General features: G+C 41.8%; 2 protein-coding genes and 1 non-coding gene across 3 annotated transcripts; 1 reads left to right on the top strand and 2 right to left on the bottom strand.

Moving 5' to 3' along the window:
• Positions 1-28,461: 28,461 nt before the first annotated feature.
• LOC140557867 (U1 spliceosomal RNA) lies at positions 28,462-28,625 on the bottom strand. The gene has a single exon (XR_011979859.1). It is a non-coding gene; the product is annotated as a U1 spliceosomal RNA (small nuclear RNA).
• A 14,682-nt stretch (positions 28,626-43,307) lies between these two features.
• On the bottom strand, positions 43,308-54,868 carry slc2a6 (solute carrier family 2 member 6). Its single transcript, XM_072681465.1, has 10 exons — positions 54,793-54,868; positions 53,480-53,633; positions 53,140-53,346; positions 51,414-51,513; positions 50,611-50,822; positions 50,225-50,374; positions 49,127-49,235; positions 48,849-49,031; positions 46,854-46,999; positions 43,308-45,287 (listed from the first exon to the last, which is right to left on the bottom strand). The coding sequence occupies exons 1-10, from the start codon at positions 54,849-54,851 to the stop codon at positions 45,126-45,128; spliced, it is 1,482 nt and encodes a 493-aa protein (XP_072537566.1). The 5' UTR covers positions 54,852-54,868; the 3' UTR covers positions 43,308-45,125.
• A 3,561-nt stretch (positions 54,869-58,429) lies between these two features.
• Positions 58,430-71,530, top strand: LOC140557219 (serine/threonine kinase-like domain-containing protein STKLD1). Its single transcript, XM_072681464.1, has 18 exons — positions 58,430-58,480; positions 58,584-58,670; positions 58,773-58,817; positions 58,947-59,021; positions 59,658-59,762; positions 61,462-61,532; positions 62,322-62,437; positions 64,055-64,170; positions 65,565-65,698; positions 66,227-66,357; positions 67,472-67,549; positions 67,684-67,800; positions 68,935-69,063; positions 69,714-69,839; positions 70,158-70,289; positions 70,540-70,680; positions 71,106-71,185; positions 71,271-71,530. Exons 1-18 carry the CDS (start codon positions 58,466-58,468, stop codon positions 71,346-71,348), a joined length of 1,776 nt encoding a protein of 591 aa, XP_072537565.1. The 5' UTR covers positions 58,430-58,465; the 3' UTR covers positions 71,349-71,530.
• Positions 71,531-72,089: the final 559 nt, after the last annotated feature.

Here is a 72,089-nt window from a genome sequence, read left to right as displayed (position 1 = left end):
CAACATGATCTCACATTGAAACGTCCATATAGGTCGACTGTTCCGATCTAAAAATACAGCCTTTTTAATCGCTCTTCACCCGTCCACTGGTAGCACTTTGGAAACCGCTGACTTTGTGGGACGTTCTAGGCTGCCGAAGTAAGGGTGTACAGAGAATGGACTTCTCCCAGATTAAGTGTCTCCCAACGGCATAACAGTGGTTCCCACGGGCCAGTGATGCCAGAGGGGAACAATGACTCCAGCAAGAGCATAAAGCTGTGGACCAGTTAACCTCTATAATGACCACCTTCCATCACCTAATACAGTCCATGTCACGATATACAGTGGGGGAAAAAAGTATTTAGTCAGTCACCAATTGTGCAAGTTCTCCCACTTAAAAAAATGAGAGAAGCCTGTAATTGACATCATAGGTAGACCTCAACTATGAGAGACAAAATGAGAAAAAAAAAAACAGAAAACCACATTGTCTGATTTTTAAAGAATTTATTTGCAAATAATGGTGGAAAATAAGTATTTGGTCACCTACAAACAGGCAAGATTTCTGGCTGTCACAGACCTGTAACTTCTTCTTTAAGAGGCTTCTCTGTCCTTCACTCATTACCTGTATTAATGGCACCTGTTTGAAATCGTTAACAGTATAAAAGACACCTGCCCACAACCTCAAATAGTCACACTCCAAACTCCACTATGGTGAAGACCAAAGCGCCGTCGAAGGACACCAGAAACAAAATTGTAGACCTGCACCAGGCTGGGAAGACTGAATCTGCAATAGGCAAGCAGCTTGGTATGAAGAAATCTACTGTGGGAGCAATAATCAGAAAATGGGAGACCTACAAGACCACTGCTAATCTCCCTCGATCAGGGGCTCCACGCAAGATCTCAGCCCGTGGGGTCAAAATGATCACAAGAACGGTGAGCAAAAATCCCAGAACCACACGGGGGGACCTAGTGAATGACCTGCAGAAAGCTGGGACCAACATTACAAAGGCTACCGTCAGTAACACACTACGCCGCCAGGGACTCAGATCTTGCAGTGCCAGACGTGTTCCCCTGCTTAAGCCAATACATATCCGTGGCCTAGCCAGTCTCCAGATCTCAACCCCATAGAAAACCTTTGGAGGGAGTTGAAAGTCTGTGTTGCCCGCCGACAGCCCCCAAAACATCACTGCTCTAGAGGAGATCTGCATGGAGGAATGGGCCAACATACCAGCAACGGTGTGTGCCAACCTTGTGAAGACTTACAGAAAACGTTTGACCTCTGTCATTGCCAACAAAGGATATATAACAAAGTATTGAGATGAACTTTTGTTATTGACCAAATACTTATTTTCCACCATTATTTGCAAATAAATTCTTTAAAAATCAGACAATGTGATTTTCTGATTTTTTTTCTCATTTTGTCTCTCATAGTTGAGGTCTACCTATGATGTCAATTACAGGCCTCTCTCATTTTTTTAAGTGGAAGAACTTGCACAATTGGTGACTGACTAAATACTTTTTTTCCCCACTGTATGTCTTGCTGGTGACATCCTCATCCTCCTTGCTGGAGACATTCCTTATGTCTCCATGGATAAGGTTAGGTAAGGAATAAGGGGTGAGGTTAAGAATAAGGGGAAATGTTCAAATAATCACATTACATTTGACATTTTTGTAGTTTTTGCTTGGTTACAGTAACATTGGGTTTGACAAGTCGACTCTCAATTGAGTCGATTCTCTGTGTGTGGGTTGCCAGTGGTCTTTCCTTCAATGCTAGCGGTCGCAATTCATCTGAATGTAGCAATGGGTCATTTACAAGATGAGAAAAGGAGATCAGGCTGTTCCATTCAGTAAGTTGAGGCTATGGTATCTCTTGGCTCACACCCTGTTACTAATTTTACACCAAGGATTGCCATTTTTCTCAAAGTGAGTCTAAGTCATTAATAAAACTTGCAGCAACTTAGCAAAGCGAGCATTGAGGGAGCCACAGAAACTTCCCTTCCAGATTCTAATGGTTTGAAGTCTTGTTGGGCCAGTTTTCTGAACATGGATGTCTTGTCTGGGTCTAAACTGCAGTCCCAATGGTAAGTCTTTATGCTCTAGGCTTAAGCCTAATCAGTAAGGGAAACTGGCCCTACCTGTGCACGATCCAGTTAGACAACAGTCCTTTGATGGCAAAGTTATTCATGAGCCGTGCAGTATGTGACAGCACCGTGATGTCTTACTTGGTCACTTGAGGTAGCAGCTCTTGAGGGAGCGATAAGCAAATTTAGCGCCATTCACTGAAGGGCCAATTTTCACTGCTCTCTTCAGGAGAACATAGAGAGCCACCGCTGTGTCTTGCGTTGCCAAGGCAGTCTTTTAGCTGTCCTCCTCTTCTCTCTACTCAAAAGAACCCTTCAACACTTCCCGCTATTGTAGTAATTAATGAATGTTTTGAAGCAAGGCGAAGGCGTGTTTCTTACTGTCAGCAAGAGCTGAAATTGCAAACAAACAAAGCCTGTAGAGTCACTTAACATGGTAAATAAGTATGACACCATGGTTTCGGCCGTGCTGCTCCACCAAAGCGTGTGCATACACAGTTTGAGAAAGGCTCATTTAAAATGCAGATTAAAAAGTCTGAATTTGCCAAGTGTGTGGTTGTCGTTTTTAACGTGACGGTGCGGAGCAGGCACCTTTCTAACAGCAAGTTGTTCTCAAGGAGATACCCACACTAGGTTACTCGCTTAATTACTCGCTTTTTCCCCTTCATTTCAGCAACTTTTTAGTGAGCTATCAGGAAATTACAATTTCCCATTATCAACCAAATGGATTTCCTCCTCATTATTGGTTCAACAAGTACATGCAGCTGAAGTTGGCTTTAGAGGAAGCAGCTCTTGACTTCATAGCTCTTGAGAAAATGAGTCCAGATGCCATTAGAGGCCTCATCACGATCACTCCAGTGAAAGAATCACTTCATTGATAACCAACTGGAGGGAGTCAGAGGGAGCGAAAATAGCACCGAATTAAAACTAATTACAGCCGGTTGCTAGACTGTTGCTAAGTGGTCATTAGCGGGAGACTTTTTTTGCTAAGTGGTTGCTATGGTATACCAGGTGGATGCTTTAGGATTGCTACGGTTTTGCTCAGTGGTTGATATGGTGTCTCAGGTGGTTGCTGTGGTACCCCATGCGGTTACTTGGGTGTTACTAGTAATTTGCGAACTCATGACGTTTGATTTCTTCATTCTATGGGAAAAAATAGCATCAGATCAAAAAGCTGTATACAAATCCAAAATGAACAGTCAGACTACACATATCTGGAGGAGGAAGAATGAAGCATACGTGAAAAAGAGCACCCTGCCTACAGTGAAGCGTGGTGGTGGCTCAGTGATGTTCTCTGGCTGCTTTGCAAAGTCCACCAAGGCTTGGTTTCAAAAGAAGTCCTGAAAGAAGTTCTGCAGTGGTCTTCACATCTGGCTGGCTTGAACCCCTAGGAAAATCTATGGTGGGATTTAAAGAAGATGCATGCAGCTCGCAGACACAGTAATACTAGTGCACTGGAGGCCACTGTTCTTGAGGAATGGCCTAAGATTCCACAGGAAAGCTGCTAGAAGCTGGCTATGCATCATGTTTGCAACAGGTCAGAACAAAGGTTGCTCAAAGGTTTACCTAATTTGCAATGGTGGTGAATCATTCCCATTGCAACTGTAGCAATGGTACTCCTTGTGCTTTTCCAGCTTTTAGCCTTTTTAGCCTTGCTTCCATGTTCTCCCGAAGTAGATGTTGCGTTTAGCCTTGAAAGGCTATCGTTAGTGGTCTGGGTTCATATTAGGGGCCAAGAGTCAAGACTGGTATGTAACAGTTTGGGGGTTTTAGAATTGGCTCATTTCCGGTTCTGCTTTGATGGTTTCTTTCGATGAAGGAGACAACAGTGTTTGAAGTTCACAGTTTTTGACCTCCATGCACTGAACTCTCATTTTCTATTCCAGGCCACCTTCAAATGTAGCTAACATGTGCTCAGTCAACAGTCAATGAAATACCAGATCTCCAAAATTGAAAAATCATGTTTTATTAGTCAGAAATATTCTGCCTTAGTCATACAAATATAAGAGATATTTTTGGGTACTGCAGGGGACGTCAGTATGTTTTTGTATCAGATAAGGAGGGGGCGTGGGAGCGAGAGAGGCTGGCTGCTTTTTCTGATAAGCTAAAGCTAGATCTAACAGTGGCAACCTTGCATGTGTAGGAGACCTGACATTTCCTACATAAGATCTTTTCTTCTCAGTTAATTATATATCACGATATTGGCTTCTTAACGTATCATTGAGAGCCGTCAATGTTTATCTTCACATATGTTAGTTTAATTGCAATTGCAAGCAAATGTGCTGCGCTCTACAGACCTCTTGACTGTGGTATTTGTTATGCTTACACTGGAGATGTAATTACCTACTTCAGAGACTGACAAAAATGGCAAGCTGGAAATGCTGAAAGAGCCTATTACTGCTACTATGCCTGTGCTTAGCTACAACCCTAACCCTAATCTCAGCACCACAAAATCTTTAGGCTTTTCCTGCTCTGGGACAAGGCTACACTCTAGCCACAGTTGACCACAATAGCTTCTGTGGTCCACTATAAGATTTAACCAACTGAATTGTTGTTGGCAAACAAACCTAGTTACCTGTGTTATTGTCTTTATGATCAATAAATATACATTGACCGCCTACCTAATAGTGGGAATAACCACCCTTAGCTCGACTGACACTAGCAACACACTGTGGCATGGATGCTACCACCCTTCATCCACTGTCACAGTCATATATGAATCTTGTGACCACCCCTGGTTTGGAAGGAGCTCGGCCTGGGACGTCAGAGATGCCACGTGACAGGGTTTGCTGCACGTATAAATAAGTGAGCACACCAGTCAGTTGTAGCAGAATGCAAAACAATCAGCATGGGCAAAGGACGCGACTTGACTGATGTTCAATAGGGCATAATAATAGGGTACTGGGCAAAGGGTGGTAGCATATTGGCGACCACTAACTCGTGGGCCGCAGTAGTGAAGTTGTACCAAGAACACACACACACACACACACACACACTCATACCTAGGAACAATTCAGCATAGGCAGTTCACCTACCATGTGTATTTGTGAAAGGAAACTGACATGGACAGCAAACCAAACTCCTCACAGGCTGAGACAGCAGCAAAGATCAAGCCCACAACCCAAGCCCCTAGACCTGTGTGGCGCACACACACTACCTGCTTCACCAATATGCCACCTCATGCCTTGATCCGCTGGGTGAAAACCACAGGTCTAAGGGAATGTTTCACCATGGAAACTGGCAAAATGTGTCCAGTGCCAGAATTTCCATGACGTCCCACCAGTGTCAGGGCCTTTGATCTTTTATAATGCTAGTAATACTGGAGCACACACACACACACACACACACACACACATATACACACAGTTGTCCATAATAATGCAAAGAGCTAGACATAAAAACTTACATTTTCAATTTTCAGAAGAAACTTCAAAGCAAAACTGGTACAAACGCTTATTTGCATTTTCTTAACGTTATTAAGAAGTTCTGGCAGAGCTCACTCCTCACTCGTCCAGAGCTGGAGAGGAGAAGACCACACACTGCTGCTTTAACCACCAGCCTATCTAAGCCTCAGCTTTTGCCATTTGTTTCTTCCTTCAAGCTCATCATGCAGTCATTTCAGCTGAAACCCCTCTGAAATCAAAGCAACTACACGCATGGAGAGGCAGATGCTTTTCTCATTTTCAGCTTTAATTATTTGCCAGTTGACTGAAATTTTTCTATTTCTGTTTAGATTCTGCGGCGACTTTTGTCTTTACACAGCGAATTGAAATATTAGCACTGATGTGCTGGGAGAGACGGTGGCTGCTGGAGAGAGTGGAGTAAATTACCGGCATGTTAGATATACAGGAGCTCTATTAGAGGAGATCCGGGCACGCCGGGGGAGTCATAAATGGTCTTGATCTCAACCGCCGACTACAATGAGCTCGGAGAATTGGCTCGGAGACGGCGGCTCCGTCTCTCTAATGTGGGGAATTTTTTGGCTGCATGCAGGCCAGGCTTCTACGGCGAGGGACTGAGCTTCCTTGGACTGAACACCCAGCTTTCCTCTCGGCTACTCTGGAGAAGCTTCTGGAACGCCGTCAGAGGAAGTTTACATAATGAGTCTTCTGGACTGTGCTGTAGTGTCCAAGCAGGAATTAGTTACAGGCCAGCGAAGCTGCCCGAGTTGTTCTCTAGTCTTAGTATACACTCCCTCTCTACTTAACGGCACGTGTTTGTATGCGGGTTACACACGCACGAGAAACACGTTTTGTAGGGGAAGGAGAAGTACATGGCAGCACTGATATTTTATTGCCTTTAAAGCAATCGTTTGAAATAAATCCATAATTACATGACTTTACAGTTTTAATGTGGGAACTGTGGACCAGTGCTGACATCCAATATTTTTTATTGATTTAATCAATCAATCAATTAACCAACCTTTATTTTCCCTCAAAAATACATTGAGGCTGACATATATTTTTAATGTAGCCAAGTATTTACAGTAGAAATGGAGTAAAAGAGAAAATCACATAATATTTCATTAACTATTCACACACACACTTTAACACAGGGAATGTGAATAGGGCTCTGAGTGGCTCTGAAGTTTAATCCCAAGCCCTGCTGCTTTGCCATCAGGAGCCAGAGTCTAGGAGGGCACAATTGTCCAGGCTTTTATATTTTTATTTATTAATTTTGTCTTATAGTGAGGCAGTAATGGCTCAGCGGTTAGAGCTCCAGACAAAGTTGTGGGTTTGATACCCGGGTTCAGCAAGCTGCCACTGTTAGGCCCTTGAGCAAGGCCCTTTATCGTCTCTGCTCCCTGGGGCTGTAGCAATGGCTGACCACCGCTCCGGGCATGTGTGCTCACTGTCCACTGTGTGTGTTTTACTGGTGTGTGTGTGTGTGTATGTGTGTGTTCACTGCACGGATGGGTTAAAGGCGGAACAAAGTGATGTCACAAATGGTAAATATGGTTCTCTTGTCTTTTGTCCGGGTGGTCTCTCCCCATCACTTTGAAGCGATGTTGGCTGGTACCGGCGTCTGTTAGCTGCTGCTATGGAGCTGGGAGAAAAAGAGAAAAATCAACTAACTAAATAAAATATAAAAAAAAGAAAAGAAACTTAGACTAAAATTTTTGGTTTATACAGATATGAACAATGTATTTATTCAGAATAATAACTTAGACCTAATAATGCATTTAAACCTAATAAGACCTAATAAAGTACCTATTGTCATTTATATTTATACAGTACAATGCATACCAGGGTCCACCCCTGCTACTGTGCCCCTGGAAAAGAGAAGGTCAAGACCCCAACAATGGCTTTGTTTACATGCAACGATTTTCACAGATCCGACTGAACTCTCTCTGATTATACATTCAGACTGAGGTGTTAATATGTACACTCTACTCAACAATCCATTTACATGCATGATCCATCTAATACATCCCATCCAAAATGATCTGCACGTGTAGGGTACCACGTAGTGTACACGTTACCATGACAACAAGCAAGGATTACCCATCTTGTTCGATCTGTGTCACTAAAACATTTACCCTCCATGCTCAGAACCGTTTAGGCCTGTGCTGGAAAATAGGCCTTTGTTTGATGTTATTTGGTAGCATCATCCATTACTGGTTAGCTACATTAGCCTTGTAGCTCCAGTGCAAAAATAAACACAGAAACATAAGATAATTAAGTAAAACCCTAAAGGCACGGGAGACCTAAACGGGTTAACTTGCCTGAAACCTTGCCTGACCTCTGCACAGTTCGTTTGCTCCTAGCTGCAGATCTGGCTTCACACCAGCAAGACTACAGCTTTGAGCTCTGGGCTCCAACTGGTGTGTAGCTGCTGATGTGATAATCAGGCATTATGCACCCGTGACTGAGGTGACTGTCTCTCAGATCATTCTGGTGTCTTCATTTTGAATTAGAGACAGTTGCTGTATCCTTCGCGGAGAGGTGAGGTGTGTGTGGGGCGGAGTGTGTGTGTGTGTATGCTAAGGGCTGCAGTGGGGCAGGGGCAGTGGAGCAGGGCTGCTCTGCACACTCGGGTAGCCGTGCTGGAGATGCGGAGGACACTAATGGGGCCGTGACAAATGCTCCAGCACCTGAGGTGATAGCGTGTCGCATCGCATCACTACGGATGACTGACACGTCACCTTGACAACATCCAGAAGACCCTGATAACAAAGTGAGGGAGCAAAAGAACTCCCCCAGATCCAAACACTGCGGGCAGACGGGTCTCTGTCTGACGTGACCTCTTTCCTCTTTCTCTCTCTCTCTCTCTCTCTCTCTCTCTCTATTGCTCTCTCTCTCTTGCTCTCTCTCTGTTCCTGTTTCTCTCGCTTTCTTTCTGTCCCTCATTCTCTGTCCCTCTCTCTCTCTCTCTCTCTCTCTTTCTCTCTCTTGTTCTGTATGTATTTCTCTCTTCTCTCTCTCTCTCACTGTCACTGTCCCTCACTATCTGATCTCTCTCTCTCTCTCTCTCTCTCTCTCTCTCTCTCTTTCTCTCTCTTGTTCTGTATGTATTTCTCTCTTCTCTCTCTCTCTCACTGTCACTGTCCCTCACTATCTGATCTCTCTCTCTCTCTCTCTCTCTCTCTCTCTCTCTCTCTCTCTCTCTCTCTGTCTCTCATCACTGGTTCTGTTCTTCCCTCTCTCTCTCTCTCCTACTTAGAACATCCGATACAACGTTAGAAACTAAGAGTGACCATATTGTGTTTTTGACCCCGGGACCCCGGGACCCCGGGGACACATGGCCGTCCACTGTGGTTAAGAATGAGTTAAATATCTCTAAAACCCTGCAGCTATGATAATAAACAGTAGTGCATAAACACAGCCTTAATCACCTAAATGATTAATGCCAAATCATCTCCTTTCATTTTAACATGAGTGTCTTAAAATATGTAAAATAGCAAAAAAAAAAAAAAAAAAGCAGTTTTACTTTCACCATCTTTCACAGTGTGTTTTTTTATGCTCATCTGAAAAAAAATCATAAATGCATAAATAAAATAAATAGGCTTTGGTCAGTCGGCTGTGGTGGGAAGCAGTGGTTGATGTTGATGCACATGCATGTAGAAGTAGTGTGAGAGGGAGGGATGAGGGAGGGGTAGGAGAAATTGAATTAGTTATGAGATTTAATCCATATTTCAGCATAAATAAAGTGTAATCTACCCTCTGAGCTCAACAGTAGCGACGCTGTGTTTACATACTAAATAAAAGTGATAATACGTCACTGGGCTCTGTAAAGAGAGAGAGTGACAGGAGGAAGTTGGGGCCAATCCTTTAATTTGCGTATTAAAAAAATGGTTAACACATTAAAGTTTGCAGGTTAACCGTGTGCGTTAACACATTAACGTGGACAGTACTAGTTTAATGCTGTGAAAATCTGCACACAGGATGTAGAAACAAACACTGACATGAAATCAATGGGAAATCTCAACATTTTACACAATTTAGATTTTTTTTTAAATTTCAATTTTACACATCCCAAAAAGAGGACATGTCCGAGGGACAGAGGACATATGGTCAGCCTAAAGTAGGAAGAAAACCTCAGACACCAAACATCTATTAGTGTCTTGGTGGATCAACTACATTTGTGTTTTATACATATATAAAATGTTTGGCATTAAATTCCCCCTGTTTCACCCACCCTTTAATCCCCCCCTGTTTGGACGGGACTAGTTTTACATGGGGAGGTGGACTAATGGAATTGTACCGCAGGACATCTGTAAAATTCCTGACCGATTGGCACAGACTATATATCAGCATAAATGTCTGAGATGGAAGTGACTACTCAACTACTCGAACGTGATGACAACCAGTCTAATAACCCACTTGTATAAATCTAAAATTGCAGCTGCATGTTCATAACATGTATGTATCCTACAGGCTACGCTACACAGTGACTCGCTTAAAGCTGCCAGCAGCAGCGCTGCGCCTCTGAGGAGTTCTTGCCTCGCCTTCTGGATTTCAGTGTTGTACATCGTACGACATCTGAGGTTTGCTACAGGCTTGAACGGCCCGAGGTATCTGTGCCATGCACAACGAACCTAACGTCCTCATGGGGCGCCTCTATGCTTGAGGAAAGCCGCGACAAATTCCTTTTCCACAGGATACGACTGAATATTTACCCACATGTTGATTCACACATGATTAATATAACCTGGGGTTATTTTTTCCTGAATTTTTACAGCTGCAGGAGCACACAGTCCGTAAAAATGACTGACATGGCGCATTCAGGCGGGACTAAAGTCACTGAGAAACTCTGGTAATAATAACATTACCCCACCTCTCCATGTAAAGCTGATCCCATTCGAATAGGGCTTTTGTCACACACGTACACACACACACACATCCACCAGTTCACTCCCTGTTACACTCTCTCTATCTGTCAGGTGTGCCTGCAGATGAGCAACTCTCCATACTTGCACATTAATTGATTCTCACAGTAAGGCTAAGTTGGAGGGGGTAAATGGACATTCTTTGGTACTGACCTGTTGCTTACATACATCACACTTGGCAGAGCACAACTGCAGCTACAACTACACTGCAGATAAACACATGGCAGTCACTTTTTCGCACCCTCAGGCTCAGTCTGAAATAGAAAAGTGTTTTACATTAAGGCTGCCTGTCTATATGCTGGCATCACGGCGAAGTGAGAAAACATTATGCAGTGTTCATTAACTGGGCCTGCTCCGCTCTGAGCCTCTGCAGGTCCTGCTCTGAGGAGTGTGTGAAACTCTTCGCCCTGCTTGGCAACCGCTGCAGCTAAAATGTCACTCCCCATTTTTCTCCATTCATTACCTTCAACCATATGCTACAGGCTGATGGTCGTGGGGCTGCAGACAGCTGTGCCGTCTAGGTAATGCCGGCTGAGCCCGCTGAGCCGCTACAGCCCTTCAACACGTGGCCCAAACACAGGAAGTGCTAGCGCAACTTTAAGGTGCTCTGTGAAATGCTAACAGGCCACATAATGACCCCCCCGGCCCACCGCTGTGATAAAGGAATTTCACTGTATAATTCATTCTGGATATGCATATTTCATAAGGTTTGTAATGGGAATTGCATCCATAGTTAATATTCACTTGGCTAATCCCTAGGCACTGAGGACCTCTATGTGTGGTTTGTTCCATTACACACACACACAGACTGAAACCACTGTGAAGGCTTTTTTCCCTATTTCTCTGATGCCCGTATTTACCATTTTCACCAGACCTGTTTTTCACTAAAGAACTGAATGAAGTTTGTAAGAACTGCTTTGTATGTCAGACATGGCAGCTTTATAGGAGATTTTGGAGCATCTCTATTGGTCCATTCATCATGAACTTGTGCCACCATGTAAAGAACAACGGCCAGATTCACATTATGTCAAAAAGCTAAAAACTTTGGAGATACAAAATTAAAAAAGCTACATATATATGTATTCAAGCTCCCCACACAAACAATTAGTCACCTTGCATGTTTAAGGTGATAGGTGGTTTAAGGTGGTAGTAACTTCAGGCTCCTGCAGATGGCTGCATGATCATGAGGATGATTTATGATTGGCAAAAATGATTTTTGCCACTGCTGGTAGACCCATATGATCGTATGCTTCCATACCCCTGCAAATTCAGCTACTTCCTTCACACCCTGCGGGTATTTATAGCCCATTCATCCTTTTGCATACTTTTTCTTTACTATGTAATTTCAATATTAATCTACAATGTAGAAAACAATGTAAAAATAAAGACACAAGTCAACAATAACAGTAATATCACTGACAGCTGAAGTGAAAAACATTGAATATCTGTCAAGGGGTGCGAAATATAAGGCAGCAAGTGAACAGCCAGCTGCTGAAGGTGATGAAGGTGTTGAAAGCAGGAAATATGGCCAAGTGTCAAAAGGATGGCCAAGAATCTGAGACACTTTGATAAGAGCCAAACTGTGATGTCTATATGACTGGGTCAGAACATCTCCAAAACATTAGGCCAGCATGCAGTGGTCATTACCTACCATACGTGGTTCAAGAAAGAAACCCACCAGTGAACCGGCACCTAAGGAACATTGATGCAGTCCATGGAGGCCCCACCACTTGGTGCCAGATAACACAGGACACCTTCAGAGGTCTTGTGGAGTCCAGGCCTCCAATGCTCAGATCTGAGGGAAGGGACTTACTCATTACTAGGCAGGTGGAGCTAATGAAAAAAAAAACATCCAGTATATCATTCCTAAGCACTACATGGATTGGTGTAGTTTACCAGTAGGACGACTGTGTATCTGGATGGGAGTAAAATGGGCAGAGCAACACTAAAACTGGGTGAAAAACAAGAGGCAATTCAGCCTGTAATTTTCTCAGGGTAAAAGAGGAAAACACAGACATCTCAGAGTAGCGCCTGTAAACAAGGAAATTACCCCAGGACCCATTGTAGGTTTAATCCATTCTAAATCAGGCTTGGACAGCACATAACTGGCCTGTTTAATTCCACAGGATAAAGAATGCAGAGATGTTGGTCTGAGGTCATTGTGAATGGAAAATGGGCTGTATGTGTACATAAACCCAAGCAAACACATATAAAATACTCTATATGCACTATATGTCCACATGTTTGTGGACACCCTTTCTAATGAATGCATTCAGCTGCTTTAAGTTGCACCATTTGCTGACACAGATGTGCAAATGCACACACAAAAACAGCTTGTTAAGCTTGTGTAGAGAAGTATTGCCAAAGGAACAGGACTCTCTGGAGCAAATAAACATGAATCTGTTGGCACCATGCTGTCTAATGCCAAGCGTGGGCTAGACGGGTATAAAGCCCCCCAGCATTGAGCTGTGCAGCAGTGGAAGAACAGTGTCGTCTGGAATGATGGTGGAGCTCCATCCAAAACTTTTGGGACGAGTTGATGAGGTCAGGAGGAGTTGAGGAGTTAAAAGGGATAGGATGGGGTAGTAATTATCCAACATCCTAACCTCACTAACGCTCTTGTTGCTGAATGCAATCAAATCTGCACAGCAATGCTCCTCCAAAATCTAGTAGAAAACCTTCTTCCCTGGACAGTAGAGACAGTTACTCCAACAAAAGCATGATACGTCATTTTTTCCAATACTCTGGATTTTAGAAGAAACAATAAATGAAGGGGTGTCCCAATACTTATCTTTATATACTGCATCATCACATAAACCCAAGGCTCTTGTATCAGTCTTAAGTCGAGGTGTAAAGGTGAAACGAGTCCAGAACTGTACAATGATGGTGTTGTTGGTTGTTCTTTTTTTTACTTTTCTTATGCAAACGTTAAACACCCAGTGATAGATGAGGGCTCAGTATATTCCTCTGCTTCACACTGTGATTTATTACTGCTATTTCTGTGCAGTTACAAATGAATCACCTTGCCAAGGCCATCAACATCAGAATCTAAACAGTAGATAAAGCACAGTAAGAAGATGTACGTTTAACCGCTTTTAACGCAGAAAGGCTTATTACACACTTATAAGGCTTATAAGGTGTACTACTCTTACTCAGTAACTCCAGGGACGTCTGTACTCTGTTCTCTGGTAATACAAGTTTGTAATAACCCACCGGCGGACCACAGCCTGTTTAAAGGTTTAAACTCTATGATTTCAATTAAAAGAGTATCTTCATGTTGTGCTTACTAGACCTGTCACGATAATTACAGTATCGACTTATAATATGTGAACATGACCTCGATCATTTTTGCTGACCATGATCTTGAACCCCCATTGGGTTCACGTATGTGTTTTTGCCAGTTGTACTAGTCTGTTCTCTTGTCCGCTCTCTGTCATGCAGTGACCAGTGCTTTAATATTGGCACCTCCATACACTCAGAGCAGGCCGTGGGGGGTCATAAGTTCAAATGCAAATGTTCAAAGACATAGCGCTTTGCCATCAGCGACCGGAAGTTGAGAGAGCACAATCAGCCAAGCTTTCTCCCCTCATTACTCTTTAGCAATGTTGGCCGGCACAGGCGTCTGTTAGCTGGTGTGGTCAGGCTGCTTTCCTCTGAACGCGTTGTGTCGGCTGCCTGGCCTCGGTGGCAGTTCGGAAAGAGGCAGTGGCTGGTTTTGTATGTATTAGAAGGAGATGTGCTAAGTCCTTATCCTCCTAGTGTTGGGAGCATTGCTCATGATAGGGGGAGCCTCGAACAGGTGGGTTAATTGGCAGAACCAAATTAGGAGAAAAAGGGGAAAATTTGACAAAATGAAAAAAAGGTTCTAGGTTTGTCCTCAATGTCTCCAGCCATCACACCAGATTATCTTTAATTAATAAAACAGATATAAAATCATACCTTCAAATAACACAGAATTTCCTTAAGTTTTTAAAATAGTCAAATGAACATTAAAAAGCCACCCGGCCCCATAATGATCCCTCTTTCAAAGGCACTTACATTGGTTCCTTTTCCCATCTTGATCCTAAACTGATGTCAGCTGGGTCTGCTCAGCATTTTTATCCACGCAGGAGAGCATGGTAGGATGTTAACCGCTTAATTGTATCACACAGAACACCTGTCTGGAAGCATCTGCACTCATTATGTTTCTCGAAGTCATTTATTCTGTTTTTCCTCCCCTTTAAATCTGTCGTCTGTGCTTTACCCGCATTGTAGAGCGATGTTACAGAAGAACCACTTTTGCTTCTCTAAAGAACCATTCAGTTGTTTGTGAATGTGAAAGTTTTAGGGTGTTTATACTTGTCAGGTTTGGTTCAATTAAAACGAGTGTCTGATTTTCCACATCTGTTCCAAATACACCATACACAAGTCCACATCCTAGGGCCTAGTGATTCTGGCCTAGTTTATGAAAGGGACTCATTATCACTGGTTTGCTTTCACACAAAAGGATTCCAGTTAAACCAGGGATCAATTGCGTAATTTCAAACATCACTTATTTGAGTGCATTTGCAAAATGCCAAGACCTGTGTTCATCTGATTATCCATCTTCCTTATTTTCCTTGGGTGCAAACACTCAGCACCTTCTGGAGTCATGGCATTTCACTGTTCTTGCAGGAGAGTGTTTTTAACCATGCAGGCGATAAGTCAAAGCACTCACAGGACAAAATCAAACACGACCCCACACACAGCGCCGGGGGTGAAGACCTGCCCACGTTTCTGTGCTTTAACTTCTTCTGTCTGATGCTGTAGTTTAGCAGGGCTGTGTCCCAAACCACACAGTGCCACACTACTACACAGTGTTTCTGAACTAGCCACCATTAGAACATTTTTTAGGGGGGCAGTAGTGGCTCAGCGGTTAGAGCGCCGGGATATCGATAACAGGGTTGTGGGTTCGATTCCCGGGCTCGGCAAGCTACCACTGTTGGGCCCTTGAGCAAGGCCCTTTACCCTCTCTGTTCCCTGGGCGCTGGAGTTGGCTGCCCACTGCTCTGGGTGTGTGTGTGTACTCACTGCGCCTAACACGTGTGTGTGTGTGTGAGTCTGTGTTCACTACCAGATGGGTTAAATGCGGAGGACACATTTCGCTGTACAGTGTACACTGTACAGTGACAAATACGTGCACCTTTACCTTAGTGCAGCTGCGAGTGAGTTGGGATGCAGCCACAGTTATGTCAGATTTGCCGCTAAACAAATGAACATTATGAAAAAGGTGGTTTAATACTGATATCAGGTCGTGATTTAATAAGCCAGGTTTAAGTCACTTCCAGTACATGAATTCCCGCCTGCTTCCACAAGCAGCCAGTGCTCTATTCGTCTGAGCTCCGCTTCTCCCAGTCAGAGAAATGACCCACCTGCTTCGATCTACTAATTATGTTGTTACTGTTACTGACTAATAAGTCTTAGGATGTAATACGCTCTGTTAGTTTGAATATGAATATGAATATTTGTAATAGGCTCTGTTAGTTTGAATATGAGCTACAAACACATGGATTTTGATGTAGGGTTTAAATGCAGGAGCCTAAAAGCTTCACCTCCTCAGTTCAGCCTGAGACAACAATAGCGAAATGTCTTGCCTGGTGTAAAATACTCCAAGACAGGGCTGTTCAATTGGGCGAGGAAACCTTTTTCCATTTCTGTTCTCTCTGTGGGAATGGTGCAGATAGAACGGACTGGAAGCTGAGATAAGAACACTGAAGAACAGAGGCTACAAGGTTGGACATCAAGGATAAGCGCATAATTTACTTCCAATTGGGCTACAGCGAGTTGAGCCAGTACGCAGCAATACTCAAACATTTCACGTTTTTATTCATTTGTTTGTTTGTTGTATTTTTGTAGTTTACAGTTGTTTGTTTACATCAGGTTGGTTTTGTGTTAAAGCATTTACAAGGCTAGTGGAAAGCACAGGGGTGTAGTTCAGATAGGGAACCAAAAATATCACATTCAGTGTTTTAATCACTGCTCAACGGACCAGACAGTTGCTAAATATGTAGATTAAAAAAACTGCAGCCAGACTTGGACCACTGCCACCTGCACAGCTTCTTCCCCCAGGCCGTAATCCTCCTTAATAAGGACCCTTCACACACACACCTCCGCAGTCAGACTTATACCTTTAACATCTGCATTTAACAGCACTGACTGTCTTTCAATGCTACTACTTATCTGAAAGGTTCTTTAAGGAACAATTTTTGGTACCTTTATTTTTAAAGAGTCTTCATATGTACACTATATGCCCCAAATGTTTGTGGACACCTTCTAATGAACACATTCAGCTGCTTTAAGTTGCACCCATTGCTGACACAGATATGCAAATGCACACACACAGCTTGTCTAGCCCCTGTGGAGTAATGACATAAACCTACTGGCTCCATGCCTAATGCCAGGTGTGGGCTAGTGGGGTGTAAAGCCCCCCAGCATTGAGCTGTGATGCAGTGGAAGAACTGTGTTGGTGCTCCATCCAATACTAGTTAGGATGAGTTGGGGAGTTGGGGATGAGGTGGGGTGGTGATCATCCAACATCCTGTCCTCAGTAACGCTCTTATCGCTGAATGCAGACAAATCCTCACAGCAATCCTCCAAATCTATAAAGTATTATATATAAATTACCTAAACAGGTAAAAAATAATCATTTGTAAAGGTTAATAATTACATAATATTCTTACAACAATGTGAAAAATAAGAGATATTAGTTATTCAAATTACATTTACAGGATTTCTCTTGCTGGGATATTTTTGTAGTGCACTGTAAACTATTCTATCTAGATAAGAACTGAATATTATACACCAAACAACCCAGGTAACATTTTTATAAAATCTGTGGAATCTTCCTTTAAATTTATATCCAAGACCAGTCCTGTTAAAAAAAATACTGGCCACTTCCCGATGTCTTTTAATTCTGTACATTTGTCAGAGAGCATCCAAGTAATTTACATATAAGATGAATACAACATGAGTAAACATGGTAAATATGAGTTAAATAATCGTTCCATTTATTTATCTTAAACCTATTTCACACCGTACCCAAACTTTCACTGCAGTGTAAGGTTTCCACCCTTTGTCTATTGTCTGTTTGGCAGTTCTGTTAACATCCACACCAAGTAACAGTCTGTGTGCATCTGTACTTATCCAGAGAATCCGCTCCTAAACTACGTTCATTGTAAAAAAAAAAAGAGTGATGGACACCTCAAGTGGCTGTTTTGTTTTGTAGCAGATGAACGCAAATGGCTGCGATCCAGAAGGACGGTGGCGATGCATGAAAAACCTGGCCTAGGGGTGTGAGAGGAGTCCAGCGAGCAGGTGATTAATATTCTCTTTCACGGCGACAGATTCCCCAGGAAATCTGTTCCACCCTGGTATCTGTCAGGCTTCCAAATCAAGGAGCATTTGTTACGGGCCGAGACAGTCAATGAGAAGGGAACAGAGTAACAGCGTCAGAGCGGACATATGTTCCACACTCACTGTGGGTCGCGTTTGGGTTCAGACATAAGGTACTGACATTTGCCAGCCTTTCCCACATTGCAAACAATGAGTCAGGTGACGATCGGGCAAATGAGCATTTACTCCCCCATTTTCACTAATTGGTGGCTCACTTTGTGCCTGGATTGCGGCACTGGCTCAGGATCAGCTGTACAGGCTGTACAAATTTGTGTGTGTAGGTTGTTAGTGCTTTTTAAGTGAATTAATGTTGATGTAATTTGCCAAAGGGGAGGAGAAATGATATTGATGAACCCCTGCAACAGATACAAGGGGAATGTCATAAATGGCACGGCAAGGGGCAAAAAAAAAAAAAACACAGAGGATTTTAGAGACGATTTGCCAAATGGGAGCGAAAGCTGATTAATAAGAAAACATTTGAGGACCTGACCATACTATGAGCTTTCTGCCTGTATCTAGGCAACCTGACCAATACCTCTCTGAATTATATCAGGCAAGATTAATGAGTGGACGATCAGAGCTTTTTAGACCTTGTGTGAAGCTCGGGAGGTGTGCTATTAAAAGAATAATGCAGGAGGGTTGTTGTTGTTTTTTGCCTAATTGTCTCTCGGCTTTAGCTGTCATCAGTTCCCAGTTGCCAACTGAACGTTGTCTGTCATGTGACACAAATCACTTGGTGAGAGTGAGAGAGTGTACATGCTTCCTGAGAGATGTGAAGATACAACACCCTTACAAGAACCAGCAGAACGTGCTTGAAGGAGAGTGAAGTAATACATTATAAATAATCCTAAAAATATTATGGAAAACTAGGTAAAGGTGAGGTGTTATATTATACCGCTTTCCCCACCAGTTAACAACAACAATTAACAAGATCGCAACGTCACTGTGCTGCAGACAGATTCTGGGCCCTATCTTACACCCATCGCGATGCTCATTGCTATCTTACACCCCACCAACAGTCCATTTTCACGCCTTCCGCCTGCGTAGTTTAAATAGCAACGGTGCTTGTAAGTGGTTGGTGTGGTGCAAGAGATAACACTACTACCTGCTAGTGAACTACCAGACCATGTGGGAGGTCAGGGTTACATTCCTGGTCTGGGTGACTGTGCTGCGCTACACTAATAAGAGTCCGTGGGCCAAACTCCTAACACTACATTGGCCCACCTCTGTAATACGAGTAACCTTGTAAGTCGCTCTGGATAAGCTCTGGATTTAGCGTCAGCTAAATGCCATAAATGTAAATGTAAATGAATATATCTACGGCGATGGGCGCAGTGGTCTCCAAATGAGGTGTCTTCAGGTCAGTTTCTGGTGTGTTGCTGTCTTGGCGACGGAAAACACAGGTGCACCACTGACTGAAAACTACCTAGGCAGAGGCCGACAGTCAGGCGTTCGTTGCTATCTTGGCAGTGAATTGTCAACACAGGCGCGTGCCCGATGCGCTTACACCCGCCAAAGTCAGACTGTAGCTGGCTCTTAAAGGGAACAGCAAGTGACACACTGATTAGTTTATTGCACGTTATGCCCAAAACACAACCATGATGAATTAAGAGATTTAGTACATGCCTTTTGCACGCTTCAAGCTGCACAAGGCCTACTTTCCTCGTCATTACGATAGCAAAGACACACTGACACACCCTAAATCAAGCTGCCCAGTCCACTGTTCTGTGTTGGGTTGTTGTAGACACTCATTTCCTTGCTCAGATCAAATCTGAGAGTAAAGAAGCTTCTTTACTGCTCATCTTCTCGAATTACATCCACAGCACGGCTGTATTAACCTGGTGCTCATGTACTTATTTACTCTGAAAGTCAATTTTTCATTTCAATAAAAAAAGTGCATGTTTGATTCTCTCCTCAACTTATGAAAGGTAAAGGTTGACCTACAGGTGCTGCACTTGCCAAGTTTTTCAGGTGTCTATGAGTGAGCTGGCAGATGCAGATGGCTGGCCAGCACTGACAGAGATCAACAAGAGAGACCAACTAAGCCTTTGCAGCATGGTCATTTGTGGTCTCCTACCACAGGTGGCTGTGGCAGCTCTGGGATTGAGGCTCAGGTCCAGGTGATAGGACCCAGCCCTTATATCCAGCTGCACTGCTGAGAGCCCTGGGGGATTTTTTTTCAAATCTGGGGTTGATAACCTGTGGGTGTCTTAAACCCGTGCTGGTAGTGAAAGAACAGTGGACAGGAGCTTCGGGCTAACACCTGTGGGCAGTCAGCGCTATGAATTTCAGCCCAGATAAAAGGCAGGTGGGTACGCTCTCAAAGCCCCAGGCAAGCAGCAGTAAATGGGCGAGTCCTGAATGAGTAAACACACAAATGTCTAACCATCACCTCGTATGCTCCGGGGACACTGTTGTGAGCATGCATGGAGATCCCTTAGTTGTTAAAGAGCTTGAAATCACTGCTGTAAATAAAATATACATATATTTATTTATTTATTGCACATACAGTTATAAAATGACTAGTAGTAGTGTCCATTTCTGTGTGACTGTGGAAACTGAGCACAGCATGTTCTTCTCCTTAACCAGCATGATGTGCCCATTTAGCACACTTAGCTACTCAGTCTCCTGCCTCCCCACCTCTCCATCATGGTCCAGCTCCTCGGTGAGATGATCAGATTTGATTGTTTCCATGAGCAGCAAATCCTGAAAAGAATGCACCACCTGTTTGCTCGGGGAGGTGCATGCGAAAGGACTGAGCACTTTTGCGGCCAGGCTTCAGATGGCAAAGTCTCTCCACAGCAGGAAAGTTGATTGGCAGTTAAGAGCTGTGTCAGGTACAGGGTCACCGTCCCCCCCGCAGAGAGCGCATGTGGCCACCGGTGCCGCTGCGGCCGCAATTTGTTCCGAGACAGCACACAGGCCTACATAAGTGGGGTTGATTGATGTCAACAGCCAATGTGCCCTTTGGAGAGCTTTATGAAACATAAGAGCTTTTTCAAATCCTAGCAAGCAAGCCCTCTAATCCCCGGCAGAGTCGAACTATGGTTCTCCCTGTATGTTATAAAACTCCCGTCTCTGGGTTTTGTTTTGGTTTTTTTTTTTTGCATTAATCCTGAAGCTGGATGCATACATCTTTATTTTTGTTTTGGTGAACCACGTCTGCGAGAAGAACACGGCATACATTTTTCATCATGCCAGCAATACAAAAGGAACATGGAAGGTGCCTGACAGACAGAGACGTTAGCTTGGAGCAGTGATTTATTCCCTGCATTGTGAGATGACAGCTGCGGAGCTGGTCTTTGCAGACCTTTTCTAGATAAATGAGGTGGAAGTCACGGTGGAAGTTTCTCACAGCAACCCTCTTAATACCGCAACGCCCCCCAGGGAGGCCTTCCTGTCAGACCTAAAGGCAAATGACAAGCACCCATCTCATATCTCCGTAAATACCCTCTCCGTCACTCTCCCTCTAACCCCCCTGACTCAGCCGGGTCTTCTGCTCTTTGACTTATAGCAAAGGAAATATCTCTCAGAAGACAGGGCCTGCCTGGAGATGTGCTCTCCTTGCAGAGAATGATCAGTCAATAAACCTCGAGAGCAGCATCTTATTTGTTGTTGGGTTGAGGAGAAGAGAGCAGCTTATGGTTTGGACCACAGTGACTCAGCACCACACAGAGACATCCTGTGCATGTTTTATTCACTTTACTTGTCGATAACTCATACTGAATTACACACAGAGCTAGAAACAAGCTGAGTTGTCCTAACTTGACCTTCAGAAGCTCAACATCCAGCATTTGGATAGAAGGCTTCATTGCTCATACCTGTTCGCAAAGACAAGGGGTTTGCCTTCTGTTATACAGGAGCTCAAAAAGCACAGTGACTGCCAGTAAAGTACAGTACATTCATTCATTCATTTATTAATCTATTGTCTTATACGCTTCTTCCTGGTCAGGGTCACACTCGGAATCATTGGCACAAGGTATATTCCCTAGACAGGGTACCAGTCCATCACAAGGCACCACACACCCCCATTCACTCACACAATCCCACCTAACATAGCCAATTCCCCTACCATGTGTTTTGGGAGGTGGGAAAAAACAGATTACCCTGAGGAAACCTGAGACACCACACTCCTCATAGACAGTGTCCAAAAGGAGGCTCGAACCCCCTCACAGTGACTACATACTGCCCCACTTTGACACTTTGACTATTTTAGCACAAGCCTAAAAGACTAGGACATTTCTTTTGCCAATCAGTTCCAATCCAGTCCAAGGACCAGTCCATCCAATAAGTTACCGTTGAACATACTGGTGAGCCTGTTCCCACTACAGCCTCAGCTTTCTGTTCTTGGCTTACAGAAGTGGAACCTGACGTTGTAGCCCATCCACCTCAAGGTTCAACAGGTTGTTGTGAATTCAGAGATGCTTTTCTGCTCATCACAATTGTACACTGAGGTTATCTGAGTTACTGTAGCCTTCTTATCAGCTCCAACCAGTCTGGCCCTTCTCCATTGACCTCTCTCATAATCAAGGCATTTCCGTCTACAGAACTGCTGAAAATCACTGAAATCACATTTTTTCCTCATCCTGATGCTTGATGTAAACATTACCTGAAGCTGCTGGCTCATATCTGCATAATTCCATGTCCTACGAGTCTGCCACATGATTGACTGATTGATTAGATAATAGCGTGAATTGCGAGTCACAGTGTGCATTAGGTGCTCCTAATAGAGCTGTACCTAGTAAATTAGCCTGTAAATCACATCATGGATTGAATCAATGAGCCTCACATGCCCATGACCCAGTTGCCAGTTCACTGGTTGTCCTTTCTTGGCACACTTTAAATGGTAATGACCACGTCACACCAGATAAACCCCACAAGACCTGCCTGATGTTTTGGAGATGCTCTAAACCAGTCACAGTCACAGCATCACCATTTGGTTCTTCTCAAAGTATCTCAGATTCTTACACTTTTGCCTCCATTTTTCCTGCTTATAACACCTTCAACACCTTCAAGAACTGACTGTTCTACAAACATCACTGTAGATGAAGATAATCAGTGTTTTTTACTTCATCTGTCTCATCGGTTCTAATGTTATGGCTGATCAGTGTGTATGTAGAGAAATAAAATAGCCTTCAGCTCGAGTGACTCATCTGGCAGCAGTTGGTGTGTCATGGGCCTGCTACTGTCGACCGTTCACAGGAGGAGAATGAACTCATCTTCAAAACCCTGTTGGTGCCTCGTAGCTGGAAGGTATTGACGCAGGCCACACAACTTTCACACCGAATGGAGGAATGGCCTCCTGCTCTCCGCTTCGCCGGAAACATGGGGTGCAAATGACCCGCAGATCGAGTGGGCAAAAAGCATGGTCCTGGAGCGGCTAAACAAATCACCAGAGATCAATTAGAGGGCTTTGTGGTTGGCCCTTGTTTCAGCAACTCATCTGCGCTCGATTTTTATTCACTCAGTCAAGCCTCGTACTCAAAATTCACCCTGAACAGTAGCGGTAAACTAGCCTCGAACCAACTACCAAAATGACTTATGGTTTACCAAACAACAAGATTTCATAAAGCGAGTATATACCACAAGGAGTTCCTGTCCACTGGTGGCATCGTTTCACCAAAATCACACCACCCAGCACGTCATATACGTTGTTGCGTTGTCACTACCTGATTTGCGCCCCTGCCTAATTTGTGCCAAACAGGCATGCACATGTGCAGTGGCTGCAGTTCGGCTAGTCAGTAGCAATCTGAGCTGCCCACCAATGCTCACAAAGCGGTAAAGAGCTAACGTTAGTTAGGCCAGTGCTTCTCAACCCTGGTCCTAGAGGTTCCCAGTCCTGCACATTTTAGAGGATTCCCTGCAACTTTGAAAGGGCTTGTTAATGAGCTGATAGTGGAATCAGGTGTGTTGGAGCAGGAAAAGCACAAAAATGTGCCGGGCAGGGTTCCTACAGGGTACAGAAATGCTGACTTAGGCCTTTGAATGTGACATTGATGTCCTGTTAGGCAGGTTCAGTGTAGATTAGCTTACGTAAGCTATTCAGTGAGATACCTGCTCCATTAACTGTTACAGCCATATATAATATAAGTAATAAGTTACGCTGAAAAGCTCTGGTTGATGCCACTGGCTAACCTGCTAACTGTTAGCCAGCAATGATTAAGGAGGCTGAGGGCAGCAACACCACCACTGTGGACCGCTGCTACCTGATACACATCCCTTTGCCAATTTGCACTGTCCAGACGCTCATGCTTGACATTATTCGGGCAGGGGTCGCAAATTGAGAGGCATCAGGAGCCACAGCATTCCACTTTTCTTCGTTGTGGCACTTCTAAAAAAAAGGAAATAATTGACAGCAACTCCTGCAGAAGTGGTAAGAGTTTCAAGTTAAGAGTTTCAAGTTAAGTTTAGGGTAGGTTAAACCCCTTAACACAATAGTAAAGCTTATTACACACTAAGGTGTGTTACTCGGTAACTACAGGGACTTGTGGGAAAGAAACTAGTGGGACTATTTTTTGGTCATAGAGGTTTGTAATAATACTAAATGCTGGCTAAACATAACCCCTTAAAAAGTCTTTGGCCGAAAAGTGTTATTACAAACCTCTATTATCAAACATTAGCCCCACCGGTTAGGTTTAAGTATAGTAGGTTTGGGCTTAGGTTGAGGTGCAGGTAATAAAATTACACTGGTTTCTTTGTAACAGTCTCTGTTCAAATCATTGGATTGGTAGCAATTTACGGCATTTAGCAGACGCTCTTATCCAGAGCGACTTACAAGGTTACTCGTATTACAGAGGTGGGCCATTGAAAGCTTTTCTACATAAATGTTTAAAAGAAAATTCAGGTTTGGTTGTCAGTTGTTTTGATTGGCAATGAATAATTGTCTTATTTAACTGGCTAAACACCTCCAAGTTCTCCATGACCAGCAATTCGAAGCATCAGTAAATACAATCTAAAAGTCTTCAAAGAAACCCATGTTTCAACTCAAGAACTGCACCATATGGGATATAGCCACAGTAATACATGGCCAACTGCTCAGCAGTAACAGACTATTGCGAACACATTTCCTGGCTTTATCATCACTTCCATCATTTCTGGTTGCTGGTCATGAGCAGGCTGAGATTCTGGGCCTTGGCATCTCCACCTGCCCCACTGTAGCACTATTTAGAGATTTCTCTTCATGATCAATATCCAGTCTCTCAAACACTGCATATTAATATCACTCACCATGGGAAAACAATTATACTAATGAACTGAGAGGGCAGGGCCATAAAGCATAATGGTAATAACTCATAAAGCATTACCATGAAGCAGACTCAGTAAAGCATTGGCTCATTCTCTTCATAGATCATTAGTCCTTATAGGTCAATATTTAATAACACCCTCTTGCTGAATGTCTTTCAGTTCTTGTTTGAGGGACGTTCACCCATTTTTACTTGCAAAAGCCTTCTAGTTCTGTGAGATGCTCATGATGTCTCATGTTTACTGCTCTTTTGAGGTCTATGAACAAATTTTCAATGATGTTGTGGTTGGGAGACTGTGTCGGCCATGGCAAAACCTTCAGCGTGAGGTGGTCCATTGTGCATTTTAAGGTGTGTTTAGGATCGTTATCCTAACTGTTGAACTGCTCTGGTGTGCAACATATTCATAATCATAATATAATATTAATCATAATATAATAACATAACATTATATTTAATAATAAATTGCATTAATTATTTCCTCTAGAAGTGAAATAGTCTCTGTGCCACAGACTGCAACACACACACATCCCAGTGCTTAACAGTTGGAGAGGCGTTCTTTTCATGAAATTCCACACCCATTTTCTCCAAACATGTCTTTGCTTATTGTGGCTAAAGAGTCAGTTTTAGCTTCACCAGTCCACATGGCTTGTTTCCAAACTGATATTTCTTAATGACATTATGAACTGAGGAACCAGCCAGCCAACCAACCAATCTTCTTATCACATTCTCCTGCATTGTGGGTATCAATTAAATGTTCAGCTGTTTGAGGATTTGTATCACCTGGCACTTGTGATTGGTCAGTTCTTTCAAAAATTGCAATTCTGTGCAATGAGGCTTCTCGTTAAACTTCCAGATAATACCCCCATTGTTCGCCTCTGACCACTTACAACCGACTCTTCTCTGCATTTCCAGTGAGATACTATACCAGGTGGGAGACTGGGGTTTAATTCCTGGTCTGGGTGACTATGCTGCGCTACACCAATAAGAGTCCTTGGGCAAGACTCCTAACATACATTGGCCCACCTCTGTAATACGAGTTACCTGGTAAATCATTCTAGATAACAGCATCAGCTAAATGCCATAAATGTTAACAAGTCAAAGCCTTAACAAGCTAATTAAGGTCTGAGACCTTGATAAAAGTTATCTGAGAGCTCAAATAAATTTTGTTTTGGGTTATTCGGACATTTATTTAGTTAATATTTTTGTATTAATTCTCAGCCCTCAGACCAGGCCGTCTTTTAAATATCACTTAAATGGAGCATAAAACTCATTCTGTTTAAAGTTCAGTTACCTTAAACTTTAACTCAGGCAGCCTAGTAACGTACTTGTTTAAGTTAAAATAGTGTTTCGACCACGTGGAGACGTAACCCCTTAACGCAGAAAGGCTTATCACACACTAAGATGTATTATTCAGTGGTGGGGCTGTTGTTAATAGAAGTGTGTAATAGGCTGTTTAAGGGGTTAATATGATAAAAGCTGTTTTCAGTCAACTCAAATAAATACTGTTTGATGAAACAAATAAAATAATTGGCTAATTAGGTTTCCAAAATAGTATTTTCTGTTTAAATCTGAAAAACTCCGCAAATCAACTGCCAAAGTATTAAACTTTGAAGACGGTTAAGGTTGTTTGTTTGTAAGATTACCGCAAACCCACGCTTAGTTTGAGTTGTCGACCCTAAAGGGAATAAATTCAGAGTCTCTTTGTGTAGACGTTCTTGACGAGGCTGGTAAATGTCACTGCACTGCTAAAGCTAAAATTCACTATCAGCTGAAGCGAATGGGAAAGAATTCTGCACCCACAGCATCACAGAATCCTCCTGAGGAGCACTTTGACACTGCCAGGATCATTACTGGGTTGGTTTCTGCAGCCAGTCATCTTGAAAACAATCAGATGAAGACCTGGTCTGGGTCAAAATAGACACTTAGGGCGTGTGTGACAGCAGTGTGAGGCAGTGTTTAAACTGTATGAGCAATCTTAGCCTTTATTCCTCTCTACTTCTCCAGTGCTCGTGCTGCTGTGAACCCACCACCCTTGCTTTGAGGTAACGCCTGGTAGGATTTTGAATCATGGCCAGACAAGCATGCAGCAATGTGAAACAGCACGTAAGCAATTTGGACTTGGTTGTTGATGTTTGTGAAAGAGACATATTCGGTTTCAGCATTTGGGCAATCTTCAGAAACTCTCTGAGTTGATTCTAGTTTATGAGGAAGGTCAACAGCTTTAATGGCTTTCAAATTGCCTTATTTACCTGATCACCAGAAACAGTGGACACAATACACAGAACTTTAATAACACAGCGGCTCATAAAGCGCTAAGGTTTCTCTACTGGTTGCATTAATTGGATTCTTGAATGTATACAATGTCTGCATAATAAAATCCTTGAGATTTGAAGTAAACAACAGTGTGGTGAAATGTTTTGTTCTTGGAGAGACTTACCGGGTCCGAATAGCTCATGGTGGTGGGGAATGGAAGCAGATGTCTGCAGGGTTTAATGCCTATAGATAAACGCTACATGATGCTCATGAAGGTGCTGTTAATGAGTATGATCATGAGTGTAGAGTGTCTTGTGAGTTAACTTAGTTTACTCAAAAGTTCACATTGTTTACTTCTGCATCTGCAGGTTGGTCAGCAATACATGTTGAGTTGATCCTCAGCTGCAGCTGAAACGGATGAACCCCTTCAGTAACTACAGGGACTTCTGTACAAATTGGTGAGACTATTCTTTGGTAACAGAAGTTTGTAATAACACTTTTGGCCCATAGGCTTTGTAATGGGTTAAAATCTGTGTAAGATGTTTAGTCTGTGGCTCCTCCTCCTCAATCTGTTTACTGTTTATTCCCATATGCAGGTTAGAACTCCCCCATCACATGACATTCCCCAGACTGGGAGGCTTTAGATAATGGAGCTCTGCGGACTTGCTCGGATTCGAACTTATAAGCAGAGCAGCAGTTAGACCGTAGGCCGGTCTAGAGCTGTGAAATTTCATTACATACAAACACAGTCCTGAGTAAATTTGCCTTTCTTTTTTTTTTTCTTGGATACAGAAATGTACATAGTTTTACAGCTGTAGAGTGGTGCAACTGTCTAAAGACAGTATGTTTGAATCCCATTAACTCCACAGCCCTCTGAGTTTGCAAATAGGAAGTCTGTAAAGGTGCACGTATTTGTCACTGTACCGCGAAATGTGTCCTTCGCATTTAACCCATCTGTGGTAGTGAATACACACACACTAGTGAACTAGGGGCAGTGAGTACACACACACCCAGAGCAGTGGGCATCCAACTCCAGCGCCCGGGGAGCAGAGAGGGTAAAGGGCCTTGCTCAGTGGCAGCTTGCTGAGCCCGGGAATCAAACCCACAACCCTGTTATCAATAGCCCAGCGCTCTAACCGCTGAGTCACCACTGCACCGTAAAAATCAGGGGAGAGCGCGAATACAGTCCCCCACTACCAGAAATTATGCAGTCAAGATTCACACATTTGGGGAATTCGCAGGGGTCAGCACAACCGGAGTGCAATGGCTGAGCCTCAACCTGGGTGAACCACCTTCTTGATCATGGTATCTCCCCTGCCAGGTAAGTATGTAAGTATGTAAGTCTGTAATAGGGGGAGTTGTGGCCTGCAGCTCATTTACTGTTTTTAAGGCCCAAATCAACATGTATTGTTGACCAAACTATGCAGCAGTACAAGGTGCAGTAGGAAAAAAAATGAGTCTGAAGAACTTTTGATTAAACTAAGTTGAGTTAACTCAAAATGTTCCGTAACCAGTTCGTTTATTATTTAAGGTTGGCCTGATTTAGCATTTTCTACAGTATAACATATTAAACTGCTAGTAGACATGTAGGTTTACTGGTCATTTTGCATAGTAACACAGTGTCTGTTGAATTGTGTTGAAATCAAGGCCACCAGTGTAAATGTCTTTATTTAAAACTAATCATGTATTTATGAAATTATGTAACTACTTTGGAAAATCAACATTAAAATGGCTGGTGTTAAGAAATAAGTCATTATACCGTTTTCTGAACTGTCTAAGCTTTCGTAGGCTGCGTGGCATACGTTTTTTATGTGAACTGGAACAAACGTACATCTGTGCAAATGCAAGCCACTGTGTTCTGTCTGCCAGGTTCTTAACCATGCACTAGCACCAAAGTTAAGCTAGATAATCCAGTACAGTGTGGGGTTTAACCTCTTGAAACCTGAAGTGGGCCACACCTCAGTTCTTCACATTCATTATTGTATTCAGACATTCCTTGTAATCAGCTAGTGATTTTCAGCCATGGCTGGCACATTGCACACACACACAGCTTGTATAATGCCATAAAAAAGCATTCCCAGTCAAATGGGTTGCTCTGGGGCAGCACATCCAAAGCCACACATCGGCTAGAGGGGTACAAAGCCCCCCTAGCATTGAGCTGTGGAGCAGTGGAATTTTAGAAACTCTGTGGAGTGATGGAGCTCCATCCAATACCTCTGGGGTGAGATGAGGTGTCATTTGTGATCCAGAACTTTCCATCTAACCTCAGTACCTGACCTCACTAATGTTTTTCTGGCTGAATGCAGCCAAATCCACACAACTGTGTTCCAGCATCTAGAGTAAAGCATTCCCAGAACAGTAGAATCAGTTACTGCAGCAACCGACACCAACTGTAGCTCATCTGTTGCTTCTTCAGTCAATTAACGGAGACTACCATTGGACCACCACTGACCAGAGTGTTCCCAACACTGACACAACCATGGTCATGGTATAGTAGTACAGTGGTCAATTCTTTATGACTAGTTTCATAGTATTTTCAGGATAATTCAGTGAATAGTACGGCCTGATAATGGATTAATAAGTGAACGATAATCCCACAGTTTGAGGGTTTAAATAAGTTCAACTACGTCAGTACAGCCGATGCCAAAAAACCTGCACTGCATTTTTATACAAGGCAGCAGCCTGCTGTGTTGAGGGCACTGCAGGCATTCATGGTTTCTTTAGCGTGGAATGTGGGCACTACGCCTCAAATACAAATCAGGCAGGCTGAAGCAGCTGGGGGATTTGGGCCGAGACAGTGGCCTCAGACAGAGGCGGGAAAATGGGGAGAGACACCCAGGGTGTCCAGTGTAGCTCAGAGGTCGGGGACATGCCGATGAAATGTGTGAACCTGGGGTTTGGCTAATGCAATTACAGAGTATGCATTCCCCGCAGCTGTCCGGGGATCCGTAACCTTGGACTGGTTTGTGTACGAGCACATTTCCAATACTGCATTACGCTGGGGAACTGGGCTAAACCTGCAGGTGTGCTTCAGATACAGTGTGTGTGTGTGTGTGTGTTTGTGCACCTGTGTGTTTCAGAATAATTAATTTAGTTGTTTTACAAGTTTTGCTGCTACATGAATGCATCAGTGTGTCCCTGACTTGACTGCATATCTTTTAAGATGGAACATATTACTTCAAGACTGGCACAAATTCTCAGCATGAAATATTCACTTCAGCTGGCTAATTTTAATTAGACAATAACAGAATTTGAACACTCTAAGACAGTGACTCATCAAGTCTGCTTCTGACCAAGCTTTCATGCCTACCAATGGAGCCAATTACTGGACAACTAGAGCCATCTAGTGGTGACTATTGACACTGTGAAAAGGTGCCACTGCCACTAGTTCTAATTACTATTACACTGTGACTGAGTCACAGACTGCTGGAATACTGGGTTACTTGGGTGCTCAGGATGCTTGCCGACCTGAGCAAGCTTTTGCCCATTTTAGCCCACTCTTCCACAACATTGGTGCTTTGTGTCCCGGCAGAACACAGTGTTAATACTCCCACATGCCTTCTTAGGTCCAAATCTACACTTTATGTCCAAATATTTCTGAACACTCCATCTAATGAATGCATTCAGCTACTTTAAGTTGCAACACAGATCTGACACAGATGTAGCAAATGCACACAGACACACACACACACCTTCTCTAGTCCCTGTAGAGAAGTATTGCCAGTAGAATAGGACTCTCTGGAGCAGATATGAAACATGAATCTATTGGCACCATGCTGCCTAATGCCAGGCGTGGGCTAGAGGGGGTAAAAATCCCCCAGCATTGAGCTGTGGAGCAGTGGAATGGTGTTCTCTTGAATGATCCTGGAGGCTGTCACCCAGTACCTTTGGGATGCTTTGGGGAGTTGGGGATGAGCTGGGGTGGTGATAATCCAACATCCTGACCTTACTACTGCTTTTGTCACTGAATGCAATCAAATCCTCACAGCAGAATCTAGAAGACATTCTGCCCCGGACAGCAGAGGCAGTTACTCTAATAACTGCAGAATTAATTATTTGTAACTACTTGATTTCAGAAGAAACATTGAATTAGCAGGTGTCCCAATACATTTGTCCATATAGTATGAACCGCATTTTTGAAGGTTCCTCCACAGTTTCAAATTGAAGACCTACAAATGTTCCTCAAGGAACCACCACACCCAATGCTAAGTATCAACTGGAGTGGTATAAAACCCCTAAGCGTTGGACTATAGACCAGTAGAATAGAAATGAATGCAGACAAATCCTCACAACAATGTTCGAACATCTAATATAAAGTGTTCCCAGAAGAGTAGAAGCTGAGATCACAATCGGACCACCAATGACCAAATACACCCTTGTTTGGGTGGTGGATTGTTCTCAACCACGCAGTGACACAAACCATGGTAGTGCTGTGGTAGTACATTGGTGGGTGTATCAGGCACAGCCTCGTATCTGGGAGGTGAACACTGTTTACATTATAGTAGTACTTCTGCAAGTAAGGAAACCAAGCAAGAAGCCATGTGTGTATGTGTGTGTATGTGTGTGTGTATGTATGTGTGTGTGTGTGTAAGCTGTCAGTGGTGTGGATGAGATGGTTTCATGGGTGAGGGCAAGAGATGACTCATCTCAGTAGTGCCACGGAAGCTGAATCTTAAAAAAAAATCTGCTCACCATCAGCCAAAGAACCAAAAAGCATCTCATATGCAGTTCATGAAGTCCAGCATCTTTAGGCTAAGAACTTATAGTACATGACAGTAACATGCAACTGAGCATGCCTGAGGTCCCAGGGTTAAAAACGAACAAGCAAAATCCCTTTCTTTGGTACGTCTGAACAAATACAGACCACACTGAGGAGACAGGTGTGAATGAAGGATGCTGCTTGCAGACAGCTGTGAAAGCAGGTGCTTTCGCTTCGTTATGCACGATACTGTCATTTACATTAGCAACACAGAGCTTAGAGGAACACTGCTCAGTCCAGTTTAGTTCAAGTTCATTTTCTTTAGTTTATGTTTTCCAAAAGTCCAGTGCAAATTAAAACGTTTTACAGGATTCAAAGCTGTGAATATATTATAATGTATATAATTAAAATTATTAACATGAAAAAAATTCTAGTCCAATCCAGTGGATCCAGATCTGGACCGATCCAGGCATATTTTTATGAATTGGGTTTTGGCTATTTTAATCCCAATCTAGTTCTGAGTCTTTGTTTTAGACCAACAACAACAGATATCAGAGTGTTTACCACCACACACACAATCACAGAGGAAGTGAGCTGACTGCAGTGTTGTAAAGGAGCTGCGAGCTGATTGGTCAGGGAGGAGAGTCAGACTGGATTACAAGACATTAAACACTATAAAACATTTTAAGAAAAGTCTTTACTAAATCAATCAGTCCAGAATGTCATTCAAATTGCCTGGTGTAACCCTGACTTAAGATACTGCCACTATGATTCGAGAATTGCCACTTTGAATCCTGGGTAATGCTGCTTGCCATCAGCAGTCGGAGCCAGATAGAGCACAATTGGCCTTGTTCTCTCAGAGGTGGGTTAATGGCACTTCCTCCCCACATCACACGAGGTGTCTGTTAGCTGTTTTATCAGATCTGGGGAGCCGTGCTTTCCTCTGAGCATGCTGGCTACCTAGCGATGCTGCATCAGCCGCAGTTTTCAACAAAGGCAGGGTAATTGGGCGGAAAATGTAATATATATATTTAATGCATGTACTTGTAATGCATATATGTAATGCATCTACTTGTTTGATCACACAATTTATTCACAAATGCATGCAGTCAAAAACAATTGTCAGCATGTCAGTGTAAGGGGGGTTATTATCAGTCCCATATTAAATCTTTACAGACCATTATAAAGCTGTAACTAGGGCAGATTACGCATTTTCCAGAGCACTGGCACTGTACTTACATAGTTGTTCTTGATTAGCCCAACTTAAGGACACTAGAGTTCACCAAACTTCTTAGTTTAGCCACAAGTTCTCTAAATCCCATTTCTCAATGCTGCAGCTCTGTGTTGAATACATTATGCAGTGTAGTTCTTACATATTTCACTCAGTTTCTCCACGAGGTTAAACTTTTTTAACACACAGTGCAGTCAGGCACTTCTTCAACTTGGGCTGAGCAGTTGTGGATGGCTGTGACATCAATAGGGTTCAAACTCACAATCTCTTGGTGGAGTGCTTAGACAGTTGCACTGCTTGAAATTTGCTGACTGTACTTATTACTTTTCAAAAGTAATTAATACTTTTTTTATTAATGATTATAAATTATTAAAATATATAATATAATATTATATAAATGATAAATAAATAAATAAATACATAAATAAATCAATCAATAAAATAATAAATAAAAACAGTTCCTGACACAACCCCCAGCAGGTTCTCCTAATGCTGTGTGCTGAAAGTTAGCATGACTGGAGGGTTAAAGCAACCGTAACTCTATGGCCCTCCGAGTGTCACACCACGATGTAACAGACGCACTTTCTCCTTTCTCTGCAGAGCCTGTTTGTAGATCTTCTCTGCACAAGTTCCTGTGTAGCCGCCTTTGGAAGCGAGACAGCCCAGAATAGAGTTTACAGTCCACAGAGCAGCCGCAAGCAGGCCGAAAGAGACATGAGCCCCAGCCCAGGCTGAAGCTGTCAGCTGGTTATGGAGTACAAGCGTTAGCAGCATCACTGTTCCCTATAGGGTTAAAGGAACGTGATGGAGCATTAGTCAGGACGTTAATTCTCAGGCCTCACAACCTGATCTAATTCAACTTATGATCTCTTGTCTCTTAACAAGCAGACAGTTAGACAGTTGCTCCACCCCAGAGTGTTAAAACTATGTACATATCTGTGTCTGAGAAAGAATTAAGGTTAAATTCACTCAGGACTGTGTTTTTATGCAGTGTAAGTTCACAGCTCTAGACCGGCCTTACGGTCTAACTGCTGCTCATAAAATGTGAGGAGATCATAAGTTCCCAGTTGAAAAAATGTATGCTTTTTGTTAACAAGATATGCAAGCATGAAGAATGTTAAACTAAAAAAAAATGAGAAGCTCAGGCCTCAGTTTGACCTATTTCACATAATAGTGGCATATTCTCTAGATATTTGGACTGACAAATGCTTACAATTTTCAACAAAATAAAAAATCAAGCACTCCTAGGTAATATTGTTAAGCATAAAATATAAGTCTATATATTTCAAAGAAAATGAGATTTTGCTTCATTTGAACAGAGACATAAACTAACAGGAGGTACAGAGGTTAAATCACTCATCATAAAATTAGTCATGTAGAGTTTTCTATAGATCCAGAGTTTAAAAAGCCAGTGTTCCTCCAAACTTGGAAGTTACTCATTCAGTGATTCCAGCAGTGATTCAGCTGTACGACCTGCCTACCTTCTGTAGAAAGTTGTGAGATTAAATGCTGTATGTTGTGAGGATGTTAATTACCACAGTGCGGCTGCTGAAGACAGATGCCTCGGCTGTGTCCAGCTGGCTCTGGGTAGCAAACGACGCAAAGCTGTCACCTACCATCATGGCTCCAAAAGCGTGGGTGAGGTGCAGCTGAAGATTCTCCTCAGATCTGACGATCTGCAGAATAGAGGTGGGGGTTTAGCTGCATGTCTACAGCCAAGGTGTTTGTTGCTGTTTGTTTTTAAAACAATAAAAAAAGACAAGCCTTAAAACTAAAATGTGCCAAAAGTTCTCTTTTTGGAGCTGTGCACCACAAGGCTCTAGGTCATCCTAACTCACATTTATTTACTTCTGCATCTCAGTTGGTTTAACAATACCTGAGTTACATGAGGCTCAAAAACATTAGTAATGAGCTGCAGCTGAAACTGATTAAATACTGTCAAAGATGTTTAGTCTGTGGCTCCGCCCCCTCAATCCCATTACTGTTTACTGATCCATCTGCCTTCTAATTCTTAGTCTCCTGACTATGGATGGCTGTGGTTTTGATCTGATTCAACTCATGATCTCTTGTCTCTTAACAAGCAGGCAGTTAGACAGTTGCTCCACCCCAGAGCATTAAAACTATGTACATATCTGTGTCTGAGAAAGAAGTAAGGTTAAATTCACTCAGGACTGTGTTTTTATGTAGTGTAAGTTCACAGCTCTAGACCGGCCTTACGGTCTAACTGCTGCTCATAAAATGTGAGGAGATCATAAGTTCCAAGTTGAAAAAATGTATGCTTTTTGTTAACAAGATATGCAAGCATGAAGAATGTTAAACAAAAAAAAAACTAAAGAAGCTGATTGATGTTTTTTTTTGCCCAGATCTGTACAAAACCCAGAACCATTAACTCTTACATTTACATTTAAGGCATTTAGCAGACACTCTTATCCAGAACGACTTACACAAGTGCTTCACTGTTTACTCAGAAATTATTCTAGTTTGTATCGGCTAGAATCCAAAAGATACCTCTAAGCTTAGATACTACTAAATACAAAAGCCAGTATGGAGACCACAACACATGGCACTATACTCTTGGAAGAGGTGGGTCTTCCGTCTGCTTTTGAAGACAGCGAGCGACTTCCATTCGGACACCCAGAGGAAGTTTGTTCCACCACTTCGGTGCCAGGACAAGACGCTTGTCTGGACGCTTGTCTTCTAGTCATCTTAAAGGATGGCGGGTCAAGCCGAGGCTCAAAGGGCTCCTGGTACAGATTGGCTTTTGACCATCAGCATCAAGTACGGAGGAGCTGTCTGGTCCATTCTTGGCTTTGTAGGCCAGGGTCAGGGTTTTGAATCTGATGCGGGAAGCAGCTACAGGAAGCCAGGAACTCTTTACTCTCCAAAGTGCCCAGTGGAACGCTCAATGTAAGAATGACTTTAAAACATCTGAAGGCAGCTGCACGGATAAATTACATTAGGTTGAAAACCAGTTTCATCACATAGTGACTGTCTGCATGACTGTGATACTAGAGCTTCCTAAAAACAATAACACATTCAGTGAAATAATTCAATAAACCATCAATTAGACCATAAACATGAAATTGATACCACCATGAGCTGTAAGAAGAGCATACCTCTGGGCCTAGCAGCCATCCCGGACTCATCAGCCATAAAAGACCAACAAGTAGAGAGGCAAAAGAGTCCATTTGCAGGAAAAACCTCTGTGGCTCCATGAAAATAAGCAATTGTCTCGTAGATTCTTTGGAATGACTATGACCTAAGGCCATAACAATCAGACTGCTTACTACAAAGAAGGACAACAACAGTACGTCCAAGACAGCGAGCTGAAAAGAGAAGATCACATGGCATTAGACTGCATCTGAGTGCTGTGTAGGCAGCAGATGATGATGATCACATTTCCTTCGCCTGATGTTCAGAATATGACTTGCGTCAAACAAACCATGCAAACATGTTTCTCCAGTACCCAAGGTCAATATTTTTGCTTACTTGCTCTTGTTCTCCTCTGATTGTATAACTTTTACAGCAGGTGCCCAGCAGTGCCAGAAAAGCCTGTTTACAAGAGGAATCGATTTTAAAGATACGTTCAGGGGGGCTTACTGCAATGCGTATAAGCTTGGCTGTTTATTTAGGAAAGAAAGAAAGAAAAGTCATAAAAACAAGTGCAACTTTCACTCTAGTATACACTGTATTTTGTGTTTGGGCCCACTGCCAGAGTTTCTTCCACAATGATGTTTTAATAAACCTATTTTTTGTTTAGTTTATTTTTAGATTTATGGTATATTTCTATAACAATTTTAGATTAGCTCATTTCTTCAGTAGAACTATTTTACACACTGGTTAGCAAATCATACAGCTGTCCAGAGGCATTATTAGACCCACTTTTATTACTGCCACAGTAAAATGTTGCTGTGCCCCACTAACATCACGATGGTAAAAAGCTAAAGTTATCCTGGACTGCTAAGGAGAACAACAGGGCATGCCATGCAAATTCACTACAGGCACTATATTTTCCATAATACCCCACTGTTTTTCCAAAGGCTTGAGCAGTGAACGCTTTCCAAACCTATTTTTTGGGTTGTTTGGCTTTTTTAAAGCAGAGTAATAGACATTTCTAAATATTTAAACAACAGACAAGGTAATGATAGCTCATTGCTGTAGGTTTTGGTTTTAGCCATTTATAACCGTATAACGTACCCTACATACATATTAGACCACTAAAGCAAAGTCATTAATTGTATCAGAAATATTATTTCTATACTATAGAAGTAGACTAGAATCACCCCTGCAAATATCAGTAACTTACAGCCTTTAAATGTATTCATTATGCCACAGACATTTGGTTCATGCAATGCACTTCACCTTTGGTTTTTCCATTCCAGGCCATTTGTGCGTGAAATGCTGTGGGGAGACCCTCAGGTCCTTCTAAGGCTTCTGAAAAGGCTTAAAAATGTCTAGCAACACTTGATTGTATCTGCCATTGTTTGATTATGTTTGCCATTTGCAATACAGTAGTAATCAATTAATTTCATCTGTGTATTTGCAGCCTGGTGAGCTCTCCCATTGGCTAGGACTTCAGGAGTTTGACTGAAAACTTTGTGTATAAGACAAATACATACTTTCATTATGGATATGAATGTTATATCAATATTGGGTTTTCAGTGATGCTTTGAACATTTTTTGGGGGGGGGGGGTTCTGAAATGAATACAGGGTCATAATTATACATAAAGGGTAAACATATACATACATCCAATGCTCCAAAATATATATTTTAACTTGCCAAAGCCAATAGCCTCTTAACGTCCTGTTAGTGATCATAATTAATCTGCCTGCAAAAGCTGGTCCTGAGCTGGATTTCTCAGCAGGGATATTTCAGGCTAGGCTAGTCTTTGATGGTCAAGGTGGTTAAAAAAAACTGCTCAGCCAGGTAACCAGCATAGCATATGTATTCACTTAAACCAAGCTGATTGTCAAGCTGGTCATACTGGTAGGTTAGTTTGGTCACGTTGGTCATACCAGTGAACCAGCATGGTCAGGCTGTTCATGCTGGTCAAACAGCTTGGTCATAGTTGCTTGATCAAGTTGATCTTGAATACCAGCTCTACGCTGGTAAAGAGCTAAGCTGGTCCACCAGCAGTACGCTTCTGAGTTGGACTGTGTTGTAATAGGTCATTTAAACTAGTCAGGCTGGAAATGAAAAGCTGAACTCCAGATCTATTACAGTGTGATCTTTCACAGGCATACAACCCTAACATCAGTTAGATTATTTAAAATAAAATAAATTTTAAACACAATTTTAAATAAATAAAATAAAAAATAAAATAAAAAAACTATGAGCTTCATTATCTCTTTAGGTTAAGATTTATTCCCAGTATTTCTTTAACCTATTTGTCCAGCAAATAGGTTCAATTAGGCTATAATTACCATACAATTAGGTTGCATGTGCTGTAACAAGAGCACAGAGGTCACTCACCACAAGACGGGAGATGGAATGGGCAAAAAGAGAAAGCCGATGGCTGTCGCTTTTGAACAGCAGGAATTTCACATTACTTGCGAACCACACACAAACCAGCGAGCGGGTTAATCCGGACGGAGCAGCAGTGGGAATTTGGCTCTGTAAGACAATAAAGGTTTGTTATCACTGAGCTGCACGATGGGGAACGCTGTGAAATCCTTCTTTACAGAACACACTTAATTGTGTAATTCCCAGTGTATCTGAATGGATAAAAACGGAATAGAGCATATGGAACCCACCTCTGGAGGAAACATGTTCTTCTGAATAATCCGAAATGCAGGGATGAGGAACAGGCCGACGGTGACTTCAGCAGAAACAACTTGACTTTCCTTGATGTTCTTCATGATGGCTGGACTGTTGCTTGTGTTTGTGCTGTCCGCACTCTGAGAGGCAGCATTTGTAGTCTGGATAAGCATGACCTTTATACAGCTCAGTATAAAACCTCATGTGTGAAGGCAGGCAGGTCCACAGCCCTGTTGAGTAACCACAGGCTGCTTTTTCTTTCAGGCTCTGCTGTAGTACAAGCTGAACTGTCTGCACAATAAGTTTAGTGGTCAGTTTTGAAATGCAGCAATGGTGGCATATAGGCCTTCTGTTGTTTGGCCAAAATTGACTAAACCCCTTAAATGTTTAGGGCCTGTGTGGCTCTGTATTTCAGTATCTTAAATGTACTACATAAATGTTAGTTTTAGTGTAAATATTAAAATATGAATGCACTCATTGAGTAATATTACTATTACTAGTAATAAACATGTTTATATGGTTCTCCTTTCCAGCTGAAAGTGCTTCATAGTCTATATTTAAACAATACATAAAGTCAATATTTTTTAGCTATAAAAAGAATAAAATTAAATTAATGTGTATTTAATAAAAGTTAGAAATGTTAAAAGAGAAGCAATAAAAAGTCAAAGAAATAGTCAAGAAAACAATCTTCTTCTTCCAATCTTAATGAGGCTTAAAATTAATAACTAGATTCTCAGTCTAGTGCCCTGTCCAGGAAGAAGCAGATGGATGGATGGGTGGACAAAAGTATTAGGACACATCTCAAACTCATTGAATTCAGGAGTTTTTTTATTCAGTCCCATTGTCACAAGTGCACAACTGCAGAGCTCCAGACCAGCTCTTAGAGCTGCAAAGGTGGACCAACACTATATTAATGCCCATGGGTTTAGAATAGAATGTCATAAAAGCTCCTGTAGGTATAATGTGTAGGTGTCCCAAGACTTTTGTCCATATAGTGTATATGAATGTATGTTGCATGTACTCTGTCTATACAGTTATCAAAGATCATGCAGAGACTTTTCATACAGTTCACGTTTTTACGCTCATAATTAAAATTAAGCTGTTTTTTAAAGGCTCAGGATTTTCAGTGAGCCTAACATTCCACACCTACTACCATTGGTATACAATCATTTTTTTAACATTTTGGCTAGTTTTTAATGGTAAGTGCCATATATGATGATCAGAAAAGTAAAGTAAACATAGGTCATACCACTGAATGCACTCAAACTAACCTACCAGTATGACCAGCTTGACAATCAGCTTGGTTTAACCAGCTATGCTGGTTAACCATAGGGTATGCTTTTACCTACCTGCAGTTCTATTACATAAAAAATATCAAAATAATTCAACCTCAGTCCATTGCAGCATTGCAGATTTATTAGCAAAAGGTGCAAACTTTCAGCTGTTTGCAATAAACCAATCAACACAACTAATATAACAAGTTCCACTTTACCTACTACTTCAGTCTCAGAATTATTCAACCCCCTGAACAAAATGCCTCATAAAAGCACACATTTGCAAATCTGGTGGCAAATCAAGGGCTTTATTGGTTGCATCAGGTGTGTGCTTGATATAAAACACATCAAATACCTGGGCTGGCTAGGGGTTTGTTGACTGTCACGTTTGACAGCATGTGAGAAATACGGCAGTAAGTCAAGAGAGTTGTCCAGAAGGTTCAGAGAAGAGATCATTGTCTTCACAAACCAGGAAAAGCAGAAAAGAGAGAGAGCAAAGGCACTGAATGTTCCTAGAGATACAGCTGGAGGCACAGTTCACAGGATCAAAGTTAAAGGAACACTGGCTATGCTACCTGAACATGGCAGAAAGGGGAAGCTGGCACCGTCTGCCACCAGATTCCTGAGAAGATGGATGGTCAAAAACCCTTGAGTGACTGAGGATTCAGTTTGCACAATGAAGCTCATACTAAAGCTGCCACATATGCCTCCACTGACCCAAAAGCATGAGAAATCTGGGCTGCAGTCTGCTCAAAACCATGCAAATAAGCAACAGAAGTTTAGGGATTCTGTTCTGTGGAGTGATGTAACAAAGCTGGAACATTTTGGCTCGATGGATCAGCGGTACGTCTGGAGGAGGACAAATGGTGCATAAGCTGAAAAATGCATCCTGCCTACTGTGAAACATGGCGGTGGCTCAGTGATGCTCTGGGGCTGCTTTGCTTCCACATTGAGCAAGCCACCATCCCCTCAGGTCTTCCCAATCACATACACTACATGTCCAAATGTTTGTGGACACCCCTTCTAATGAATGCATTCACCTACTTTACACTGCACACACTGCTGACACAGATGTGCAAATGCACACACATACACACAGCTTGCCAAGTACTCTGAAGCAGATTAGCATGAACCTACTGGCACCATGCCTAATGCCAGACGCGGGCAGTGGAACTGTGTTCTCTGGAATGATGGTTGGTGCTCCATCTAATACTTTTGGGATGAGTTGGGGAGTTGGATGGGATAAGGTGGGGTGGGGATTATCTAAAATCCTGACCTTACTGATGTTCTTGTCTCGGAATGTATAAATTAAACCCTCACAGCAATGCTCCTCCAAAATATTGTAGAAATGATTCATTGTACAGTAGAGACACTTACTCCAACAAAAGCAGGATAACGTTGTTTTTTTTAATACCCTTGATTTTACAAGAAAATGCAAATGAGCAGGTGTCCCAATACTTTTGTCCATTATATGTTTCTTTTTAACGGGAAACATAAGTGGTTCTTCAGAGGCATCATTCAAATAACCATGTGTAGCATCTTTGGTTTTAAGTGTGTGGGTTCCTGCACATGGTGTTACTGTCAGCTTCTCCAAAGAGTGAGAGTGAATGTGAAAGTCTCTGTGAAAAAGGTGGGGGTGGTATGTGGCGAGGAGATGGGGGGGGCATTATAATATTGGTTGATATTATTTTTCCCGCCCGCTGGTGTATGGTGACCACATGGTAATGTGGTTTTATTGATCTCTAATTGGCTATTATTCTTGGTTTGTCTGGTGGTTGATTAGGCCCTAGTGGAAGGTATCCCGTGTGTCTTAGGGGTAATAAGAATGCTGTGTCCCCTTCACAGTAAGTTTCTCCTCACTCTGCAGAGTAACAAAGGGGTTTTAGGTACTTGGGAGTAGGTAGAATATGCCAGTGATGATTTAACAGTTTTCTGTAAGTCTTCACAAGGTTGGCACACACCGTTGCTGGTATGTTGGCCCATTCCTCCATGCAGATCTCCTCTAGAGCAGTGATGTTTTGGGGCTGTCGGGGCTTTTTGCAAATAAATTATTTTAAAATCAGACAATGTGTTTTTCAGAATTTTTCTTCTCATTTTGTCTCTCATAGTTGAGGTCTACCTATGATGTCAATTACAGGCCTCTCTCATCTTTTTAAGTGGGAGACTAAATACTTTTTTTCCTCACTGTAGTTAGGGTGACCAGATTTAGTTTCTTTTTTAAAAAGAGGACACTGGAGACACACAGGTTAGGATTAGGTTGTGGCCGGGGAACTTCATGTAGGCCTAAGTTGTAGGACCATAGCAATATGTATGTGTGAGAGTGGGAGGGGCCTAAACATATTTATAACCATGTAACTACATTTGTTCATTAAGCATACTTATTTACCAAGACCAGTAAATAACCTTAATAATCTATGTAGTCAAATCATCTCCGTTTTATTCATTTTTCCATGATAATTAAAAAAATACATAGATAAAATACCTAAAAAAAAGACATTTCATTTGCATATTTGGACATTTAATTAGTACTTCTTAACATTGTCCTAAAATCTTGTATTTTTGCTACGTTTTTTGTTGATTTGTTAGATTTTTCTTAGAGACTGTAGTGTTTATACACTGAAGGAATGGTATGAAGTTGAGAGACAATATGGTGTGGCCCATGGGTTAGACTTGAAAAAGAAAACGTGATCCATTCCCAGGCCTAATTTGGTAAAGCCATACATGAACTGAACAAATATAGTATGTGACGAGTGATTTACTAACTCGTGGAGTTAGACAGTGACATCCTATATATGGAAATAGTGCAACAACACATGACCTGTAGAAGGGTATAAAATGTAAGATGTTCCTCTGTCTGGGGAGAGAGCAGAGGGGCACTGAGAATTGGCGGGCTCTCTCCACACTGTACTTTTGATTAAAATGTTTCATCATTGCAACTGAAAGACGATGGTCACGAGTCTCCTTTCAAGAAGAAGTCTTTCCAAGAACACCACGACAAGACATAATGTGAATCTGGCAGTTATTCTTTATATTGTGGTAGAGTTTTCATGATGAATGGACCAATAGAAATGCTCCAAAATGACTGTTTACATTGTCTTCCAGTTAAGAAGTTTTTTCCTCCCTGCAAATGCGGAGATGCAGAGATTTTTTGATTGGCATTGAGTATTTTATAATTGCATTTTTCTAGGCTGCAGTCAGTCTTCCCCTATGCTCTCTCTCTATCTCTCTCTCTCTCTCTCTCTCTCTCTCTCTCTCTCTCTCTCAAGCAGTTTGACCAGTGGTTGAGTAGCTGAGTTCATATAGCGCAGTTATTTCAAAGAAAAGTTGAAGATAAAGTGTTTAAATGTTTAATAAACCAAAAAAAAAAAAAAAAAATTAGATGATTATAGAAACAAACACTGACATTAAATCAGACTTCAGGAAAAAAAAGGCTGTCTGACCATCCTAACATTTTGTTACTTATCATTACAACTTAACACCAACAATACATCGATGTCACCTGTCGTCTCTGTTCTACTTTAAATCCTACTGCTTATAATCTGCTTTTTCAACTTAAGTCAAGTATAAACATCACTTTAATACTTAGATAATGTAATAAACCAGATAAAGATAATCTGGTTATAAAAGTTGATAGGATTTTTTTCTAATAAATAAACATTTCTTGCAGAACTAGTTCCATCAGCAGCTTAAGGTACCCCAAACAAGTCACTGTACTCTAGAGGGACAAGAACAGCCTCATGGCACTTGTCCTTTAAAGGGGAATCCACAGATTTAAAAACAAAACTGAGTCATTTAAGTCTTGAATCAGTCATTTGGACTGGATTTGGTGTGACATTGTTTACTGTAGAGAAACTGACTGACTCAGACCATAGAGCTGGTCATACCCTATGCTGGTAAGCTAGCCGGCTAACCAGCTCTACCCAACTCAGTTTGCATTTGATTTTGCTCATGCTGGTCAACCAGCTTGGTGATGCTGGTCATGCTGGTCAACCAGCTTATTCAAACTGGTCCAGCTAAACCATCAAACTTAAATGAAAAGATGCTGGTCAGAAGCTAAGCTGCTTGAGCTTTAGCAAGGTAGTTAATTCATTGAAGCTCAAGCAGGATTACTGTAGAGAAACGTACTGACTCAGATCAGAAGTTGATGTGGCTTCTGCTTTGAGCTAGAAGACCATCCCCCAAAAGATTCCTCCAAAGGTACCTAAGGAACTGTTCTGAGGTCTAAGGTTGTGTGTAGAATTAGGAGTATATGTAATTATATCTGGTAAATCTACAGCAGAAGAGCTTTCAGCTTTATCCCTTAATCAATACTATGAACTAAATAAAACAAAACCTGCTGAGAACCATCCATCACCCTTACTTCCACAGCAATGTTGATAAAGCCTTATTTACGTGTCATGAACAACCATCAGCGTGACGATCCAGATGATCACAGAACTTCTGCTTGCTCTTAAGTCACTTCAGTTATGTCCATGGACATCAACAACCTTGTGCAATATGCGTTTGAGAGTGTGTCACACCCCGAACGAAAAGAGAAGTGTTTCAGACCTTTAGTCCATTAATTACAGCTCTTAGATTTCAGAGGATTTTTCAATTCACTCAGTCAGTATAAACTGTATCTTCTACATATTGTATATTATATATAAACAGCACTGTATGAACCCCCCTGCCCCCCACCCAGGTAATAGTTACATATTTACAGGCAGCAGAATATGATTTAACAACACAACTATACATAAAAACACACATATGTGGCTGGAAACCCTGCTGTAGACATACAGTCTCAAACGCATGTCTTCTTCATTTCACTAAATGCGAAATCCTTGCAGGTTCCCCCAGGTTCCAGAAATCCACTGACAATTTGCATTAGCTGTCCAAAATGGTGAAGGAGCGCCCCGTTCTGAAATAGTTCTCAATCTCCTCCAGGGTCCGCCCCTTCGTTTCGGGCACACACACCGCGGCGAATATGATGTTCACCACGCAGACTACACAGAAGAACAGGAAAGGTACAAAAAGTCCATAAGCGTCCTGTGAGAAAAAGATCAGAAGGGTTAGAAAGGGAACCGTCACAAAGTTGGAAAACCCAGATGCAAAACCACTGGGACTTCTAATCCTGCAGAGAGTGCATTTAGAGAGAGGTTGCAAGAGTGAATCTAGGAAACTTCCACTATTGCGTCACACTGCAGCTCATGGTTCAGTTCACACAGCATAGGTCATTTCAGCAGGGCTCAGAAACTGAAATAAAACACTGCCCTGAGCAAAAGCAACATATTAACTGACTTCAACTGTTTTTGTGTTTCAACCTTATAACACTCCTACACTGTGTGGAGGTACCTCTTAAAGTGCTTTAAGGAACCTCCAAGGAACATTTTTACCCAAAACCTTTTTTTGAAGGTTCCTTAAAAATCCTTAAGAAGGTTCCTCGACAGTTTCAAACTGAAGAACCTCCAAAGGTTCCTCAGGATCTTAAACTTTTAAGGTTAGAACAACATGGAAAAACTGGTTACCTCAGTACTTCAGTCTGTTTCTACACTGTAAAAAATGACATCTCTTCTACTCCAAGAACCTCTGAAATGTTTTTCAGAGATCTTAGATCCTCTTAAAAACTTTCTCAGTATGTAATTTGGTTCCTCAAAGGTTCATAGAGGATCTTTGGGCTACTACATTTGGAACCAACTATTAGGAACTCTATGAATTTATCTCCCCAAAATAAACATATGCAATGCCTGTTGTCAAGAACGTTTTCTTAAAAGTTCTATAAAGCACCATAAAAGGTTCCTCCTAGAGATGAAAAGCAGTTGGAACAAAATCAACGGCTTCAAATTGAAAAAAGAAGCTCAAAAATGATTGGAGGAACGTTTCTTTTTGACAGTGTAGAAACCTTAATTCAAATGAGGAACCAGGTTTCATAGTGAGAAATCCCAAAGGTTTGTACAGCCTAAGAGCACTGAGAACCTAGAGGTTCTTTAAGGAACTAGTTATGTTCTACAGTGTAGGCTACCATTTTTGGATCCAACTATGAGGAATGTCTTGAATCCAGATGAAAACACACCCAATGCTGGTGAGCTAGACAGTTAACCAGCTCTAACCAGCTCAGCTTGCATTTGATTTTGGTCATGCTGGTCATGCTGGTCGACCAGCTTGTAGATGCTGGTCATGCTGATCGACCAGCTTGTAGATGCTGATCATGCAGGTCGATTAGCTTATCCATGCTGGTCATGCTGGTCATATTCATCATGCTGGTTGACCAGCAAGTGGGTCAAGCAGGCCAGGCTGATTTTTTTTAAGCAGGGTAGTTAATTCATTGAGGCCAGAGGAGCACAGCATGCAAAAATGGTACACGGAATGAAAATACATGAGACACAATGTTGATCAAAAAGCATGTGGTAGTTTGGAGATGGGACATGAATAATAAGCTAGTGGGATACACAGAACGGAAAAATCAGTGTGAAGTGATAACGCTTCTTCTTTTCCGTCATTTGGCCGCATTTCTGTTCCCAGTAGAGTACTATTGGATTTGAGTTTAGGTTTTGAGTAGCTTTCCATTTACTGCTGCCCTTATTAATTATAATGAAAGTGAGGTGCAGAAATTACCACGGCGTGCATGAAGAGTTGCGTTAGTGCAAAGGCAGTGACCCAGCTGACCATCACACACAGGCCGGATGCCACACCACGTGCCCCCAGTGGCAAGATTTCTGACATTAGCAGCCAAGTGATTGGTCCCCAGCCCATCGCATAACCTGTTCAGAAGAAACAAAGGGTTAACAACCATGTATGAATACTTAACCAACTAACCTAACTAACTGACATTGTGTGTGTAGATATGCATATAAAATGCCTCAAAATGTGGAATTGACATTGGAATTCCCTTTGACTTCAAGATTTGGAGGCCACTGTTGGTTACCTGAGCAAGACCCTTAACCATCTCTACCCCTGGCCGCCACGGCTGAGGCTGCCCACTACTTTGGACACGAGCGCTCACGATTGTGTATGTGTGTGTTCACTGCACGGATGGGTTAAAGGTGGAAGTCAAATTCCAACTCTGTCCAACACTAATGGTGATTGTCTCTAAAATGTAAGATAAAATCTATCCTATAGAACAAATTGAGCAGTTTTTTTAATTTAAAAGCCTCGGCAGTGTGATTAATTATACAAACCATGAGGAAATCTCACAGTACTGACTTCTGAATGTTACTCTGAATATGAGCTGTACATTCAGTGACACAAAGCACAATTTGGAAAACAATAGCTCATTGTGTCTGCCTGCATAAAACTGAAACTGTGGAGAACAGCAATGCGGAAGCTGGCAGGTTTCAGAATGGTCAACCCTGGCCAAGAAAGAGTGCAGAAAGTGAATGTAGTTGAATGTAGAATGCAGACATTGCCAAGAGACAAACCCACAAATTCCCATTCACGGACTTTTTACACAAGTGAAATGAAAATACTGCTGTTAGGTGCAGGTTTGAGGCAGCGCCTGACTTGGGTCTAACATTCAGCCACAACAGGAGGCTGTTAAAAAATCAGTAGAAAGCAGAGAAAGACTTGATAAAAGAGTAAAACAGTAACCCTAGACAACAAGGATGTCTGTTGGCTGATATAACAGGATTGTGTTTGAAATAAGAAGTTTAAACTTAACAATAACAAGTTTGGTAAAACATTTATAGCATATAAAAGACATGCATACTTTCAATATGGACTTATATAGCCATATACACTAAATGGACAAAAGTATTGGGACACCTGCCCTTTCATTGTTTCTTCTGAAATCAAAGGTGTTTATCCTGCTTGTGTTGGAGTAACTGTCTCTACTGTCCAGGGAAGAAAGCTTTCTGCTAGATTTTGGAGAAGCATTGCTGTGAGGATTTAATTGCATTCAGCAACAAGAGTGTTACTGAGGTCAGGATGCTGGATAATCACCACCCCACCTTATCCTATTCAACGCAGCAACTCATCCCAAAAGTAGTGGATGGAGCAGTTCCATTGATCCACAGCTCAGTGCTGGCATTAGACATGGTGCCAATAGGTTCATGTTTATCTGCTCCAGAGAGTCCTATTCCATGGGCAGTACTTTTAACACCTTTAAGCTTGACTGTATTCTGCTGCTGACCACATGGACAGGGAAAACCCCAATGGAGGAAAGGTTTATGGTCTGATGAGAGCAACACAAAGTTTGGCCACAGTAACCAGAGATCTGTTTGGAGGAGTTAAGGTGAGGCATTTAATCCCAAGAACACTATAACAACTGCCAAACATGGTGGTGGTAGCATCATACTCTTGGGCTCATTTGCAGCCAGTAGAACTGCTACACTGCATGAAGTGGAAAGAATATTGAAGAACCTCAGAATTCTTCAACACAGCCAGGTCTAAAAGTCTACCAATTCTGCCAAGAGGTGTGGTCAACAATCCAACCTGAATTCAGCCAGAAGCTTCTTGATAGCTACCAAAACCATCTGTTCAAGGTGGAACTTGCTAAACCAAACATTAGGGGTCACTGAAACCCTAATATTGCCATGACGTTCATGTCCATGACAAATGTATGTAAACGTCTGACTACAACTGTACATGAACACATGTGAACTGAACACTTACCAAATATAATGACCATAGTGCTAATGAGGGGGACCAGAGTGATGGGATTTGGGACAGACCCCATCAGTGCTCCATGCACCTCTGTTAGCTGCTGGCTAGCCTCAACAGTGACGTTCTTGGTATCACATGGCGTTGTGTGGGTGTACATGGTCATTGTTAGCATTGCCAAGTACATTAGGAAGCCTGCAAAGACAAATGCACAGCTTCTGGTCAGTCATTTGGATTGTTGTTTATGGTTAAATAGCTATTGCATGCCTATCATGTTGCAGAGCACAAACCTGATGTATAGAGCAGAGCTTTCCTGCCAGCTCTGTCCATTAAACTGGCTGCAATCATAACAGACAACAGCCTAACAGCCCCTACTAATGCTGCGTCATACTTGGGCTCCTGCAGACAGAAGAACAATGTTTTATGGTATAATCACAGAGTCTGGTAGAGCATTTTTCAACCTAATCGCTATTCCTATCATCTGTAGCGCAAGGTTGATTATTATTACCATTAAACTCAAGATTTTAGCTGGGAGACCAAGAGAGCTAAATTTGCATCATCCTGGCCCTCCCTCTTATAACCCTATTTAACCCTAGCCAATATCGATGTCTGTTGGCTGATGTAACAGAATTGTGTTTGAAGGTTAGATAAAACTTCACAAGAACAGTGTTGGTAAAACATTTTTGGCAAATAAAATACATGTACTTTAAATATGGACTTATATAGCCATGTACACTAAATTGACAAAAGTATTGGGACACCTATTCATTCCTTGTTTCTTCTAAAGGGTATTAAAGGAAGATGGCTTCCTAGATTTTGGAGCATTTCTGTGAGGATTTGATTGCATTCAGTAACTAGAGCTTTAGTGAGTTTAGGATGGTGGATGGTCATCACCTCACCTCATCCCATCCAACTCTCCAACTCATTTCAACTAAAAGTACTGGATGGAGCACCAACCATCATTCCAGAGAACACAGTTCCTCCACTGCTCCACAGCTCAATGCTGGGGGACTTTATACCCCTCTAGCCCACACCTGGCATTAGCCATGGTGCCAATAGATAGGTTAATGTCCATCTGCTTCAGAGAGTCCTATTCTATTGGTCACACGTCTCTACAGGGACTAGACAAGCTGTGTCAGCAATAGATGCAACTTAATTTAGCTGGATGCATTTCTAAGAAGTCGTGTCTACAAACATTTGGGCATACAGTGTAGCTTAAATATTTATCTAAATATTTTCAGAAGCTGTGTGTCAGTGCTGTTGTAAGTAGTCAAGTGTTGTCCATGGTAATTAACAGTACAACGCAGACGCAGCAGATAGTTTAGGCTGAAAAGCACTGAAACATGCCTTTAAGCATCCGTGTGAATGCACACACGATTAAACCTTACCAGTGAAATTGCTGTTTTGTGAAAGATGGGCTCCAGATAAACCAAGATGGGTGTAATCCCTGTCATCTGCTGTAGGAATCTCATAAATACAGAGATCAAGACTGGCTTGTAGTAGAAGGGACTCCGAAGATCGGACCACTGTAATCCAACCTGGTGTGAAGGTTAAACAAGAGTTAATCAACTCAGCCTAAATCAATCTCTTCAGTATGTGCAGCCTGTTTCACAAATTCACACAAAAGGCTTTACTCCCCTGATGCTCATTATCTGCATTCAACAGTATTTGTTTGTGGGTTTGTTTCGATACAAAAAGGCTTGTTCAAAGTCCCCAAATGATGAAATATATTTATTTATGCCATTTCCCCTAGAACACCGTCGCTCATGTTTACCTGTGAGTTGACGCTGCGCTCAATTCGGTTGAGTTCAGTCATGTAGTCTGAATTGGGCCCCCTGAGCCATTTCAGGGCCCTGCAGGCCTCGTCCCGCTTGCCGTGGGTGATGAGGTAACGTGGGGAGTTTGGCATAAAGCAGAGGAGAATTAGCATAAGCAGAACGGGAACTTCCCCAGCCACAGCCAGCCACCGCCACGGGAGAACCAAGCCTGTGAAGCAAGATGGGAAATGCAGTGCTGCTATTCCTCTGTGCATTTGAGAGTTTCCCAAACGTGCTGCAGTTCTAAGATTATCTTCTAAAATCTGATTGGCTGAGCCACATTGAAAGCCATTACAAAGGACGCAATATGAACACACTGGATAACACATCAGCGGAATTCTGTATTAATTTGCCAGTTTTTTAATTTGCCACAAAACAATCTTTTCAAATTTCAAAAATGTTAAAACATTTAGTCACCATAGCCTACAGTTAAATAAACAACCATTCTTGGCTGAAGATGTGGTAATTATTAATGTGTTAATGTAGACAACATAAAATCAAGGCCAAATGCCATTCTAGGGTCAGGAATACCACAGCCTCTTTCATCTATACTATATTTCTTTTTCACATTCACTACCAATTATATTCTATGCTAGGCTGTAGAATAGCATTTAGCCTTGACATTCCACCAAACCTCTGCAAACCCAGTTTGCAACTTGGTGTAAAAAGAGCCTTAGAACATGTAGTGAGCGCAGGTATGTGGTTGGGTGTCTTTGAAGCCCTAAATGAGAATAAATGACTATAAAAAAATGTCTTTTACCAAGAGCATAAAGTGCCAGACTTCCAAAAACAGCTGTGATCTGAGGGCAGGATCCCAGAGCTCCTCTAACACCTGGATGTGAAATCTCTGACACATAGACCTGCAACATTCAAGAGTCACTGATGAAGCGTAATGTTAAAAAAACTGATCTGAATTAAAGTAATGTAAACACAGTAAAGTAGGTAAATACAACCTCAGCTGAACACACAACTGTGTTCTTATCTATTTAACAAAAATGAAGCCAACATGGAAAAGCTATGTGTGCAAAATTAAGCACACCCCATGAATTTATAGCTTGTTGAACAAACTTTAGCAGCAATAAGATGGGTAATGGAATGGTCTTCATGGAATGGAATGGCACAGCTCTCTCAAAATCCTGCCACCACATTTCAATTGAGTTAAGGTCTGGATTTGGACTGGGCCACTGAAACACCTAGATTTTCTTTTCAGCCATTCTGTTTTAGATTTTCTGATGTGATTGGGATCATTGGGATCATTGTTGTGACCCAATTTTGGCCCAACTTCAGCTGTGAATAGATGGTCTCATGGTTTAACTGCAGGTCATCCTAATGCACAGCTAATCTGTCCTTCATTACATAAAAAAATTAAATCATGAATTTGGCCTTTGACACACTTTGGGCATCCTACAGAGTAAAGTAAGGACTTAGTAAAGCCTCATTTGGCAGAAATCACTTTCTGCAGCAAATAAAAACCTTTGAATTCTTGTAGTTGCAATTTGTCTCTCACTCGTATTTGCGGGAGGCCTCTAGTTCTGAGATATTCTTTAATTGTCTTGCTGCATAGCTTGTTTAATGTCTATTCACTCTCTTTCTATTATATTTAAGTCGGTGGACTGCGAGGGTCACTCCAAAAGCTTCAGCTTGTGCCTCTTTAGGTTGCCTATAGCTGATTTGAGGTATGTATTGGATGATTGGAAGATGTTGCTGTAGAAGTCATTCTATTTTTAGCGTCAGCCTTTTAACAGATGGTTTGACATTTGCATCCAGGATTTGCAGCTATTTTGTGGAATCCATTCTTCCCTCCACCAGTGCAGTACTGCCAACAGCATTGGCGGCAACATGACCCCAAAGAGTGAAAGATCCTTCCTCATTCTTCACTGTTGGCAAGGCGTTGTTTTTTTTTTTGCATACCTTGGAGTTCTGCTTTGACTTCATTAGCCCACAGCACTTGTTTACAAAACTCCTCTGGCTTGTCTAGATGTTCTGTAGCATACTTCAAATGTTGAGGTCTGTGACGAAGTTAAGGTTTCCTTCTTATTATGAAGATTATGTTTGTGCATGCAACAGTGCACAGTGGATCAGTGCACCACCCACTTCACTCAGTCATTCCTTCATGCAGGGTCTCTGCAGTCTCAGCAGGTTTTGATTTGTCTGTCTTACCACAGGTTCCTCCACAGTGACCTCCACACTTCCCCATAATTGCCATTTTTTGCAGAAACCACAAGCTGAAAATGCATGTCTATCTTCCTACAGCTTTTCTGTACCTTGTGGCCATTGATCTTTACTCTGATTCAAGTGCAATTTCTATGGTTTCTATGATTTCACCTACTCTGAACATTTCCAGATTTCAGCCACAGAACAGCATCAGAAAACCAGTTTATTCAGGCATGGCAATAGCCATATTTGCTAGAACCTGATCTGCCAGCTCAGTGTTTAAATGGGTGAAAATAGAGAGAACTGTGAGACGCTGTGTCCAGCTAACCTACAGGAATGGAGCTGGCGGTAATACCAGCAGCAACGCCGGTGAGAAATCTGCCCAAGAGGAGCATCCAAAAGCCCTGAGCTGCCCCCATCACAAGGAAGCCTGCAGTGGACGGCGCCGCAGATATCATGATGCTCAGCTTGCGCCCAATTCTGTCATTCATCAGCATTGCGCTCAGACCCCCTGCGGCAGCTCCGAGTGTGAAAATAGACTGTTAAATGAAGAGGAAAACAGGTAAACAACTTCACCGACGGCATGTTTCTGTACTGTCTTGTCATCAGCCTCTTAGATTCATGCTGATGAAGAAGGCCTTAAGGTTCGACATGAATCTGCACTTCACTTACGCCGAACCATGAGACTTGATGGACGTCCATGCGCAGGCGTGGGTCATCACTCGATTGAAGTTGTGGAATCACCGGTGAGGGATACACCAGAGAATATCCAAAATTGAAATTGCCCAATACTGCTGAGAACACTGCGAAGAAGAGCCAGCCATTTCTAGAAGAACACAAGAACACAACCCTTCAACACCTCAAGAACAGGTCTGTGGTTGTTATGTTAACCTGTAAAGAACAGACTGGCACTTTTAGATCCCAGCAGTGGATTTTTTAGACATATGTCCACATTTTTAGCTGGAAGCCAAGAAGATTATTATATAAATGTCATGATACCTTACCCACATATGAAATGACTACTGAATGTAACAAGCAAAATGTCATTTATGAAGCAAATTTAGGGTCAATTTGGAGGAATTAAACACCAGTTTAGTTCATGTCCCACATCTGTGATCAGCCTTCATATAGTTTTCAGTAGAAACGTCATTGCATAAAAGTCAGATTAAGATGTAGATGCAGTGGGCAGTGGTGACTCAGCAGTTAGAGCGCCGGGCTGTCGATAACAATGTTGTGGGTTCGATTCCCGGGCTCGGCAAGCTGCCACTGTTGGACCCTTGAGCAAGGCCCTTTACCCTCTCTGCTCCCCGGGCCTCTAGTTCACTTGTGTGTGTGTTCACTACCACAGATGGGTTAAATGCGGAGGACACATTTTGCTGTACGGTGACAAATATGTGCACCTTTACCTTTTTAGTTAAATAAACACTTTTGCTCAACAATCATTTATGTCATTTTTTTTAGAAAATCTATGTCACACAGACTTACTTCTGATGGAAACATATGTTAACCAAAGAATAAGTGGAATAAATAATGGAAACCCTAAACTATACTCAAAAAGGACTCATCAAGGGTTCTTTGGTAAAGGCAATGGTTCTATGGAATCTCAAAAATAATGAATAATGACAACTCACAGAGGTTCTTAATAGCACGAAAAGTGCTTCCATTATCACTACAAGTTACATGCAAGCAAAGGAACTGCATTTTGCTATTCAATATTTTTAAAATAAGACTTAACATAATGTCATATTCATGATCAATTCAAACATGTTAGATGTTGTATGCTAAAGGCCATGCCATGTGCCATTTTTACTCACTACTGAAAATACTGGTAATCACTACACATCCTTAGTGTAACACTTTAATAATCCGGTCAGATAAACGGCTTGTAGTTCCAGAAACATCTAGATACAGAACATATAAATATGACAAATGTGAAAAGTCACCAATCTTATCCCAAATACGTATCTTATTTTCAAAAAAGTTACCTGATTTGTTTTGGCTGGTTCCGAAGTAGTGGAGTAGCTTCGCTGTGTTCCCTGCTCATTGCTCCTCAGTCTCTCACTGGCAGAGTCACACACTGATAAAATGAAAATGAGGACCTTTGTAGCCCATCCCATTTTTTCAGACGACCGGCTGGACCAGAGAATTGAGGAAGTGAGGAAATATCAAACTTTTCTGGAAACTATGTGACACTCTTGTGTGAACGTGCCAGAGGTTAAAGGCCTTGAGCAATTGCTTTTTCCTTTCTGTATAAATATAATGGTTGAGCTATGTTATACATTACAGCGCTGTACAAAATGTTACCCAGAAACAGCCTGGGTTTTCCCTTCCCTTGTCCTGCAGCATGGGCATTAACCCCAACCTATTGTGTACTCATGGCAAGCTATTTATTGACATATGTGTCTATCATACCCTCTATCATACCATCAGTTCTTAGCAGTTCTGGGTGGTCTCGGTTTTTATCAATAATTAATACCCAACAGGAAGCCCCATATGAACACCCGTTCAAAGCTGAAGTTGAGATAAAGTCGAGTACATCAAGACTTCCAACAAATTGCAAATGGGATGAGTTATGACATCAACTCGTTTTCATTACAAGTGATGAAAAATGAAGCTGTACTGTAATTACAGTAACAATAATGCTACAGTACTGTAGTGTTGGCACAGAAGCATCTCGCTTAGAAAAAATAAGGAGCTCTTAAGGAGTGCATCATTTGAGTTGATACATGAATCAAGAGGATGAATTAATCAATTGATTCATCTAGCAAAGAATCACTAAGCTTCATTCAACACACATCATGCATGGCCAAGTTAGTAACCACAACAGGCTCTCTGTAAATGATGACTGCAGCAGAGGCACCCACGGAGCATAACAGAATGTGCAACACACATTTATAAAGTGCAGGAACAACACAATTAATCCCCCACAGACGCAGCCTCAATAAACATGCCCCCGACTACTGTCGGATGCCATAATATGCACACTGAGCCCACAATTTTTAAAGATGCATCTAGGTGCAAATGGGCCCCAAAATAGGCCATAACTGATGGCAGCAAATAAATCACTGATTGTTTGAATATACAGATTGACAAATTCATAGTAATATTAATATTAAAAGTAAAGTGTCCAAAACCCATGAAATGTCCCTAACTAAGACCTAAAATACTACATTAGTGGACAGCTAAACATCTAACAGGCTCCTCTAATAATTTTCAAAGTTAGACTTTATGTTTAAAGCCCCTGTGTACCTAAATCTAAGGTCAACTGGCTCCACAGGGCCCCCAGTGTGAATGTAGAGTATGTCTTATTAGACTCAGACTCTGCGCCATGTGTGTATATATATATGCTGGTAACTCGTCTTAGTAAATCTAAAGATCTAAACTTCAAAGCAAAAAGCTAAAAATGTCATTTCTCTGTCTCAAGCCCTTGCCATGATAATGTAAACCAAATTTTCTTCACCAGTGATAGAGGGCTGTCAGTCACGCACGTTTCTTTGAATACTAAGACCAGGCTGTCCTCAGACAGGCCTGATGAGGGCATTTTGCCTATTTGTGAGGAGTGTTTTATCATAGTTCTAGTTCTGCTTTGTGTTTTTTTATTTAAATATTATTGACGCTTCATTTAATACCCAAGTAAAATCAATATATCAAAATGTGTTCCCGGGGCTTTAAAGTCACCTAGCAGTTTGCAGTGCAGTGATGTGGGGGCAGGATGGGGGGCTAATTGATTGCAAAGCTTATGAATATGAAACATAATGTGATTCACTGTAGTCAATTGATATTTTTTATGAAAGGTATATCACAAGTAATGGCAAGTAAGCATAAGCTGACCCCAAAAATTAGGTTTGAAGGCAGCATAAAATGCAGATAGGAAAGTCTGTGACAGCCCATTAATATAAATAATACACAATAATGTAAAAATACAAGACGGTGGTTTAAACTGTGCACCCTTACCTAACATTCATTACTGCTAATTTAACCCATATGTCCTCTGGTTGATACCCGCCCCGATGTCAACAATAGACCAGTGAATTCGTGTCGTCACTTTATAGTGGTTATGTCCATGTTGGACACTCTGGGTCTCGACTTTCAGTGGCAGAAATGAATAGGGTTTTTAAAAATTCACCTTTGGTCATTAAATATCTTCAGAACCCTACACATTTTTCTCCTGTACTTCACTGAATCCTCTGCTACTGCACATCTAGACACCATAGGCCTATAACAACTTGTGGTCCATACCACAAAAGTATTAAAAGAGGTGAAATCAACCTCTTCCAATTAGGTCATGTGAAAGGCCTTGTTAAAACAAGCTAAGAATGGAAACCTCTGTGAGTATTAGATGAAGAACACTGAAGTGCATTACCAGCTTTTGCTGGTTACTGGTGATCTAGATGATCTAAGCTGGTCCTTGAGCTGGTCAAGGTGGTTAAAAAGCTGGTCACCCAGGAAAAAACATACCAATGCTGGTAAGCAAGCTGGTGAGGCAGCTAAGCTCTTGACCAGCACAGAAGCTGCCAGTGGTGCAGTGGTGGCTCAGGGGATAGTGCGCTGGGCTATTGATGACAGGGTTGTGGGTTCGATAACTGAGATTGGAAAGCTGCCACTATTGGGCACCCTTGAGCAAGGTGATGGCTGCTCTGGCTGCTCTGGCTGTTCACTGTGTGTGTTTGATTACTAGTGTGTGGGTAAAAGGCAGAGGCTGAATTCTGTCCGAGTCTTGTCTAATATGATTTAGAGTTTTAAAGAATTTAGCAGGTCTTAAAACCAAACCAAGGCTTGGTTAAGCTGGTTGTATTGATGGACTAGCATGGTAAACAACTGCTTCTCAGACTGACCTGGCTAATATCACTGGACTACCGTGTACAAACTCCAGTCTAATGATGCCAGTTCAGTGCGCAGTAGCATTAGCTTCCTATTTTCACTCTTTAACAATTTCTTAATTCAGAGGATCCAGTGATGTACAGGAGAAAATGTATAATGGACAGTGCTTATATGATTTAGAGTATGATTGTGGCTATTTTTTTTTGGACAACCCCATTAATTTTTGCTGTTGAAAATAAAGCATAAGTCTGACTACAGGATGATGCACGACTTCAGTGGTTTATTACAGTAATAATAAACTGTAATAAACTGATTTATTGGAGTTTTAGAGCAGTCTCAGTCTGCACATCCTTAATTTAGCTAAAGAAGAGGAGGAGGAAAAGGAGGGGAGCATTTAAGCTAGCCTAGCTACACTTTCTTAAAACGTAACATCGACATAAATAGTAAGCTAATTACTTAGATACATCATCAGCTGCTGGATTTGCACTAATTATAAAACTCATATTTATCCAAACCCATATAAATATGCTCTATCTTTCAGTTATGTGTTGAATGCGTTGGGCTTTTCCCACCCGTTCTCAGCCAGAACTCCAGCCACCTACTCGGTGATTGGCCGGTCGCTCATCCTTCACTGTCAGACTGCTTGTGCCTTCGAACGTCTGGCCAATCCCATTGTAAGAACCGCGGCGGTTTTAACCAATCCGCTTGCGGGAGGCGGGACTTGTCCTTAATACGGGTGGGAAAGCAAATAGCTGCAGCTGGACTGTTTGACGTTTCCAAGCACTTTCAAAACACAACGTCCAGAGAGAGACCGTGAGGGCCTAGAAATCCCACGCTATGGAAAAGTTTATGGTACAGTTAAGTTAGTTTAGTTTAGTTGTTGTTAGCTAAGTCAGTGAAATAAATAAAGCCCCCCAGGTGCTAATTGGGATGTCCATTGTCCTTCTGTTTTCAGGTCATTGACACTTTGTGCCCTGGATGCTTTGGTGTGACCTTCTTTGTCAAAGACAGGGATTCTGGCTTGGAGCTTACACTGAAGAAGGTAGGATAGCTACTGAGGAGCACATTAAATACATTAGCTAGCTAGTTTTCATGGCATAACAAGTGTCATTTGTGTCATTTCTGCCTGTCTTGCTCTTTTTAGGTGGAGTGTTTGGATAAAAGCAGTGCCAACCAAGCCCTACAGGAGGTAGTGGCCTATCTAATGTAATTACATACCCAACCAGTGTCCCCTTTCAACTTTCAGATGATGTCGATAAGGGCTGTTATCAGACTCTGTAGTATTTGTTGCCCTGATTTGCATGTCCTTTTCCCCAAGGCTTTGTGTCTACTAAATGTGACTCACCCCAACATTGTCAGATACAGAGAGCTGTTCATATCATGGGACAACAATGTAAGAAGGTTGTTTTTTATCTTTGTCATCTTTGACATATTTAGTTACATATAGTCATGTGAAAAAATGAAGATCATGGGCCAGGGGCAGTGCGCCAGGTTATTGATAACAGGGTTGTGGGTTCGAATCCTGGGCTTGGCAAGCTACTGTTGGGCCCTTGAGCAAGGCCCTTTACCCTCTCTGCTCCCCAGGAGTTGGCTGCCCACTGCTCTGGGTGTGTGTACTCACTGTCCCTAGTTTACTAGTGTGTGTGTGTGTGTGTTCACTACCACAGATGGGTTAAAAAGGGAATAGTGAGTGACACGCTGATTGGTTTATTGAACGTTACGCCCAAAACACACCCATGATTAATTAAGAGAATTAGTACATGCTTTTTGTGTGTTTGCGATATCGCTACGATTGCAAAGACACACTCACACGCCCTAAATCAAGCTGGACGGTGTGTGGTTGGCGGCTCGTGCGTGGTTGACGGCCCCATATGTCCAAATGTTTTTGTAATATGTCATTTTTAAAAAGACAAAGGTTTCCATGGGTTTCCATGTCTTGTTTTTTTCACATGACTGCACATAGTATTTTACCATTATCATTGAAAAATAATAAATGTTATTCATTTGATCGAAACCTGTCTCATCACAGATATCATCAGTCATGCTTTCTATGGTGATGGACTCACCCTGCATGACAAGCCTCAAAACGGTGATCGCTTCTCACAGGGAGCAAAAGCAGAAGTTCACGGACGAGGTGTGGTTTATATATGTATATGTAAGCACTGTACTACTCCATAGAAAAACACACAACTAACCTCCTCACATAACACAGTAGCTGACCAAACACTGGGCTGCAGGTGAGGCAAGCAACTATTGCAAGAGGCGGGATCTTTCCAGTGACGTCAGTAGGCTACTAAGAAGGAGTTCTCACAGGGCAGTCCTACCGAGGACCCGGCCTACCTCAGATCTTAACGCAACACTATGTAGCATGTTTACCTTAAATAACAGCTTCAAAATCATGTTGATGCTCCACTGACTGTAATAGGGAGAATAGTGTCACATTAGTAGCTACATTTTCTTTAATGTATTGATGAGAAAAAGCCTAAAAAAAATTCGATGTCAGATTCATTACGTTTTTAAACCACAGATTTTTTCATGGCTATTGTCGATCCCATTGTCCTCGTAAATTGAGCAAATCCCCAAATAAGGTAAAATTGGTGAATGTAAGAATCTTCATGAAAACTGCATTAGTGGGTTTTAAAAAGAAATTTCTTCTAATCAGCGGATGGTGAATAAGGCCCAGTGTTTCTAAGTGCAACTTAAGAAGTTCTCTAATATTCTTTCAAGAAAGTCAAGAAAAAAATATTATTTTTATTAATATTTTCTTAGGAGGCTCCTCTGTTTTCATATGGAGCCATTTGTAATGTAGTTGTTAATGATGCATTTTACAGCTTATGATAAATTATTCAGCGAAATCTGTGCAAACTGGGAGAAAAACTGAAATTTCAGTAAACAAGAGTTAGACATGACGGTGAAGGAAATGGCCAACAGGAAAGCCACTATTTTCAAGACTAAGAACAATCTACACTTTTAATCTTGTTCAGCTACACTAAATGGACAAAAGTATTGGGACAGCTGCTCATTCATTGTTTCTTCTGAGATCAAAGATGTTAAAAGGGGTTTATCCCGCTTTTGTTGGAGTAACTGTCTCTACTGTCCAGGGAAAAGGCTTTCTACTAGATTTTAGAGGAGCATTGCTGTGAGGATTTGACTGCATTCAACAACATGAGTGTTAGTGAGGACAGGATGTTGGATGATCACCACCCCACCTCATCTCCAACTCTCCCACTTAACCCAAAAGTATTGGATGAAGCACTAACCATCATTATAGAGAACACAGTTCTACTGCTCCACAACTCAATGCTGGGGGGCTTTATACCCCTCTAGATCAAACTTGGCATTGGACAGCATGGTGCTAGGTTCATGTCTATCTTCTCCAGAGAGAATGCTATTCTATTGGTAGCTCTACAGGGACTAGACAAGCTGTGTGTGTGTGTGTGTGTGTGTGTGCATTTCTCATTATAAGATGTGTGAGTTTGAATAACCACCACAGAGTGGTAAAGACATCTGTAGCCATGGTGATGGGAACTTCCTCTTTTCGGTGGAGAGGGTCAAGGGTGTCTCGAAGCATACACATATATTCATTTCCTCCCCCTTCATCCGGAGTGTAAGCTGCGAGTGTAATTCATTTACCTGCTTGAAAAAGACCAAAATGGTTTCTAACGACTTGGCCACAGCACATGAGTGTTAACCTCAGAACTACCATGAATAGAATGATAAAATGAGTGTGGGATTATAGCTGGTAGATCTTCTGTTGTTCTTTATTTGTCGTCTGCCCTTTCTACTCTGCTTACTGTGTGGACGCTTATAGAGACTCATGCTTGCTCATACAGGTCATACAGATGTTCTTGGGACAAATGGTGGATGCACTGGCCTACCTCCACAACAGAAACATTGTGCACAGGTTTGTGTATTTTTTTTTAATAACCTTGTGATACCTGCTTCCGACCACTGTATTAGAAACAACTACCTTGAACATTCACTTACTTTCCACTTTATGAGGTCCACTGTGTGTATTTACAAACTGCAGCCCATCATAGTTATCATGCACAATGTGCCAGCCACCCTTTAATTCAATAATCATTGATCAGTTTCTGACCACAGGACTGCGGTTGACCAGATGTGATTTGGGCGGTGCACCATTCCTAGCACAGCATTGGCATATCCCTAGGTAACATTCCTAGCTGGGAAGTAGCAAGGTGTGTCCATGGTTTCCATGTTGGCCCCACATATGGGTGCCCACCAAGATCCCACTAGGGTCAGTGATGGGACCAGGAAGGGTTAAACATGGGCCACGTCTGGGTTGTACAGTGCACATGGGGCCTAGATTTATGATTATGGTGGGCTGTAACTATGGGACCCATATGGAAAGCCCAGCTAGGTCCAAGAACACCACATGTACAAACCTACTCAGAGCCCATGTCCACCTGGAACCCACCTAGCCCACATTCCACCCATTTGAGCACCCACATGAGCATGTTGGATGGGTCAGGCCCAGTTATGTTGCTGGAATTTGACACACCTGACATCATCAGTGCCTTTATTGAGTGTGATGGGTCTACCACCCAAAAATATCCAGCCAAGAGCTGCTCTGTGATCAGAAACTGGCCCCTGATAAGGCAATGGAAGACGTCTTATGTCTTTTCTGGTAAATATTTTAGTAAGAAAGATCCACCTTGTGTGTCATCTCTAGGAATCTAAAGCCATCCAATATTCTGATGAGCAGGCCGTCAGTCTTTCGGATGTGTGATTTTGGCACACCAACAATTACAGGAGATCGAGCAAGGCTCCATGCCAGAGTCAAAGAGGGTATGTTCAACCTGTTTTCCTTAGTGGTACTATATGCTACTTACAATATGCACTGTTTTGCTCTGGGACTTAAAAATGTTCGTACTTTAATACAGAATTAACTTACACCATATTGAGACCTCCAAACTTAATGTGGCCTTCAGATTAGCTCAAGAACAGAGCGTAGAGAGCTTCATGGAATGGGATTCCATGGCTGACCAGCTGCATCCAAAACTTACATCACCAAGTGCAATGCAAACCTTCGGATGCAGTGGTGTAAAGCACGCCGCCACTGGACTCTAGAGCCAGGGAGTGACAAATCACGCTTCTCCGTTCCCATGGACAAGTCTGGGTTTGGCGGTTGCCAGGAGAACGGTACTTGTCTGATTGCATTGTGCCAAGTGTAAAGTTTGGTGGAGGGTTCCAGGGTTCCAGGGGTTCCAGTGAAAGGAACTCTTAATGCTTCAGCATACAAAGAAATTTTGGTCAATTTCATGCTCTTAACTTTGCGGAAACAGTTTGGGATGGCCCCTTCCTGCACAAAGCAAGGTTCATAAAGTAAAAGAACTTGACTGGCCTGCACAGAGTCCTGACCTCAACCTGACAGAACACGTTTGGGATGAATTAGAACAGAGCCTGTGAGCCAGGCCTTCTCGTCCAACATCAGTGTCTGATCTCACAAATGTGCTACTGGAAGAATTGTCAAGAAATCCCATAAACACACTCCTAAACCTTGTGGAAAGCCTTCCCAGAAGAGCTGAAGCTGTTGTAGCTGCAAAGGGTGGGCCGACATCATATTAAACCCTATGGATTAAGAATGGGATATCACTCAAGTTCATATGCGTGCGAAGGCAGGCAGGATGCTTTTGGCAATATAGTATTACTCTGCTCCCGCTACCACTGCTGCGCCCTAGGGCAAGGCAATGAAAGATTTTTGTCCTTCAGATGAGATTAAACTGCCTGAAGGGATTTCTGAAAGTTTTATGAAAATCACTGTGTACTTTGGTCTATGCCTCATCATTTATACACATTCTTATCAGAATATGATCACCTCTGGTTTGAAATGAACTTGGCCCATTATATTAGCTCCACTTCCCATATATGAGCACTTTGTAGTTCTATAATTACAGACTGTAGCATATATTATTTTGGTGCCGAGAATGAACCAACACCTACATAATACCTGCTCTGTGGTGCTCAGTCCTGTGGGGTCCTGGCCATTGAAGAACATGGCTTTCAACTACAGCCTGTAACTACGGAACTACAACATGCTCCTACGTGATAAGTGGAGCTGATAAAATGGGCCAAGTTCACTCCAAACCAGAGGTGCTCATAATATTCTGATAATCTGTATATATTTTTAGAAATAAGGTGAGCCTGTATATTCTTATACACAAGACGTACATATATATTATATATAATATGTGTCTTCTGAACATTCCACAATATTCTTTGGAAAACATCATTGTGACGCACCTTCAACAGGCTCACAACTCACTGGCTTAGAGCTACAACGCCATCTACTGGACAAAAGCTCCTGCTAGCCTGCTTTAACCCTCAGCTGCTCTCAGTCTAAGACTATGTCACTGAAACTAAATAAATGAATGCTATTCTAATTATCGTCCAATCTGCTTCCAGACGCAAAGTGTTGGATGGCTCCTGAGAGTGTGAAGCTGCTGCAGTGGAGTAACAAGTCTGATGTTTGGTCCCTTGGCTGTATCCTCCTAGATATGCTGATGTGTTACATGCTCGAGGTGCATCTCTCTCTCTCTCTCTCTCTCTCTCTCTCTCTCTCTCTCGCTCTCTTTCTCTCTCTCTCATCAAATTCTGCTGCTGTTTTCAAAAATAGAATCAGAATTTCTCTGAGAATCAGAGTTTGTGGACATCCCTTCTAATGAATGCATTCAGCCACTTTAAGTTGCACCCATTGCTGAAACAGATGTGCAAATGCACACACACAGAGACATAGAGAGCGAGAGACATATTGCCAATAGAATAAAACTCTCTGAAGCAGATAAACCTGAACTATTGGCATTATGTCTAATGCCAGACGTGGGCCAGAGGGGCATAAAGACCCCCAGTATTGAGCTGTGCAACAGTGGAACGGTGCTCTCTGGAATAATGGTGCGTCATCCAGTACTTTTAATCAAATTCTTACAGCAATGCTCCAAAATCTAGTAGAAATCCTTCTCTGGGCAGTAGAGACAGTTACTCCAACAAAAGCAGGATAAACTCTTTTTTTAACACCATTGATTTCAGCAAAAAGCAACATGTCCCAATACTTTTGTCCATATAGTGTACATACATGTGAGTTGCAGAAAGAAAACCCTAAGCCAGTGTTTCTGGAAAATCTGGAAAAATTTACTAAGCCAGTGTTTGACCCTGGCACCTAAGGGTGCATTCACACCTATCATCATTCATCTGAGGGGGTGACTGGTGCCAAAACCACAGTCCAAGCCAAAGTATCAAAATTTGGTCCAACTAAAAGAGGTTGTCTCGGTCTGGATCGTAGGCATATTATGCAAAGTTCTTTAGTGCGCTGGCAAAAATGCACTGTGGCACCAAAACTAACTGGATCAAATGTTTACAATGAAGGAAAAAAGAACCTTGGTTCGGACCTTCACCCTTAGACTTAATGTTACTGGATGTTACTGGTGACAAGTGCAGCTCCTTAAAAATGGGAGTGATGTGTGAATATTGAACATGTATTGAAGTTTGTAATATTGCACTGTCACGTGGACAGGTACATACACCAACATCATCATCACGTCTTACCATGTCTAACCATGTCTAAGTGGTTCATAATTCACTACTCATTATACAAATATTTGCCATTCTGAGGAGGACACTGCTTATTACACATTCGCCTCACTCATATTTGCACACTTTCTTTGTTAATCGTCGGTTGTTTAAGTGTGTTTGCAACTTCTTCCACAAACATTTTCTTTCTATCTAGTATCAGTCAGCTAAATTAGGTATAGCTGCATGTCATTTGCTCCCATTTTGTTTTTCAGAGGGATTTTCTCATAATATGTATGCAGCGGAAAATATCCTGGAAAGGTCCTGAAGTGAAAACCCTGCAAACCTCTTCTCACAGCAACTGCTTTACCCATTAGATCTTACATAACAGTCAATTCTGTGTTCTCAGGAGGACGCCTCTTTGAACCAGCTGTTTCAAATCAGGAAAGATCTCAGTCCATTGGAACGTATCATGTCTAATGACCTTCACAAGCTCCTCACCATGATGCTCAGCCACAGTCCCAAAAAAAGAGCCAGTGTCTGGTCAGTGTTGCAGATGACATATTCACATTTTCACTCAGTGTCTAAGAGTTCCCAGCCCTATTGTTCATCAGCCCTGATCAGTTTTTTATTCATCCACCACCTCTTTACACACCAGTTTTTACACTGATTGTCCATCAGATCAGCTCCACTAACCACATAGGAGCACTCTGTAGTTCTGTACTGTTTCTCTGCGTACTTTGTTTGTTAGCCTCCTTTCACCCTGTTCTTCAATGCTCAGGACCCCACAGGACTGACCACCACAGAGCAGGTAGTATTTGGGGGGTGGGTCATTCTAAGCACTGCAGCAGTGACACTGACATGGTGTGGAGCTGTGGATCAGACTGTTCCTGTTACTGCTGGAGTTTACTTTATATTTCTTATTTGTTCATAATTCTATTCCCATGTTATCTTAATAATCTACTCTTATTATAACTTTCAGAAGCTTTTATTGGTCTTATAAAATCAGTATATAGACAGAAAAGTTGGCAATGAATGTTAAAATAATCAAATGTACCCCATTCTTACCAGGATGCTGGTGAATCAGGCCTTTGTGAAACAGAGTCTGACTCTCTGTGGCTCTTCAGTGCAGACGATGAAGAGGACTCTTCCTCAAGGGGTTACTGGACCACCATTCCACGAAGGGTTCGACAGTGTCCTAGGTACATGGTCCATGCATATGATACACAAATAATAAGGTGATGGTTCAAAACCAACATCTAATTGACACAGCTTTCCTCTTTCTCTAGGTGTAGTAGATCAGTCTAGACACAATGCTGAGGTAGCTAACACTTAGTAGTAACTTATAGCCACTGGTTTAGTGTTTTAGCTTTCCTCAGTGTTGAGTTGTTAGGTAGTGGCACATTGACTTGCTTATGTGGTTTCTGACACTGTGTGAGTCACTGTTATCCATACATATGGGCAAATGTGCATATTGCTTAGCTTATAACAGAAGTAGTAGCTATCCTGAGCTATTTGGAAAAATGGGAACCATTTTAGCAAGACATTACTAAACACTTCAAACACTGTTTGAGAGTAGTGTGCTATGATTTAGGCAGTTTACTCAATGCTAAACTGGTGGATAATATGTTATGTGTTAGCTAGCTGCATTAGCCTTGTAGCTCCACTCTAAAACTGAAGAAACTTAAGACACTAAACATGTCTTGGCTGATTGACTGCATTTATGTAAAAGGGTTACAATTATTTAACTGTTATTCATACTGTTTCGTATTGGGACACCTGCTCATTCATTGCGTCCTCCAAAATGTACAGGTATTAAAAAAAATGTATCCTGCTTTTGTCGGAGTAACTGTCTCTACTGTCTAGGGAAGACTTTGTAATAGATTTTGGAGCATTACTGTGAGGATTTGGTTGCATTTAGTGACAAAAGCAATAGTAAGGTCAGGATGTTAGATGATCACCACCCCACCTCATCATCAACTCCCCAAATAATCCCAAAAATATTGACTGGAGCACCATCTGTCATTCCAGAGAACACAGTAGTTCCACCGCTCCACAGCTCAAGGCTGGAGGGGCTTTATACCCCTCTTGCCCACACTGGCATTAGACATGGTGCCAATAGGTTCATGTTTATCTGCTCCAGAGAGTCCTATTCTATTGACAGTACCTCTTTACATGGACTAGACATTTTGGGTGCAACCTAAAGTAGCTGAATGCATTCATTAGAATGGGTGTCCACAAATATTTGGACATATAGTGTATTTCCTTTACACTCAGTTCTGTGGTTCATTTTGTCCTCATTGTTGTGTTGTCTAGAGTTCATGATGACCTATACAGATATAGAGGATGCTCAGCTCTCTGTTCTGTCATACCTATTGAAGGAGGAGAAAAATGGTATCTCCTGCTCTTTTTTTACATGTTATGTATGGATTGATCATGACTGGCTTATGCTATGAAACCTTATAAATTGTCAGACTATTAGAAACCTCTTTAAATTCATAATAAAATTGTATGTGTGTTTATGATAGTTTTAGAAAGGGTGAGTGATGTGGTGGAAGCTGTGACGTCTGCCATGATGAGCCACACTGGGTCAGCTTGTGTTCAGCTGAAATCTTGTCAGGTCCTTCAGCAACTTCTGACTGCAGGTTGGTCATTACACAAATATGAGATACAATGGATACTATGCATAAAGAGTTTTGTTTGATCGTGTGGATGCCCAAAATTGTTTGTTATTTTAGGACGACATATTGGGCAGGAGAACTTCTGCTTGTGTGGAGAAAACACCCTGAAAGCTGTGCAGAACCATCCCCAGCATGCAGATCTTCTGGCTAATGCATTTCAGGTGCTCTTCCTCGTTTCAAAGAACGGTGTGTATCTGAGCTCTTATTGTGCATTTCCATAATTTGTTATCTGTTAACTTTTTAACTGTTTTCTCATTTAAGTACATTATCTTAAGATTTGGGTAATTTATTTTTTTTTATTCAGTAAGATCTAGATTTTAAGCAGCAGTGTTAAAGCAACATTATGCAGCAGTTTTACTTAAAGCCCATCTACTGTATTAATATTTTCATTTTAATACTAAAGAGATTTTTTATTTATTTATTTTTTTTACACTTTTACATATTTTACACTTAATTAATTGTAGTTAATTGCAACTGCAAGGGCGTGTCAGATCACGGAACAATTGGCAGTGGCATGGCAATGTAAAGAACCACCCCCAGCCCACCAATAGCGGTGCTGGTGGTTTAAAATGGTAGCTAGTTAATTTTTATCACAGTTGCTCAGCCACAATGAGGCTTAATGCACAGAAAGCTACCTCTGGTTCTTTGGTCAGTCTGACGTCAGATAGGCCAAAATTAGTCCCACCCAACCTACATCCAATAGAGGAAAACTATGTATAAAGAATAGTTTGAAGAGACTCCTGAAAATGAGTAGTCCAGGGCTTTACACTACCTGCTTCAATCATGTTGATGCTCCACTACTGTAGAAGGGAGAACAGCATCTCTGTCATTGAAACTCCGGGCTTGGCAAGCCGGATACAACGCTGTGTAACTTAGGTGGAGCTGCCAACACTGTAATATTACTCCACCACCTCAGTCCACATGCTTCTTTCACTTCAGAAGCCAGTTTTATATCTTTCAGCTTGTCAACAGCTGATCCTTTAGCTGCAATTATAATGTGTATTTACTGCAGTGTGGTGTTTTACTGCGTACTTGGTGTGATTCTTAGTGCTCTGGGTTTTCTAAAAGCATGTTGCAATTGTGCTGTCTGATTTTTAGAGAAGGCCTCTGCATTAGTTGTGCAGTCAGGCACTGTACAAGAAGCACTGAACACATTGAGGGCCTTCCCACAAAAGAAAGATATTGTCATCCCGTCCTGCAAATTTCTATGGGCTACACTGGCAAAAGGTAATACACTCACAATCACTTTATTAGGAACACTATGCTAATGTGGAGGTGTAAGACCTCCATTTGCTCTTGGATCCTCTTGCCCTTTACTCACCTCCACCAGCCTGGACTGTTGACACAAGACAGATTGGGCCCATGAACTCATGCTGTTGGCACCAAATTCTGACCCTACCATCTGTGTGCCTCAGTAGAAATGGCGATTTATCAGACCAGGCCAGTATTCTGCTGTTCGGTTGGTAAGTTGATGCCCACCTCAGCCTCAGCTTCTGTTCTTGGCTGAAGGAAGTGGAACCTGATGTGGTCTTCTGCTGTTGTAGTTCATTCACCTCAAGATCAGATGTTGTGTGCTCTGAGTAAACTCTAGAGACTGATCGTTGACATTCTAATGGTTGATGTGAACATAACCTGAAGCATGGCAGTGCTGCCACATGATTGGATAATTAGAAAACTGCATAAATGAGTTTTTATACATAAATCCCAAAATACCAAAATGTTTTTTGTCACAAATTAAAATTATGATTATATTGTGATTATATTAGAATCATTTTCTTCGTGAGTTGATTTACTCCTGTAGAATTGACCAGACAAGGTTAAGAGGATTTAGACATTTTGTTATTAGGGCACTGCATGATTTAACGTGTTCTTTCCAGGTTCCTGTGCTCCAGAATCAGCTGCTGGTGCGCTAGAGACAGTGTGTAGTGTGGGAGAAATGCACCTGCAGGATGCCCTTGTGACAGAGTGTGTGTGTGCTGCACTACAGTCCCTGACCATGCAAGGTAAGATACTGCAGTTTTACCAGTAACAACCCAGGATACACAGCCTTTCCTTTTCTGCTACTCACTGCTATGTCTAATACTTAATTGGCTATCTAAATTCCTCCTTGCCATATAAAACACCTGCTTTGCTGTAAAAAAATGATATGGTAGCAGTGGGTGGAAATTTGTTGTGACTATTTTATTTTTAGGTTGATTTAATGATTTAATGCTTGACACTGGTGGATGTATGTGAGCAATCAAACTGTAAGACAAACTGTAAAACGCTGTGCTTGAAACATAATTTATTTGTTTTCTATTTATTCTACTTCCATGTTGTAGGTCTATATGAGGACATGGATATTGAGAAGGCCACTCTTTTCTTGATGAATACGCTCCAGCAAGTCCAGCCAGACCATCCTGGTATAGTGAATCACGTGTTTGCTGCCATGACCAACCTGGTCCAGAGCTCAGGTGAGAGAGAGAATGTAAATCTGTGGGAAAATTTGCTTGCTACACTTAAAACATTGTCTTATCCATTTCCAGCCCTAAATTAGCCACCCTTGAAACTATGAAAAGAGAGACATATAAAAAGGCAGACGTGTGCACATATGTCTGCAGATCTGTCTAATACAGATACAGTATGTGTGAGAGCATGGCCTCTAAATGCACATGGGACAGACTACTGCATCCTCAAGGCTCTGTCCCCATCTGTGCACATTAGAGATGCCTGCTCTCAGACTTCTCCTCGCTTCAAATGGGAGGAGTGGTGTTTCTTTCATCATGGCAGCTCGAGGGCACCATCCTGATGACCCGAAGGTCGCAGAGAGCTTCTGCCATCTTCTCAATCATCTGCTCCAACATGGTGAGTTTAAGAACACTCCTTAAATTAAGCTGGTCCTGGTGAGGAAATCTCAGGAAAACTCAGGCATCTGTAAAGGCATCATCCAATAAGAGGTTTAATAAGGGAACTGAAACTGTGGCATTTCTGTGATATAGCAACTATTTTTGGTAGTGAACATGTAGAGCTGCGGGTAACGTAAGTAGATTAAACTGTTTAGGCAGTTTACAGGTAATGCATGGTCATTATAAGAAATTAGGTTAAATAATAAAATACTTTTGGAGTAATTACATTCACAATTAGTAATCACAATTGTTGAAAAAAATGCAAAAAAAAGCTTCACTTAGTTTTTAATTGTAAAATATTTTATATGTGACCCTTAATGCCCCATTCAAATCATTCTTCATATATTTTTATCTGTTGCTTTTTTAATTTTGTCATCATCTTAGAAGCTGTGATTCCAGAATTGCTTGCTGAAAATATCCAAGAGGAATTGGAGCAGATAGCAAAACAATTTGGGTCCACTACGGTTTGTTTTTATGCACCGTCCTTCATATTACTTTGACAGTTAAACAGTGTGACTTGACTACATGAAGCTCTTCTCTTGTTTTTAGGAGATTACTCTACTGGCACAGGAGACCTTGTCCAAAGTGATGAGCTTTAACGAAGTTGAGCCGTCAGGTTCTGCATGATCACATCTGGGCATCTAAACCCCATCAGTAATTGACTTTAAGAAAGTGAAAAGTACCACACATCCTCACAGAATCCACTATAAATAAATACATACACACAGTGCACTTCATAATATTTTTCCTTGTGCACGCCACAGAGTCTGAATCAAACACAAACATAATGTATTTTTGGCATTTTTGAAATAAAGTGATAACATTTTAACATAAATTGTGCAATTTATTATTCTACAATAGTCAACAGTTTTCAAGTAAAGGTCCCATAGAATGCAAAACTGTATATACCCCAGTTATTGAATAATGAAAGTTTGGTACATTGAAGTGACACCATGAACCTCGTACCTTGTGTCTCCTTTTTCAAAAGAAACTCCAACATAACCAAAACAGACCAGGAAAGCAGGCTAATTTCAAACCCCCAAAATTGTTACATAACAATTTTACAAATGCCCAGCCCACTAGCGAAAGCCTGTCCACAACTAAAGTCGTGATGTGGTCAAATGCAATGATTACGTAAGACTGGACAGCAGAGCTCATCCTTCTTACCATGAGCCCAGAAAAGAGAAATCTATGGAAGCCCATTTCTGCCACTTAAAACATCAAATATTTTTTTTCCAACTTAAAGCATATTGTATCTCAGAAAATCAGGAAATAATAATGATAGATTTTCTTACGAAATGGTGATGAGAAAGGATCTCAAAATAATGAGAAAGTAATATTGAATGAGAAATCATCTTAAAATATGAA

The sequence above is a fragment of the Salminus brasiliensis genome, chromosome 6 (genome assembly GCF_030463535.1).
Source record: "Salminus brasiliensis chromosome 6, fSalBra1.hap2, whole genome shotgun sequence".
In the NCBI taxonomy this organism is placed as follows: Eukaryota; Metazoa; Chordata; class Actinopteri; order Characiformes; family Bryconidae; genus Salminus; species Salminus brasiliensis.
The sequence above is the reverse complement of the archived record's forward strand: the minus strand, read 5'-3'. Positions and strand labels throughout refer to the sequence as shown.

Excerpts from the sequence above, each read along its gene's own strand:
- LOC140557219 (XM_072681464.1), top strand. Across the intron at positions 58,818-58,946 it reads CCAACCAAGCCCTACAGGAG|GCTTTGTGTCTACTAAATGT; the intron begins GTAGTGGCCTAT and ends CTTTTCCCCAAG. Across the intron at positions 61,533-62,321 it reads AACAGAAACATTGTGCACAG|GAATCTAAAGCCATCCAATA; the intron begins GTTTGTGTATTT and ends TGTCATCTCTAG.
- slc2a6 (XM_072681465.1), bottom strand. The coding sequence starts at position 54,851 with ATGAGCAGGGAACACAGCGAAGCTACTCCACTACTTCGGAACCAGCCA. Across the intron at positions 51,514-53,139 it reads TTACCGCCAGCTCCATTCCT|GTCTATGTGTCAGAGATTTC; the intron begins GTAGGTTAGCTG and ends TGAATGTTGCAG. Across the intron at positions 49,032-49,126 it reads AGCTCTGCTCTATACATCAG|GCTTCCTAATGTACTTGGCA; the intron begins GTTTGTGCTCTG and ends TTGTCTTTGCAG.